This window comes from Setaria italica, chromosome II, assembly GCF_000263155.2.
Source record: "Setaria italica strain Yugu1 chromosome II, Setaria_italica_v2.0, whole genome shotgun sequence".
NCBI classification, from domain to species: domain Eukaryota; kingdom Viridiplantae; phylum Streptophyta; class Magnoliopsida; order Poales; family Poaceae; genus Setaria; species Setaria italica.
This window is the reverse complement of record NC_028451.1, coordinates 18,442,141-18,514,229: the sequence shown is the minus strand read 5'-3', so window position 1 is coordinate 18,514,229 and position 72,089 is coordinate 18,442,141. Positions and strand designations below refer to the sequence as shown.

General features: G+C 44.0%; 1 protein-coding gene and 1 long non-coding RNA gene across 4 annotated transcripts; both read right to left on the bottom strand.

The window, feature by feature from the left end:
* Nucleotides 1-29,555: 29,555 nt before the first annotated feature.
* On the bottom strand, nt 29,556-36,656 carry LOC101780864 (protein SMG7). Its single transcript, XM_004956275.4, has 8 exons — nt 36,495-36,656; nt 36,014-36,115; nt 35,120-35,704; nt 34,903-35,025; nt 33,549-33,778; nt 31,334-33,463; nt 31,027-31,167; nt 29,556-30,054 (listed from the first exon to the last, which is right to left on the bottom strand). Exons 2-6 carry the CDS (start codon nt 36,086-36,088, stop codon nt 31,363-31,365), a joined length of 3,114 nt encoding a protein of 1,037 aa, XP_004956332.1. The 5' UTR covers nt 36,089-36,115; nt 36,495-36,656; the 3' UTR covers nt 29,556-30,054; nt 31,027-31,167; nt 31,334-31,362.
* Nucleotides 36,657-39,339: 2,683 nt separating this feature from the next.
* On the bottom strand, nt 39,340-41,881 carry LOC105913854. 3 transcript variants are annotated; one of them, XR_002676369.1, is made up of 4 exons: nt 41,434-41,881; nt 40,595-40,718; nt 40,002-40,361; nt 39,340-39,765 (listed from the first exon to the last, which is right to left on the bottom strand). It is a non-coding gene; the product is annotated as an uncharacterized LOC105913854 (long non-coding RNA). The 3 variants fall into 3 exon arrangements; XR_002676370.1 differs by having other exon boundaries at nt 39,340-40,361; nt 40,595-40,781; XR_002676368.1 differs by having other exon boundaries at nt 39,340-40,361.
* Between the last annotated feature and the right edge of the window lie 30,208 nt (nt 41,882-72,089).

The following is a 72,089-nucleotide window of genomic DNA, read 5'->3' as shown; positions in this document are numbered from 1 at the left end:
AACATGTTCATCACCCCATATGGAGCTTTCTACTATACAACAATGTCTTTCAGGATGAAGAGCGCAAATGCTACTTATCAATGGGAATCAAAGAGTGCTTCAAGAAACAGCTACAACGCAATGTGGAGGCGTACGTGGATGATGTGGTTGTAAAGACCATAAATCCCAATGACCTGATTGCTTATCTAGAAGAAACTTTCACAAGTCTGCGAGAGTTCCGATGGAAGCTCAACCCAACAAACTGCATCTTCGGCGTGCCTTCTAGGAAATTACTCGGGTTCATCATTAGTCACCAAGGCATTGAAGCTAACCCTGAGAAGATCTTTGCCATCATCAATATGCATGCCCCATCAGGCATCAAGACGTATAAAAGCTGACTGGATGCATGGTGGATCTCAAGGCTTGGAGAACAGGGCCTACCCTTCTTCAAACTACTCAAGCAGAATAACAAGTTTCAGTGGACTGAGGAGGCAGATCAAGCCCTACAACAATTGAAGGAGTTCCTATCAAAGCCACCGGTCCTCATGGTACCAAACCCCAATGAAGACTTGCTGCTTTACATCGCCGTGACTACTCACAATGTCAGCATGGCGATTGTGGTTGAAATACCGGAACCAAGCCATGTATTCAAAATATAGAGGCTTGTCTACTTCATAAGTGAGGTGCTGTTAGATTCCAAGACTAGATATCCACCAGTCCAGAAGCTTTTGTATGCGATACTGCTCACCTCGCGGAAGTTATGACATTACTTCAAGGAGCACAAGATCTCTGTCCTCACAGATTTTCCTCTTAGAGAAACTCCCCACAATCAGAAATAGACAGAATATCTAAGTGGGCGGTAGAACTCAGTTCATTATCCCTAGAATTCAAGTCGAGGACTGCAATCAAGTCCTAGGCCCTAGTCGATTTCATGGAAGAGTGATGGGAGAATCAACTACCAACACTAGCGGAGCGTCCAAAACATTGGGTCATGTATTTTGATGGATCACTCAAGCTCGAGGACACCGGTGAAGGAGTACTCTTGATATCTCCCAAAGGCAAACAACTCAAGTACATCCTACAAATCTTTTGGGAAGTGTCCAACAACGAATCTAAATACAAGGCGCTTTTGCATGGACTTCGCCTAGCAGTCTCTCTAGGAATAAAGCAATTGTTGGTCTATGGTGACTCACTGGTGGTGATCAATCAAGTCAACCACAAGTGGTACCACCATAAGGAGGACATGGATGCATACTGTCTAGGAGTACGCAAGCTAGAGAATAAATTCTCTTGTTTGGAGTTCCACCATGTTGTCCGTGACAACAACGTTGCCGCAGATGTCCTATCAAAGCTTGGGTCTACTCGCGCTCAAGTTCCAGTTGAAGTTTTCATCGATGAGATACACAAGCCATCCATAATGGAGCCGCCACCATCAACAACCACTGATCAAGATCCTACTGCACCAGATTGGGAGGTTATGATGATCGATGTAGACTGGACCACTCCCTTCATTGACTACATCAAAGAGCACAAGCTACCTTCAGACAAGAAAGAGATAGAACAAGTCTCACAGTGTAACAAGAACTATATTCTAGTCGGAACCAAGCTATACAGAAGAGGCACATCATCAGGGGTGCTCATGAAGTGTGTCTCATGGCAAGACGGTAAGGATATCCTGGAGGATATACACAAAGGCATCTGTGGTAACCATGCATCCTCACGGACAATTGTGGGAAAAGGCTCTCATATCAGGGTTCTATTGGCCTACGCCTCTCGCTGGCATCGAGGAACTAGTCCGCTGATGTCAAGGGTGCCAATTCTTCACCAAGCAGCAACACGTCCCTGCCTACAAGCTGATCACCATACCACCATCTTGGCCCTTTGCATGCTGGGGGCTTGACATGATGGGCTCTGTACTATCTGCACCTAGGAGTTTAACTGAGTTCTGGTGACCATTGACAAGTTTACCAAGTGGATCGAGGTGAAGCAAGTCACCTACCCCAAAGCAGATAGGGTACTCGACTTCCTCAACGAGCTTGTTCATCGCTACGGCTTCCCCAATCACATAATCACAGACCTGGATTCAAACTTCAACAACCATGGGTTCTGGGAATTCTGCAAGAATAGTGGGATCAACGTCTGATACATCTCCATTGCTCATCCGTGGGCCAACGGCCAGGTTGAGCGCGCCAATGGGATGGTGCTAGACGCTCTCAAGAAAAGACTGCATGACATCTCCAACACCAAGGGAGGCAAGTGGCTCAAGGAGCTACCCAATGTACTCTGAGGGCTATGTACCCAGCTGTGCAAGCCTACAGGGCAATCATCCTACTTCCTGGTCTACGGATCTGAAGCTATCCTACCCATCGATGTTATGTGGAAACCTCCAACAATCGAGTAGTACAAGGAAGGCACAGTAGAAGAAACAAGACGTCTAGAATTAGACAGCCTCGAAGAAGCACGTTGTGCAACACTCGTCCAGTCCGCAAGGTACTTGGAAGGGATCCGCCGCTATCTGAGGACCAATGGTAGTCACCCTTGGATGATGAGTGATTGACAATGTTGTGTTGGTTTGATGTTGTTCTTGGCTTGTGATGTGGAGGTGTAGGATGCGGTGTGACGGTCGACGGTGTGCGGTGAAGGTCAAGTGAAAGGTTCATGCCGATGGACCAAGGGCGGTAAAGGATGAACATGAGTAGGCTTGGACTAGTGGACCTGAGAAGTCCAGGCAGAGTCATGGGCGGTCCACATGGTGCACGGAATAGCAAGACAACATGACGGTGATGGAGATAGCATCAGTCGAGTGAAGCGGGATGGAGGCAAGTCAAGTAGATGGCCCAGGAGCTAGGAGCGAATGACTTGGAGGTGTCAAAGGCTTGGTGGAGACTGGACACGCGTTGACATCAAGGAGGTCACGTGGCAGCCAAGCGAAGATGGACGGTTTGGGTGGTTTGGGCATCAAAACCACCACGCTGGCAGGTTTCCCGGTTTGGGTCTCAAAACCAGGGGTGAGCCCGGTGCGGCCAGAGCTTCGAGAAGGAGGACACGTGGCATCATCGCGAAGCTTGCGTCGAGGCGAAGCAAAGTTGTGAAGGTGGCGTGTCCGTTCGATGAGCGCACAAAAACTTGGACCAAAATGCCCCTGCGTGGGTAGTTATCTTAGTAGTAGCTATAGGGGTAGTTTGGTCTTTTGTCCGCACCAATAGATAGAGATGGGGGGCAGTTTTCAGCACCTCTTCCACCTCTCTACCACCACCTCTCTCTCTCTCTCTAGTGTTTCATTTGGTTTTACCTCTCTCTCTCTCTCTACTCTCTCCCTAGAGGTCCGCGGATATTTTGAACACTGAATCCGTGTATTGAACCAAAGTTTGTTGTGGGAATGGAGGCCCTAACCTTCTCGTGTCCTCCGTGTGTTGGGGATGACGGCTTTGTGCAAATCTCGCTTGTGTTCTTCGCGTTCTTATTTTCTCCCTTCTCTTCCCTCTCACATTTTTGGTCGATTCGTGTTTTGTAAGGAGTGTTTGAATCAATCTGGTTGTTTGGAAATCAACTAGGATGTGAGTTGAACCTTCACCGAAGGGATTTGATTGAAACCTCACGAGTTCATAGATCAGGTCGATTCAAGTTTTTGGGTTGAGAAAATAGAGTTCTTCACAAGATTTTGAATTCCTCTTGATTGGCACATCTTTTGGGGATGATTTCTTAGGATAATCTTCTTTACTAAGTTGTGACGTTATGGTTCAAATTTTGTAATTTTTTGAGGTCGTTTGACCCCGTTTCGGATTTTTCTATCATCTTTGCGCAGGCTGTTTTGGAATTCCGGAAATCTCTGGACATAATTCTGAAAATCTCCGGAAGACAAACTTTGTAAAACCAACACCTCTGTGCAGAAAAATCTAGAGGAACCTTCGAAAAATTCCGAACGTGCGGAAATTTTCAGAGAAACCTTTGGAAATCTTTGGTCACCTTTCCGGTCCTTCACTATCATGATCGCAATGTCAAAGAATGTTCATTCAATGTAGGCTATATGGTCCTGAAGCGTATCCAAGACACCAAGGGGCTGCACAAGCTCAACTCACCATGGGAGGGGCCTTTCATCATCTCCAAGGTCCCTGAACCTAGATCATATCGTCTACAATACCCCTTTTGTAAAGATGTTGACAACTCATGGAACATCAACCAACTCTGTCGATTTTATCCTTAATTTAGATTTACATATTCTTGTTTTTGGCCATCGGCCCTAGTTGTAGATTTACAATTTAATAAAGCAGTCATATTTTCATCATAATTTGACTACTTATTTCTGCCTTATCGCGGCTTGCAGAAGCAAGTTCGTAGTACCCCTAATAAGCTATTCAGCTCCCTAGGTAAAATCGCCCAATCACAGCTTGTAATAACAAGTCTGCAAAACTCCAATGAGCTATTCAGCTCCGTGGGCAAAATCGTGCAAATACACATTGTAATAAAAAGCCTGCAAAATTCTAATGAGTATTCAACTCATTAGACAAAATCATCCATTGCAGCATGCAAAGCAAGTCTGCAATAAACTTCATGAGTTAGTTAACTTATTGGACAAATCTATCCCTTGGCGGCTTGCAAAAAAGAAGCCATCAGTACCTCAAGATTTATTAACTACCTAAGTGACTATTCACCAGACAAATCTGTCTAGTTGCAGCTTGTAATAACAAGTCTGCAGTTCCAGACTTTCTAGAGCGTAACATCAATACAACTTACAGAGGTTGTAAAGATAGACTCTAGTTGTCAAAACCCTGAAGAGACTACTCGCCTAGTAATCTACTATCCAGATAGCTCGAGTACTTGTGCTCCACAAAAGGACACGTGTCCTAAAGTACTCTACAATGTGCACCTGATGAGGCTCACAAAAGAAGCCTTGTGCACAGACACTCACATTAATCATAGCAACGATCAAGATTAATTGTGAGAGGCACTAAAAATAACAAGTTGCAAAGCAAGAAAATAATTGCATAAAGGCTTCAATATATTACAAGCATTGATAGTTGTTCTTTATACAAATACTAATGTTTGTTCATCTCCAGATCTACTCAAGGTCTAGCTGCTTGGCTACTTCTTCAGTGATGGGATCCATCTCCCTCATAATCTCCTTGAATTGCTCATCCGAGCAGTCTAACACCATCCCTTCAACAGCGGGTTGTAAATTTATCTAGGGATAGAAAAACTTCACAAAGCTCAAGACCTGCTGGGAGATAGACTTTGTCATCTTCTAAATATAGCCAGAAACCTTCTCTAGCGCATCCTTGAGTATCTCTGATAGCGGACGAGGCTCTACACCTTCAGCTGGGGGCTCTATCATATCCGCAATTGGCTGGGCGGCCTCACAAATCTTATTCAGGGTGAATGTGGCAGTTTCTGCCTTAGCCTTGTGATCTTTGATGGTCTCCATGGCAGTAACATGATCAGCCTCGCCATCCTTGCTTATCTTCTTTCTCTAGGTTATGCTCCAACTTCTCAACTTGCAAGACAAGTCTGTCGAGCTGGTTAGTCACACGATAGAACGCATTGGTCCAATCAGTGGCTTTCTCCTGGAGTTCTTTATTCAACTTCTCAAGCTTTGCACATTAAGGCAGCAGAGGGTCAGTATCACAAGCAGAATCAGTATTCAGAAAAGTAGCAAGAATAACAATGACCTTTAATCTGCTGGTTCAAGGACTTGTTGCGTCCGCTTAGTCGGTCTTTTTCTTCTTCAAGTTGCAAGATGCGATTCTGGTATTCAGCAGCAACTCTGTCATACTTCATCATTAATTGAGAACAGTGCTCCCTCTCCTTAGCAAATTCTTTTTGAAGGGCCTCAGCATGAAGTACTGTGTCCGTATATCCTTCAAGCATCTGGGATTTGCGGTGGGAGCGCATGATGGCATCCTTCGACATGCACAATAGGTACTTGTATTAGCACATGAGTACAAGTTACAAGGCAACTATCAACACATCAAGTCAGAAAGAAGATACCTCTGCATAATTGTTGATACGGTGGTGCATCTCCATCATTCCAGCGACAACGTCCATATTCAGCAAGGGGTCATCGATCAGTCGGATTTCTTCAAGACAAATTTCTCTAGCCAGACCTAGCTCGGAGGATGCGCTGGCTTCCATGACTTCCAAAACTATCTCCGTTTCAATATCCACCTCTGGCTCAGCGGCTACGGGAGTAGCCATGATGCTAGAATTAGTCGTTGCCACTTCTTCGTGTACTTGTCGCTCGGGGGCTAGCGGCACAACATCGGTCGATGATGCCTGGAGTCAGGCCTAGCCAAATCTATGTCCGAGTATTTCCTGCAGAAGGGCACATATTTCTGTCACAAGCAACTTACTAACGAGTCATAATAAGTACTCAAAAGAAAAATAGAGGATACCTTGAAGATCTCCTTAGTTTCAAATTGGGTTCTTTCGTCAGGCGTAGTGGCTTAATAGCTGGAGATGGTGCCTTTGGCATGGCCTGAGAAGTCGCAGCTTGATCCTGGCCAGCCTTAGTTACCATCCCCACTGCTGATGTCATCTCTGCGCCAACAAGTTTCACCGCATCTCCATAGGAGTTTTCATTGCTAACAACAGGCTTTGGATCATCTTCAACATCGATCACCTCCTCGATGATCGACGACTTGTCCTGAGTAGCCAAGGCAGCTTCCTTCTCAGTTTCCGTCACCAGCTTGAGTACCTGTAAAACCACCAGTGTCATCCTGAGGAGACATGGTGGTGACATTGGAGACACCTTTTGGGAGTATGTGATACTCAGGATCTTGTCCTTCCTCATAAGTAATAACCTTGGGGGGCACATTATCCGTAGAAATGGATTTCTTCATGGCCCATTTTCAAACAATGGTTCGTTTCTTCTTCGGTGGTGGAGGGATCGTGGCTTCAAGCTCATCTGTAGCTGAGCGCTTCTTCAACCCGGAGGATGGTCCGGCCTTAGTAGACGGACTGGCATTGACTTTGTATCGATCCACGACATCAGAACTATGTGACATCCTAGTGATTAAAATGATAAATCAAGAGAAATTAAGAAAGAGATTAGAAACAAATCAAATTTGCCAAGTGTCAAATTAAAAAACACTTCAAATTTTTCTAAGTGTTAAAAACACCCCCTAAATGGTGCTCACTTGGGTAGGATTTAAAAACAGATTTTTATATAAGAACTAAATTTTGGCCAATATAAAAGTGGTAGATCTTTCCAAATTGAACAACTTTCATAATTTACACTTTCCCTGATTATGAGTGGAAGGCATTCAAAATAATGGGTCAAAGTTGGGTCAAATTCAAGTCAAATTGAAATCAGCCTTGCCCGGCTATCTTCAAACTCATCAGCCTTTGTAGAAGTTGGAGTCCATAGTTCAAACTCAAACTTTTATATTTGAAGTTTTCATTGTTTAGTTCAAAACTTAGGAGAAAATCCAGCACACAGATCCTATCTTCGCGCACCACACACGAACACATGTGCGCCCGGAGCACGGTCACCACATGCGGTGAACATGCCGTCACCACGCGGTGCCTCCTGCCTGGCTCCGCCCCGTCGCCCAACCGCCACCGGCAATGAGATAGAATGAGCCTGTCCACTACCCACTCCGCGCGCATGATCCCCCTGGTACGCATATCTTGGCTAGCCAACCGCAGCACGCGACGCACGCCGCATGCCGACGCACCCCACGGCCGCTAGACAACCTCGTGCAGCCACCCCCTGCTAGCCAGCACCAGGCCACCACCATCCACACCAATGTGCGAGAAGGCGTGCTTGGACCTCCTACTCCCCTCACGCCCCTTTGCCGCTATAAAAGGGCAATGCCTAGGCTCGCCGGCGCCACCCTTCCACCGCACCCGAGCTCTGTCGTGCGCCATTGCAGCCACCCCGTCGAGCTCCTGCCTCTAAGTGCCCCCACACCACCCAAGCACACCAGCACCCTTCCCGAGCCTCACTCCACTTCCTTAGCCCCTTCTCCGGCCATCTCCGCCACCACCTTTGCCAGAGATGAAGCACCGACATCGTCCCCGAAGCTCCGCCCACCTCCGTCCTCAACCCCTACAGCCCAAGGATCACTGGTGAGCTCCTCGTCACATTTCCGCCCCTAGCTCGCACCCCCGCGGCCGAACCTCACCGGATTGCGCCGCCCTCACTGCCAGCCTTCCCCTAAGGGCCACATTGCAAAGTGACTTTGTTTCTAGGGTCGTAGGTGTAAAAATGTAGGGGCCTTGTTATGAAGTCTCAAAAGATCTAAGGGTCTGGTCATGAAACATGTTTTCCTTTTCGGTTTTAAATTGATTTAAATGACTGAAAATTGAAAAATGTCTAGGAAGCTATAGAAAAATGAGAAAAATATGAAACTTATTTTGTTCGGTTCTTGATGATGTCTAGTTTAATTTAAAAATGTTCATGTGCATGTTACTATCTTGTATCTAGCACTAGAATTTATTTTGTATAAAAGCCATTAAATACCTTATAAATCATATAGTGGTCTAAAAATGGTGAAACTAATTTTTTTAGCTTCCTTTTAACATGAATGTTCCATATCTATAATTTGTGTTAATGGAATCAATGATGCTCGTATTGTTTTAAATTCAAACGTTTAATTGCTGTCATAATCTTGTTATTTACATGGTAATTAGTAAAAAATAGATGAAAATGCAAAATAAATTATGTTAGGCTCTTGATGCTCATGCTTGACTAGTAAAAATACTTGATCCTGTGAAATATATGTTTTCCTTTGCTTAAGAGAATACATGTTGTTTAATCTCCTTTTTTATGGGATAAATAGTTTTCATGCTCGTAAAATCCTGAGAAATTCATAGTAGCATATGTTATTGTTGGAAACCCTTCTGTAAAATTTGCAACCAAACTGATGCTAGAACTCTAGTTAAAAATCATTCTTCATGATTTGCAATTTAACACTGTTTGAATTTTAATAAATGATGTGATTGTCAAATTCATTTTAAATTTTTATAGTAGATTTCCTGTGTAGAGGGAAAGCTCCTGTAAAAATTTAACGTTCATATCTTAATAGATGCTTTTGAAACATTTATTCATGTTAAAAGCTAATTTATTGAATAAGGATAATTGCTACTAGGATTTGTAGGCTCACAAAATAGTTATTTATGCTCTTCAGTAGTGACATGATCAAGGTTTGCTAAACAACACCAAAACACCACCTGTTGTCTATTGAATGATAAGTTTCTAAGAATCTTATATGTGTACACAATCACCATCAAAATAAAACCCATGTTTTCTTCCCAACCCACCTTGTTTTGCGAAGAAAAGAATTGTTACAAACTTGTCTAGGTGAATGTGGCCAAAAAGAAAGAAAGGTGTATAAACTTGTTTAGGTGAATGTGGTCGAAAATGCACCCTATGCTTTTGCAATGATTAACGAAATGCAACCTATACATCAGGAAAGCTTACAGATAAAATCTTATGCATATGCATCTTGTGTAGAAGCTATACTCGCTGACGGCACATACGAGCTGGTCCCAGAAGCTGAAGAGGAACACTCTCCTGCTGCTTTGAACCTGATCAAAACAACTCAAGATACCCGAGCCAAGCTTCGGAAGAGCCCCAGGCTAACGTAGGACAAGAAGGAAAGTCCCGGAGCATAACCCTGGTTTTCAAATTTATGCAATATCTTGTTTACTTATGTCTGTGCATTAAGTTCATAGGAGTTGTATTGAAACCTTAGTTGCATGCTCCTAGTACCCATGTTTGAATAATAGCATGATAAGTCGTTTAGTTTCTATGCTAAATAGGGACACGGTAAAAGTTGAGTGATTTCCGGTCACTCACGAGCTATAGGAGTTGCCTGTTTACTTATGTTGGAATCATAAGGTTGACGGGGGGGGGGGGGGGCTTGGTAATATGTTCTAAAATGGTGGAGGCCTCGTTTGTTTAGAGGAAAACTGCTAAGGTTGAAATGTGTTAGAGTTGTGGTCAAGTGTTTGAACATACCAAACACATACCGAGTATGGGATCCGGAAGCCTAGTACCTGATTAAACCGGGGCATGGACATACTCCCTGCTCTCTCTAGAACCGGGTTCACCTGATGCATCATGTGGGTACAGTGCAGCCACAGTACAGTGTCATTCCAGGATCGTTGGGGCATTGTATCCAAGGGAAGTGGGCCCTGGACACGTGCCTGAGATTGATGGAAACAGTTGATATATGTGAACCCGGCGTGGTACGCATATGTCGTGTGTTTAGGTCCACCTTGCAAGGTTAAGAAATTCGATTCGAATCGTCTGCTTCTCACGGTTTGGGACTGCTTGACCACCTTTCTACACTGAGTAAGAAGTTGAACAAGGATGATGCTTAATATTGATGCTTGGTTAAATTTCTTGTTCTACCATGCTTTCTTAAAATAGGTGCTTACCTAGAATGGTTAATCAACTAGAACTTGATGCTAAAACTTGAAAGTAAGGATCCACTTTAGAAGCTTTTGGCAAAAATAAACCCCTCAGCCAAAAAGCCTTGCATGTCTAGGAGTCGGTGGATTAGATACCACCTGACGGGTAAGTCTTGCGGAGTATTAGTATACTCAGCCTTGCTTGTGGCTATATTTTTAGTTAATGTTAATGTTAATGATAAGATTGCTAGTGTGACTTGGCCATGCCAGCTCCCTTCGGGATGGACGATTGAGTGGAACCCATCCTCGGTGGGTGAGGATCATGGTGAGTGATATCATGGATGGCTTCACCATGGTATCGTGTATCGATGACAGATTTATCATTATTTTCCTCCACTTTTGAACTCTGAACACTTTTTATGATTTGAACTCTAAGCTACTTTATGCATCTGAAACTTGGTTTATAACAATTTAATTTCGAACCTCCATAATTTTCATCTGGATTGTTGTAATCTCTGGGCTCATCATTGTACGAGTGTTGTATGCTTGTTTCAATCGGAAATATGTGGTTGTATCAAGTAAAACTCGACAGACTGCCATCTTGATTCGATTTAAGTGTCTGATCACATTTGAGGTGAGGTTTAGCACACTTAAGTCAGATTAATTTGGGTGGTTCTACGACAAATTAGTGCCGCTGGAGGACTCGACTACCTCCTCCTCCTGATCATGCCTCTCATGACTTCCCGCATAAACGAGCAAGGAGCAACTTCACAGACATCTTCAGATCTGGGAGGAGGAGGAGCAGAGAAGTACAAAGCAACATCTTCCTGCAGAATGAGACAAGTCAGTTGACTAGTACATTCACAACAAGTACTAGGGGGCCACGGTCACGAGTACTTACATGCTTTGGCACAATAGTGGGGATCCCGCCCATGTTCTTGAACATTCTCTTGAGCCTAACCATGATTTCATCCGTGTTGATTTCATCAGGAGAGAATCTGGATGGATCGTTAAGGTCGGTATACTCGTAGCTGTAATGGCATCGCTACTACAGAGGCTGGATGTGGCGCTTCATAAAGCTAAAGGCTACTCCAACTCTAGTAAGCCCTTCTTATTTCAACTTGGCAATTTTATCCATGAGTTCAGGTAATTGGAGGCAATCTCCATGTTTTAGTTCATCAAGTCACCGGTTGTTCCAAGAGGGGCGGTGTCCTGTCAGCTTGGGTAGTTTCAAATCATGGTTGCTAATGTAGCACCATTTTTCCTTCCACCTGGCATTGGAGTCTATCAACTCGTAATCTAAATATAGGCTGCTTACTATCTCCCGCATCTGAATTCCGGCACCTCCAACCAACAGCGTGTGTTCCCACGAGGGTTGTGGCTTCACACGAAAAAACTTCCAGAATAACTGAAAGTGCGGCCTGATTCCTAGAAAAGCTTCACAGAAGTGGATGAAAATAGCAGTATGGAAAATTCCATTGGGATTCAGATGCACCAACTCCAACTTATAGTAATCAAGAAGACCTCGGAAGAAATCACAGGTGGGCAATCCAAGACCTCACTCAATGAAGTGCAAAAAGGTTACTGTCTTATTTGGATATGATTCCAATGGCCAGGCATCCTTGAAGGCGGATCGCCACTAAATATAGCACTGCTCTTGCAACAGCTTTGCGGCAACAAGAGCCTTGATGTCATTCTCGGTTGCCTTCGAGTCTTTCCAGGTGCACACGGTGTTGGGCTACACGGTCTGATTGGTCTTGCCACACTTGGGCACTGGCAACTGAGGATCCTTCCCCTTACCACATCTCTTTTTCTTCTTCTTGTCCTCGGCAGGCTTGGATGCAGCGATCTTCCTTCCTATCCTTGATGTCACGAGCGTCTTCAGTCGCATACGCTCGAGGGCTGCATGGTGGGGGGCGGCGGTGCTAGCGTTCGGAGATAGAACACTGGCGGCGGCGCTAGGGATATAGTGTGGAAGTTGGAAAGACAAATGGCAAGGGTAAAACGGAAGGGATAACTTCCTCCATTATTTATAGTAGTGGCACAGTAAAAATTGTGCAAGTGAATAGATTTCGATTTAAAGGATCCCTATAATTTAGGAAACCTGATTGGTGGTTACTTTTATTTTGAAAAGAAGATTTTGATATTCCAAAAGATGGTCACGTTGACCAAGTTTGACCCTTATACCGACCAAACTAGTCGGCTAAAGGCTCGGGGGCTATGTGCCACGTGTCCATCGACAAAAGTTTTTTCTCCATGTTTTAAGGGAAAATTGATGCAAATTACAGATTGATCCTCAGCATGATTCTTTGATTCAACCTAAGGCTCGGGGGCTCCTCCATATGGAGTGCAATTTTCATCGTACTTCCATATAAAATTTAAGGTTGAAGGATACAAGACTAAGTTAAATGAGGCTTGAGCACATTCTAGCCGCATGGTAGTTTTTGGGTACCTTTGAAGATTTCAACCGGATGAAGTACTCAAAGAGCACCAAAACTAGTTGGTGAAGTCTACAAAAGTACTTGGAACTGTTGCATTGGACTAAAAAGTACTTGGAGGCTTGTCATACATACATATATGGGTCCACCAGAAGGTTTTGACAGAACCAAATGTGGGGCTGGATATCGAGACGCATTTGACATGGAGACCATGGAGTAAGATGGCGTATTCTACATGGAAAGACAAGAACTAGTCAAGGATTAGGAAAGTACTCATTCTAATAGGGTAGGCTTCTTCTAGTCATAACCGACTAGTATTCTTATAACCAACCGACCTATAACCCTACCCCCTGACTATATAAGGCAAGGCAAGGATCCCCTCCAAGGCAACTCAATCCAACCAACACACAAGACGTAGGGTATTACACAATCTAGGGGCCCGAACCTATCTAAATTGTGTGTCTGCGTTTACCTTCGAGTTCCTGATCTCGACAAGCCCCACCAACCAAAACACTACCTCAGGCACGCCCTTGGTTGGTTGCCGGGTTTAAACACCGACACAAGCCATTCACTCCATGAGCATGAAGTTTCATTCCGATTCATTACAAGGATCATTCTCATCCTAGATATCTCCAAGATCTATCGTCCGTTGGGCTAAGGCACTATGAGTCATACGATCATCTTTGGGTTTCACATCATAGACGCCCTTTCGGATGGTTCTATTTGGTTCTGCTTTATCATAATATCTATGCAGAGCACATAGTTGTATTTGTGCACTAACCTTGCAGCCAAGACTTTACCGATTCATTCCAAATGGCGGAGCAAGGTGGGCGTACATGTGGTTGAGCAAAGGATCACCATTAGATGCCCAAGAACATAAGCTTCCTTGATTTAAATGATTTAACTTCATAAGGAAAGCTTATCCTTCGGGTATTCTTGGGACACTAACCTTATAGGTTGCGAGAAGCTACATCAAGGATGGAGAGACGCAAAGAAGGAAATGCATCGAGAGTATGACATCATCGTTGCCAGCATAATGAACATCATCAACACATCATTGTCACATGGGACAATCATACCTTGCGATGGCTAAGGTATGTCATTAAGATAAGTCCACCACTACGATCTTTGTAGAAATATATGTCGCTTAAATAAAAGTGAAATTAAGCAAAGATCAATGTCATTGACCCTAGCTCTATCCTATCTTTTACTAAAGTCCTGGCACATATGGTGGTTGGGACCATTCTCTCTACTTCCCTCTCTGCTGCACACATGCACATGAGCGACGGGAGGCCCAACAGAGCCTAGAAGGGTTCAGCCGAACCCCGCGCAGACGCTCCTCCAACATTCCTTGACTCGTCTCTCGGCGTACCGTTGGGTTTGACGTTGCAAGAGAGGAGTCCCTTCTTTAAAATCTCATCCACCTCCTCTCCTCATCCACTTCACTCTCATCCCTATCAAACCTACCTAGATCCACACTAACATCACACTACTCACCACCATGGCTGGCAAAGGCCATGTTCCCTTCGTCAAGCCGGGCTCAACCTTTGATCTCGATAGGTAAATCGCTCCGACAAATGCCATTGTCCCTAATGGCGATCTGGCGATGCAGGAGGTCCAAGCACTGGAGGTTGAGCCCCTAGCTCTCATACCGCCCGAGGGGTAAAGTAGAGGCACGAGAGGTGCCGCTAAGGGTTCGGCCAGGTCAGCGCCGCCTCAGCCTTCCGCTTGACCACATGCTTGCCTTCACCAAGGAAGACACCAAAATCATGTGCGCACGGGATGAGCCCTTACAGAAGGCCAACAACGAGCGACATTCACCCAAGGAAGGCGGCGAGAGTCCCGCTGCCCCATGGGATTGACATCCCAGGGCCATCGAAGACCAGAGGATGCAACAACTCTGATTCAGCATCCTACTTGCTGGAGACGCCACTACCGGCATCTCACTTTGAGGTGTTTGGGGTGTGAACCCTAAACGGCAAAAGCGAAAAGAGAGTCAAGCCAGCTCTCACTCCTATGGAGAAGGAGTTGACCGGATTCTTTGGTTCGTCTCCAGGAGGCAACAAGGTCTGGCGGCACCTCTCACCGCCGCCAATCAGAAGGTCGGTGGGCTAATTTCAGGGTAGTAATAAGAAATCTCTGAAGGCCCACACGGTTAAGCAGCTAACCTCCATGATCGTAGACCTATGTTTAGAAAATATGAGGCTTAGGGATGCATTAGTGGAGCGAAAGTTAGAAACAAAAGAGCTTAAGGATGATTTTTGTACCCTCCCCCGTGGTCTTTGCGCTAAGATAAAGCGCTTGTACAAGGTTAGGGGGCATGACGATCTCTACGATGCAACTCAGTAGATGTGCCCCCTTGTATCCTTTCCCATTAGGCACTTTTAGAATAGGTTTACTTTTTCCCTTTCATTCTATTTCCCTTCAAATTGTAAGCGCCTCCAATTCGATTTCAATAAAATTTGATTCATCAGTCATCCAACACAGTAGAGTCCTTGTGTCACTTACTTGTCTTTTGGAAGAAGCACCTAGCAACAAAATAAGTGTGGGGGAGAACCACGGACTCTCTAGAGCTGAAATGATGCGTAAACACCCACAAACAGAGCATATCGCATTGCACTAGTACATACGCGAAAGGGGAGCCAGAGCTAGACCCAAAGGGATTCAGCCGAACCCATGGTTCGGCCAACCCAGGGGGTAGCCCACTCAGGCTCATTTTCATCCACCGCGTTAGTTTGTGTCTCTTTATCCCTGATCTCTGATTCATGAGTTTGAATGAATTTTAAATCTGATCAACTAAATCAAACTCAAATAAAATGAATCAATATGCTCTACATGCTTTCTATGGTTGGCCTAGATATGTTTTATTCCATGCTTAACATTTTGATACTTGTGAACAAAAATCTTTAGGACAGCATGCTCATCTAAGTATTTGATGTTTGAGATATGGTTTGATCATATGATCTTTGCTCTTAATGTTTAAGTGCTTGGGAAATTTTTTTTGAAAATTTAAAAAACCTTTTGCAAGCTCCTCTTTAATATGCCAAAGTCCTACCAAAGCCATATGATGAGTTATCTTGAAAACCCTATGGATATACTGCTTATCTTTGCATTAAGCTTTGTAAAATTCTTGTGCCCTTTGGAAGAATTCTTTTCATGCTTTCATGATCAATATTTATGTGCACACCATATACTCCCTTGCTATGCTTCCATGAGAAGTTAGCATCCTACCATCCATTCATTCCACAAAATAAATGCTCCACCATATGTGTGGGTCCCTCTCTCCCCAGTTGTTGTTACAAAAGAGGCATGGGCTATCAAAAAAATGGACACATGAAGGTCCAAGTAAGTTGGACACATGAAGGTCCAAGAAAAAAAAATATAGCCATGTTCTCAAAAGAATTTACAAAAAGAGAGAGATCATACAAAAAGGAGTTTCCATCTCAAGTACCATCCACCATATACATACACGTGCACATCTTGCTTTTCTGATTATATGACTTGCTTTTCTCCTTGGATCCAGTTTTTAACTTTGCAAGATATGTGATACAAGTATGCCTTATCCTTCATACCCTACCTTGAGCTCCACATATAGCCATCATTAGAAGTAGGATGAAGAAAGGCAAGTCTAATGCTTTGGTGTGGACATATACACATTGAGCAACCTGAGAGAATCAAATGAGGAGCTAAGCAAGGTTTGTTTTTGAAACTTATTGAAAAATCCCAAGTTACTTGACGTAAGGAGTTGAGGTGACCTGATTCAAGACAGTTCCATTCCTCAACTACCCAAGATGGCATGATAGACACCTCAAAGTTCACAAGTACAAGGTAAGTCTTGGAATATCTCTTATATTTCAACTTAGTCCTTTCTCCTTTGCTCGAGGATGACCAAAGGCTAAGTGTGGGAGTGTTGTTGACAGCTCTTAAGTACCAAATCTAGGCCATCAACTCCTGCATAAACATAGAAAAGATAAGCATCAATAGTAGTGGTATGAGTTATTACTAATGAATTCCACAAGTATTGTTAAAAAAAATTTATGTTGGTCCATTAAGAGAGAAAACACACCTCAAGAGCAAGGAAACACACTCTCAACTAATCAGAAGCAAGCACGCGGATCCATGGACCCACAATCAGAAGGAAACTGACTACATTCACTGCCAAGCACCTTGTACCCACATGAGGACCCACAGGGTAGCGACCCAAAGCAAAGGCGATGCGAAAGGTGGTTGTAGGGGGTCGACCGAACCCCTAGTTCGGCCGAACCACCCTTATCTTGTTTCATCCCTAGCTGATGCCTGGCAGTGGTTGACGGTGTCCCAAATGTGGTTGTGGAAGATTCCCTAAATATTCCTTCCCAAAACCGACCCCAGGAGCCTATAAATAGAAGGGGAGGGGTCTCATTTCAAGACACACCAACAACACCCACCAACACCAACACCTTCCTTACCTCCACTTGGAGGAGTGCCTCCACTCCTATCTAGAGAAGAGCTCCATGGCGAAGCCCTGCTTAGGCTAGTGCTTAGGATAGGGAGAGAGAGGGAGTAGCTCGGAGGGGTGCTGAGTTCCTCAGCACTCTACTCTGACCATGTGCCTCTACAGATGTTGTCTTCCTTCTGAGTTAAGTAAGTGAGTATTCATGATTCGTTATCTGGTTTAGTGCTTATTTATAAGTGAGATCAGTTCTCTTACTTGTGGGTTTGTCACTCTATATTTATACGGAGTGTTGTATATCTACTACGGGTCGATAGACGTAGTTAGATTGCAGTAGTAATCAATGGTGTAGACATGGTGTTTAGGCTAAGGGTTATCCTTCATTTGCCTTATATCTCATGGGTTGCTAGAGGTAGGTAGCAGGTGGTGGCAACCCTATCTGTCCTTTGTAATCCTCCATGTTCGGATATAGCGTAGAGCCGTTGGCCAGAGGTGCATGACTAATTTAGGGTAAGTCGGTGCCCGAAGCGAGTTCCTTGATCGAGAGATCGACCTGTAACTTATCTAGTGCTATACATAGGAATCCATGCGCTTACGGATATACAGTCGTAGATATACACACACGTTCCCTTGGATTCGATACCCTTGGAATACTCTGAGGTGAAAGCTACAATGATATCCATGTGCTTGAGGATTCATTCACATTCGTTAATTATACCAACACCGGCTATCTTCAGAAAATGGCAAAATCTGTCTCCCATCAAGTCTTAAGCTTCGTGAAGTCATTCTACCCCAGGGCTGACCTGACGCCTGTTGCTGAAGGCATAGCGGTAGATTGCTCCGATGAACGCTTCAAGGAGATAACGTAGGAGATGGATCCCATCGCTAAAGAAGTAGCCACTGAGCTAAATCTTGAGTAGATCTGTATCTGGTAGATGTTGGCATTGTATGAAAACAATGATTAATGCTTATAATATATCTAAGTCTTCTCGCAGTTATTATATTGCTTTACGACTTGTTATTTTCTATGCTTCTTACAAATAACCCTGATTTATGCTTGTGCGGTTAATGTAAGTGTCTGCGCATAAGGCTTCTCTTGTGAGCCTCATCAAATGCCAATATAGAGTACTTAAGACCATGATTTTGTTATCTGAACTACGAGTACTCGAGCTATCATGGTAATAGACCTCTAGACAAGTAGTCTCTTCAGGAATTCAATGCTAGAGCCTATCTTTGCAACTTCTCTGAGTTGTATCGATGTGCGCTCTAAAATTCCTAGGACTGCAGACTTCTTATTACAAGCCACAACAAGACAAATTTGTTTGATAAGTATTCTTCCAGGCTGTTAAGTAACTCCTGGTAAACTGCAAACTTGCTTTAAAAGTCGTGATGGAGTAAAAATAAGTAGTCAAATTACGCCTATACGACCCAGGCCCAGTGACCTTGGAGACAACGAATGGTCCTCCCATCGTGAGTTTTGCTCGTGCAGCCCCTTGGTGTCTTGGATACATTTCAGGACCATGTCTCCTACATTGAATGAACGCTCTTTGATGTTGTGATTGTGATAACCACGGATCCCCTCAAGGTATCTTGCTGACTGGACGAGCGCTGCATAGCGAGCTTCTTCAAGGCTATCTAGATTTAGACGCCTTGTTTCTTTGGCTGCGCCTTCCTCATATTGCTCGACCATTGGAGATTTCCACATGATGTTGGTAGGTATGACAACTTCAAATCTGTAGACCAGGAAATAGGGCAATTGCCCTGTAGGCTTGCACGACTAGGTGCGGAGCCCCCAAAGGACATCGGGTAGTTCTTTGAGCCACTTGCCTCCTTTTGTATTTGATATTTCATGCAGCCTTTTCTTGAGGGTGTCCAAAACCATCCCATTGGCATGTTCAACCTTGCCATTGGCCTGTGGATGAGCCACAGAAATGTACCAGACATCAATTCTGCTATTCTCGAAGTACTCCCAAAACTCATAGTTGTTAAAATTGGAACCCAAGTCTGTGATGATGCGATTAGGAAGCCGTATCGGTGGACAATCACATCGAGGAAGTTGAATACTATGTCTACCTTGGGGCAGCTTATTGGCTTAACCTTAATCCACTTCGTGAACTTGTCGATTGCCACCAGAACTCGATTGAACCCTCCCGGCACCGTTGGTAATGGGTCGATCATGGTAGGGACATGTTGTTGCTTGGCGAAGAATTGGCACCCTTGACATCAGCAGACTAGTTTTTTGGCATCAGCAAGAGCGAGAGCCGTAGGCTAATAGAATCCTAATCTAAAAGCTTTGCCCATGATTGTTCGTGAGGACGCGTGATTCCCGCAGATGCCTTTGTGAATCTCCTCTAGTATGTCCTTGCCATCTTGTCATGTGACACACTTCATGAGCACACCTGATGATGCGGCTCTTCTGTATAGCTTGTCCCCGACTAGAATGTAGTTCTTGCTGCGCCTGGAGACTTGTTCTACCTCCTTCTTGTCTGGAGGTAGCTTGTGCTTTTTCATGTAGTTGACAAAGGGTGTCGTCCAATCTACATCGATCATCAAAACCTCCTAATCTGGTGCCTCAGGACCTCGATCAGTGGTTGGTGATGGCATCGACTCCGTTATGGATGGCTTGTGTAGCTCATGGATGAAAACTCCTGCTAGAACTTGGGCTCGAGTAGATTCGAGCTTTGATAAGACATCCGCGGCGGCATTATTATCGCAAACTACATGGTGAAACTTCAGGCTAGAGAATTTGTTCTTTAGCTTGCATACTTCTAGACAATACACATCCATGTTCTCCTTGTGGTGATCCCAATCATGGTTGACTTCATTGATCACCACCAGTGAGTCACCGTAGACCAACAAATACTTGATTCCTAGCGAGACTACCAGGCGGAGCCCGTGCAGAAGTGCTTCGTATTTAGCTTCGTTATTGGACGTATTTGAGTCGTTCGCCTTTGGGGGATATCAAGAGTACTCCTGCACTGGAGCCTTCGAGCTTGAGAGACCCATCGAACTACATGACCCAATGCTCTGGGTGTTCATCTGGTGTTGGTAGTTGATTCTCCCACTACTCTGCCATGAAATCAACTAGGGCCTGGGACTTGATTGCAGTCCTCGACTTGAATTCTAGGGATAATGCACCGAATTCTACCGCTCACTTAGATATTCTGCCTGTTGCATCCTGATTGTGGAGAATTTCTCCAAGAGGGAAATCTGTGACGACGGAAATCTTGTGTTCCTGGAAGTAGTGTTGTAACTTCCGCAAGGTGAGCAGTATCGCATACAGCAGCTTCTGGACTGGTGGGTATCTAGTCTTGGAGTCTAACATCACCTCACTAATGAAGTAGACAGACCTCTATACTTTGAATACACGTCGTGGTTCTGGTCTTAAAACCACGATCATGGTGTTAACAACATGAGTAGTCACGGCGATGTAGAGCAGCAAGTCTTCATTGGGGGTTAGGGCAGTGAGAACTGGTGGCTTTAACAGGAAGTCCTTTAGTTGTTGCAGGGCTTTATCTACCTCCTCAGTCCACTTGAACTTGTCTTGCCACTTGAGTAGCTTGAAGAAGGGTAGGCCCCATTCTCCAAGTCTTAAGATGAATCTGTTTAGCACCGCCATACATCTAGTCAACTTCCGAACGTCCTTGATGCCTGATGGAGCGTGCATGTTGCTAATGGCAGAGATCTTCTCTGGATTCACCTCGATTCCTTGGTGACTGATGATGAAACCAAGTAGTTTCCCGGAAGGCATGCCAAAGATACACTTTGTCAGGTTCAGCTTCCACCAAAATTCACGCAGGTTGTCGAAGGTTTCTTTTATGTCAGCAATCAAGTCATTAGGATTTGTGGTCTTGACAACCACATCATCCACATACGCCTCGACACTGCGGTATAGCTGTTTCTTGAAGCACTCCTGGATCGCTCGTTGATATATGGCGCCTGTGTTTTTCAACCTGAACGACATAGTCGTGTAGCAGAAAGCTCCGTATAGGGTGATGAACGCGGACTTGACCTGATCTTCTTCCTTGAGAGCTATGTGGTGATACCCCAAGTAGCAGAGTAGGGCGCATCCAGCTATGGACTCGATTACTTGATCAATCCTAGGGTGCCCAAAGGGATCCTTTAGACAATGCTTGTTGAGGTCTGTGTAGTTGACGCACATCCTCCACTCATTGTTGTTCTTCTTTCGCACCAGGGCGGGATTGGCGAGCCACTCTGGATGGAAGACTTCTTTTATGAAGTCTGTTGTGAGTAGTTTAGCAAGTTCTGCTTTGATAGCTTCCCTTTTGTCTTGTGCGAATCGGCGTAGGCATTGTCTCTTTGGTGTAGCTTTTGGATTCATGTTAAGTGAGTGCTCGATCAACTCCCTGAGCACCCCCAACATGTCTGCTGATTTCCACGTGAAGATGTCTCGGTTGGCCTCGAGGAAGCTAACGAGCGCATCTTGCTATTTAGGATCCAGCCCTGTGTGTATCAGGGCTACCTTGGAGCTATCACCAGTCTCAAGGTTAATGGCTTTGACATCGACTTCGCTCACAGGCTTGACCTTGGTTGCCCCTGACTTTTTCTCTGGTATCTCGAGTTCTGAAGAGGATAGCTTCTTGGATGCTGCGAAGACTTGCATCATTGAGTTTGGTACCTGAGTAGTTGATGCTAGCTCCGTGGCTTCTGTATCACAGTCGTACGACCTATTCAAGTCTCCGCGCAGGGAGAGTACTCCCTTGGGTCATCTTGAGTACTAAGTACATGTAATGCGGGATGACCATGAATTTGGCCAATGCTATTCTTCTGAGGATAGCATGGTATGATGTTTCAAAGTTCGCCACCTCGAACCAGATGTACTCTGTCTGGTAGTGTTCTTTGGTCCCGAAGGTAACTGACAAAACCACGTGAACAAGGGGTACAACCATGTTGCCTGGGATGATCCAGTAGAATGGAGAGTTTGTCAGGGTAAGCATGTCGCTGACATTGAGGCCCATCTTCTTCAGCGTCTTGGTGAACAGGACATTGAGGCCAATGCCGCCATCGATGAGTACTTTTGTGAGTTTGGAGCCAGCGACCATCGGGTCCAAGAAGAGAGGATAGCGTCCTGGGTCTGAGATTCTAGTCCATTGATATGCTCTGGAGAAGGTAATTGGCACCTTGGACCACTTAAGGATCATAGCTGCCGTGGGCTCGATGGACATTATCTCCCGTAGAGTGAGCTTCTAGGACCGCTTGGTGGCAGTACCCGGGGTTCCACCGAAGATGATATTGACTCTATTGGATGGGTTCTAGAACTTGCCATTGGTCCCATCGTCTTCGTCTTCCTTGGCCTTGCCCTTGTCTTTTGTGCCAGATGGTTCCGGCGTGTCCTTCATGGCTCTGCGCAGGCTAAAACAATCCCACGCAGAGTGCTTGTGGTATGGGTGCCATGGGCACTGCTTCTGTAGGAGTTTGTTGAATGAAGGCCTGTCGAGGTTCTTATTACCGCTGCTCTTGGGCAGGCACTGTAGTGCCGTGACTGTGTTGTCTGTCTTGTGCTTGCGGTTTTGACTTCCTGAGTAGTTATTTCAGTTGTCGTTGTGTTGGTCGATCGTTGCAGTTCTTGTCATTGCGTTGGCCATTGCTGTTCTGACTGTTGTTGCTTTGGCCTTTGTTGCAGTTGGACTCGAACCTCTTGATCTCCCTATCTTCTTCATCCGCCCAGGTCTGAACCATAATCTTTAATGATTTGACATCGCTGGGGCATCTTCTACCTAAGTCTTGGAACATTCGGCGGTCATGGAAGCCATTCAGGAAGTAGTCGATGACATCGCATTCCGTAACATCCATGATTGTGGCCTTTTTGTCAAAGAAGCAATGTACGTAGCTTCGCAGGGTCTCGCCTTCCTATTGCTTGACTTGGGATAAGTCAATCCTATTGCCAGGACGCTGCATTGCCCCAGCATAGTTGCCCGTGAATGCCGCCTTCAGGTCTTGCCATGAGTCGATGGATTTGTTTTCCAATGATTTGAGCCATGTGAGAGGCGCCACCTCCATGCAGATGGGGAAATACACTACTTTAGTGTCGTTGTTTCCACCAGCTGGCTGGACTGACAGCGAGTAGCATTGGAGCTATTGCACTAGGTATTTCTTGCCGCCGTACTTGCTAATACCCGGGGGTTTGAACTTCTCGGGTACAATCGTTCTCCTCACACGTCTGGAGAAGGCGGGGAACCCGTTGACGTTGTCTCTTGGTTATCCAACTTCTTGCTCGTGCTCGCAGTGTCGGCCCTCGATGTTGGTACGGGCGTCGTGGCTAGCATTTATTTTGCTGCGAAGGTCTTCTGTTGGGCATTCCGATGCGCCCCCACGGTGGGCACGACCTCCCGAGGGTCCATCCCGGCTCCCTTTAGCTACTACTTGGCTGGGTCTCCTGCCTCCGGCTTGACTTGGTCTGGCACCACCGTCTTGGCTTGGTCTGGCGCCTCCAGCTCCCCCAGGGGAGGACCCCTATGGCTACTGCCATGCTGGCTCCTGTGGGATCCGGAGGGTTGGACTTACTGTATGGGGTTCATGTGATCGAGTTGCTTGTACGCAAGTTCTGCCAGGTCAGCCAGCTGCTCAGTGTACTTGTTCTGGGGCATCGCACGGGTGTTGAGGTCTATGGACGCGATGGTGGCTAGAGGAGTACGGTGATGGTGAGTCTGAACTGCCTCGAAAGCCCTGTCCAGATTCTGGATTGGTAGATCTGCTGCGAGATGGCGCCGACGCTCCGCTCTCGCAGTGTTCCCCACCCTTCGTCGATTTCTTTAAGCTTCAGTTTCTTCCCAACGACGTCAGCAGTGTGCTCATCTTGCCAAACATCATCTGGGTGACGTTCACGTCGTGGGTGTCTATCCCTCACCTCTTCGTCTTCTTCAGCTTCTTATCCCGCGATGACAACGAAGACTTCTCACTCTAGTGAGATGCTTCCCGAACTAGAGATGATGACTTCCGTGGAGCCACCTTATTCTACAATAGGTGATAGAGGAGCTCCCTCCTGGTACAGGAGAGTGACAAGGTAGGCGATGAGGCGCGAGTCGTCATACCTGGAGAGAGCGTGTGGCTTCATGTTGGACCGGTACACGAATCTGCATTGTGGAGTTGATGTGATTAATAGGCCCTGTTGCGGACCTGATAAAGGAGTCTCTCCATACGGATCCAAGTAGTAGCCGAGCTCCTCGATCTCATCCATATCAGATTGTGATCTAGACAAGGCCACCTGGAAGACAGTGGCCGTGTTGCAGAGTCCGAATGGGAATCGACTCTTGGAGTAGTCCGACTCACATGATGGCTGCTGCGCTGGCTCACGCAAGTTAATGCAACTAGCAGAAGAAGTCGAGATGTACTCGGACTCGTCCCCCCAGCCTCTAACTAGGTCAGAAATTGAAAATTCGCCGAGATTCTCGATGAGATCCTCCAGAGCTTCGCGTTGGAGCTTCATGGTTAGCTACTTCTTCTCCAGGGCTGGTGCTATGTGGCGGCAGAAGCTTCTAGCACCATCTACGATGCAAACCTAGGAGCTAAAGACGAATTTCACACCCTCTTTGGACGTCACGATTGGCTTGATGATGACTTATGCCATCGAGTTCGCTAGCAGATTCTCGGCGAGATCCCTACCTAGCGCGCCAGCTATCAATGTTTAGACCGGCAACCTACCGGGGGGTGCCCGAGGTAGTGTTTTGGTTAGTGGGGCTCGACGAGATCAGAAACTCGAAGGTAAACGCAGACACATTATTTAGACAGGTTCGGGCCACTGAATAGCGTAATACCCTACGTCTTGTGTGTTGGTTGTATTGGATTGCTTTGGAGGGGGTCCCTGCTTTGCCTTATATACATGAGGATAGGCTTACTGGTCGGTTGGTTACAAGAATACTAGTCGGATACAACTAGAGAAGTCCTACTATATTACAACGAGTACTTTCCTAATCCTCGACTACTTCCTGTCTTTCCATGTAGATCACGCCGTCCTATGCCATGATCTCCATGTCAGATGCGTCTCAGTGTCCAACCTCATATTTGGGACTGTGCAAACCTTCTGGTAGGCTTATAGATGGTAGGCCTATAGATGTATGTACGACATGTCTCAGCATTCGGATGCCACGTCCCCACCCCGCCGATGCTTCTTTTACTACAGATTTTCCTTCTGTCAATTTTGTAACTTGTACTCTAGGGTATTATGAACTGACATCTTCATTACATGGACTTGACATCTTCATTACATGGACTAGGCTTTCGAAGATTATTCAGGGAGAATGCCTATCTGAGCGCCACCCCCCCCCCCCCCCTCATTGCTAAGGACGGGTGCCTGATCTTATAATCTCGCTTTGAAGAAATGATTCTTAGCCCACCATTGACTCTTAAAAAAAAGATTATTCAGTGAGCCAGTCGAACATAATTTTCTTAACTCTCCACGTATGCATGAAAGAAATCATGAAAATTGGTGATGGCAATGGCAACTGGTATGATATTCCACATATAAGAAAAGGGATGCTCAAAAGACAAGGATTTCTTTCCTTTGTAGCTGAAAGCCTGAAAGTGCGAGGCATCTTTGGTGGATGCTGCTATGGTACATATAAACGAATAGAGATTTGTGTAACTTATGAATAATTTATGACTTGAGTGCCATCAGTAGTGCAGTTTCTTGGAGTATCAGTATTCATACAGTATTTTGGGTTGATATTACTTGGTTATCATATGCTGTAAACAGTAAATAGAGATGCCAATCTGAAAGATTTGTTGTCTACTATTTGATCATCGTGATCCTCTCATGCTTTGTACTGTGATGTGAGAATTTGAATCTTCGGCGGCAATCTGAATGTTTTTGCAGGCATGAGCCTGACCAGTGTTAATCAATTTAATTATGTGTATCTTGCTTCACTGCCCACCTTTTGTTGTTTTTTGTATGGGAGAGTATTTCACACAATACAAGTATTCTAATTTATAAATAATGATTTTATGTTGTTATCTACAAAGATGGCATGTTTATTCAGAGCTCCTAAAATGTTGATTCCTAATATAAGAAGGTAAGCTCTTTCTATTGAATGGTGATTTAGTCAATCAGAAAAGATGCGGTGGAGCTTGTTGATTCAAATGTTGGTAGACTGAGGTTCAAATCTTCCAACCTTTGTTGATTGCAGAAATTTCAGTGGACAGAAAGTCACAAAATACACACCAAGCCACAAATTGCATTGGACATAAAGACTTGGATCCATTTTATTGATTAAAAGGAGACAAATTACATGGTGTATTTACATAAGTATAAAAGCCACACTCCACAGGTGTAGCTCTAGGAAAGAGATAAACATCGTTACAGAATACTAAATAGCCTGCAAAAATTTCACTTGTCACTCCATGTCTGCACATAGTGACACTCAATGTCTATACATAGTGAGTCACTTTGACAGGCACATAAAGCAAGAACTTCCCTCTCTTATCAAGGATTCTGATTCAGAAGCACTGATATCATATAGCCATTTTCATACCATAATGCAGATTTAGCTATTTCACATTTTTAATATATATGTCAAGTCCAATGTTTTAAGGTAAAACACGCTGATCTTGCTCAATGACGGAACTGAGGGGAGCGGTGGGAGCCATGGCCTCCCCCAACCAAAAACATCTACTACCCCTTATCAAATGTCAGCCCATAAAGCATATCATCACTCAGCAGGCCAAAGACCGCAGGGGCCAAGCCCAATTTGCTACCCAACAATGCACGTAAGCACTTAGATTAATTGGTCAGGTGTTGTTCGCGTACCTTATCATCATGCGACGTTTCATTCCAATCTTGCAACATGCCGACGCCGCTAAAACCTCGCCCGACGCTCGGTCACCCGTCGCTTGCGGCCTGCGGACTGCCGGAATCTTGCACTGCCATTACGCCATTGACGACGGGTAAGCCGGTGGCCGCGGCGGCATAGCTGCAATGGAAGGCAACATCACGGCTAACCCTTCTGCTTGTGATGATCCTCCAACTCAAACCAATGTAAGCAAGTCCTATTTCCCTAAGCCATATCAGTATGTCCCCAAAATTGTTTCAATTTTATTTCTTATCTAATAATATCATGGGATTTTTTGACGATTTTACAAATCCTTGTAGGAAACCAAGGCAAAACCTAAAAGAATCGCGCTGAAATGAATAAGATATATTGATCACTTTTGCAAACTATTCGCTTTTGGGTATTGCAGTTGCATAATTAACTACTATAGTCATGACTAGCTATTGTACGCTTGTGTGGACAATGAAAAATTTGGGCAAATTGCCAAATACTTGAACCGGCAATGTTTGTCCGTCCCCTCTTTAATTTTCTCTCCAGTTCCGCCACTGATCTTGCTGCGTTTTATTGTGTGATAAGAATCCGTCACAATTAATTTTGCCATAGAAGTGTGGCAACTTGGTGTGAATAAGTTTTCTGAATCTCAGCAAACAATTTGGCATATGCATCAGGGAAGAGAGCACAGTTGCACACAGCAGAGGACAACTGAAGGGCCAAAAGACAACGAAGTTTCATGACACGAACAATAAAAGAACTAGATTTAAAAAACAAAAACTTATGTCAGGATCAATATGCAAGGCAATGCGTTGTGATTTCTAACAAGTTCATTTACTTCTGGAGTCAGAAGAACTTAGCACCTTTCAGATTATGGTCCTACCTTAGTACTCCATCCCAAATTACTATTTATTTTGGCTTTTCTAGGTACATAGTTATTGCTATGTATGTAGACATAGCATATATCTAGAATTCTAGATGTATAGCAAAGTCTATATACCTAGAAAAGTCAAAACGAATTGTAATTTGGGACGGAAGGAGTAGCTCCTAAAATTCAGAGTATAAGCTAACATTGGGCTAAATCTTCAAACATGTAGCCTAGATCAGAAATATTCCAATGTCAAGGGGAGGACATTAACAACTTAAACCACCAAAGATAATTGCAATCATGCATGACACAACTGCGCAACTTGTACCTACTCAATTCTAACCAGTGTTATTTTTTCATGTGACCCAAATCCTAAATAACTAATATCCATAGGATAGAATCAGAGGATATATGCATATGTGCCTAGATTTGTACTCTTACATTTCCTACTCCCTAGTAGATCACTTGACTTCATTTATCTCCATCTGCATTGAGAAGGAAATAGTGCGTTGCTATGGGAAAAAAATCATAATCAAATATTAGAACGCTTGTGAATGGTGGAAATAAACGTTTGGTTGTCTGATTTGCTACGTAAAATTGCACCGTAGCTCTAGCACGGGTATTGTACTAGTAAATTGGAATTGTCAAAAATGGCTGTGATGTGAAGGTTATGCCTTTCCTCAGGTCCCGTTTGGGTCCAAGAAATTGGAATCTATTTAATGGAGTAGGCTAATTTATGTTGGAATGTGGCATTCCACAACTTTCCAAAGTTTAGATATAAGTCTATCTTAAATTCATGGGGTGGGAGATGGAAATTGATTTTATAGATTATGGTTATTAGATGGAATTCAATTCTTATAGCACGCTCTTAGACTCGCTTCTCTATAGTAGAAGTGCAGCATACAAGTATCTCTCCCATATCACCAACTATAATATACAACTATATTCCACATACAATTATATTAGCTTAATTAATTTGTGTCTAAATTATGATTATTAGGATGGAATTCAATTCCAATGATCCAAACGGGGCCTCATGGATATGGATCTTTGGTTAAGGCCTTGTTTACTTCCCAAGTTGGGAGGTGCCAAATTGGCATTTTGCCATAAATGCGACACTGTAGCGTTTCGTTTGTATTTGTGAATTATTGTCCAAACATTGACTAATTAGGCTCAAAAGATTCGTCTCGCAAAGTACAACAAAACTATGCAATTAGTTTTTGATTTCGTCTATATTTAGTACTCCATGCATGTATCGCAAGTTTGATGTGATAGGGAATCTTCGTTTTGCATAGTGTCAAAGTTGGGAGTTTGGAGGGAAGTAAACAAGGGCTAATTTTCTCTACATCTCTTTTTTTTTCTATAAAACAGTGTCAGTAGTTCTGACATTCACTTATGGAGCTGGACAATGCCATTCAAGCTCGAGCAGCTGAGAAACTCCATATAGTCATAAAAAGATCGAAGGTGTTAAAAAAACGTTCAAGCGTAGATGTTCACCACCATCCCGCGTGCAGCTGATCGATCGCTAAGGTCAGTCCCAAGAGGATTTCATATAGATTAAATGAGACAACACAAGCAAATTTGAAGAGAGCAATAAAACTGGGTTTACAGTTTTCTTTTTAAGAAACGGTGTACAGTATTTTCAAAACTCTTGAAAACTGAGTACAGGGCATCGTTCTCCAAAACGACCACGGTAACACAGGCAGTTACGAAGCAATTTGACAAAGATAAACGGAAACCATTTATATAGGTCCCACACAAATACCATGACAAACTGTTCCAAATATTTAATTGCAACTTGCAACAAGTGCGACCGACACGTTGTTTCCAAACGGTACAGAGCATGATAAAATCATAAAACGACACAGTAATCATACTTGAGAAACGACTAGGACACATGCTAGTTGTTCCTCGAACTTTTATTCGTAGATAGATCGCATATAGCGGAACCAACTGATATCCACACTTGATGGCCTTTCAGTCGCTCCAACAACCATCCACTCGCACCGTTCTTGTGGTAGCTAACTTGTCCAATGAGAGATGAAGCATATGGTACGTGCAGAGTGCCTATAATCACTGGATTCGAGTCTGTTTCATCAAACCTTTGTGTCTGTGCATTTAAGACCTCATACAATTCATCCCATCAGACTGCCAACAGATCAATCATCTTCCACTCCCTCTTTGGCCCAAAGACGATGGCAATCCCTGTAAATTGCAAACCAACCAAACAATGTATAAGCACCACATGCAAACATCCCAAGCAGACCTCATTTAGAGTAAGACTTGGACATTTGATCTATAAAAGAAATTAGCAAAACCATAATTATAAGGTTCCACAAAGACAACTTATCTAGCTACCAACAATAAAAACGCACTGACCGAATTTGCAAGTTGCAACTTGCAACAATGAATGCAAAATGCATATGTAAGCCCTGTACTCACAAAAACGATTGTATCAGAAAAATCTCAAGCATTAAAACCACCACCCCCCATCTGGGTCGATACAGTATTTCATCCAATTGCAAGAAGTCCTTTAGCCCTACGGTCTACTCTCTAAATATAATGATACAAGTCAATTTAGAATCACATTTGTCTTATTTCTTCATGGTATACCTTACCAAATGATGCTCCAATTCTCATAAGTAAATGCAGTCACTTTCTTAACCCTCTCCTTTATACCACATACTAAAGAGAGAAGCAGGTAAAAGTTTAGGAATAAAAGAAGTACGTCCACTGTAATTACACTCTTATACAACCACACCCAAAGCATATAAAATCAAAGGGAGTGCATCTGATGTGTTTTGCAAATGATAAACTATTGAAAGATAAATAATATCATTTATAACTAATTAACAAGCCCCCGAACAAACCCCTAAAACGGCATTAAACTAATACAATCAGATACAATTCCAGGTATATGATGCCACAGAAATTGTTGATAATAGCAATATAATGGAATGGATACCTCCTTTTGGCACTAAAGGTAAATTGATTGAAAAAATCATGGTGCATATTAGAATTGCATCTAATAGCAATTAATAAAATAAAACAACTGAGGAAGTAACTTTCAACAATTTTATGATATAAGCCATCTCCCATTGTAATACATCTCAAAAGAACAAAAAATAGGGAAATACGAATTAAAAGCCTGCATAGAACTGAGGCATCAAAACTTACCAAACCTAACAGCAGCCATTGCCATGCTTCAAAGAATACCATTCTCAAAAGAAATTTAACACTATGAGAGGGCTGCAGGTATGGGCCGAACTCAATAGGGGGTCAAGCTGTGCCACTTAATCCAACGATCCCCAGCAACTCCTACATAATTAATGAAACGAAACAAAACACTAGTGAGAATGGTAACATCTTCAGAGATGTAAACCAAATTTTGCACCAAAAAAATAGAATATAAAAAGACCACACGCTATAACAAATACTGAAACATTGTAATCACCAATTGACAACTGGAAGGAAGGATCTTTACCAGCAATCATTCTGGTACAAAATACCGAGTCACACATGGTAACTGTTGGACCAGATAGAATTTGTTGGCTCTTGTTCAGCCATTTGACCACTTTGCTGACTTCTTTGCGGGAAATTTTGGAACATATTCTGTTTTGCAGGCTCAAAAAGGTGGAAATCTTGCCATGTCTGCTCAATGGCCCCTTGCGGGTGCACCCCAGAGACCTGTTGTTTCCCAGCAAAGGGGAATGTAGTGGTGAATGCAGTGCTACTTGCACTCACACCAGGATAAACAGCTCTCAAATTGTGAACATGATCCATTGATGGCTGGTAGCCATCCAACCAGCTGTAGTCATCGACCTGTGGGCTCTGCAGTTTTTCAACTGAAATAGAATCGTCTTGACGCTTAGGGGTAACATGATTAAATCCTGGAGGTGGTCCAACAGGCTTTGACGGACGACTAACAGGGTTCTTCTTTGAAGCAGCTAGTGGTGTTTCAGTGAATTTCAGCGGTACGCCACCCGATGGTGCTATTGAAGGTACAACTGAATCAAATGTAGAGGGGATGGTCTCTCCAGTTATTTTCATATGATTATGTATCAAATTTGTAATGTTACCACCAGATTCAACAGGTATCTGAGGTAAATACCCCATAAACTGTAAACCACTCAATCCAGCCTGCAATCTCTGCTCCAGATAACCATTTCCAGTTATGTTGATATTCTTCAATCCATTCATCAAGAGCATTTCTTGTTCACTGAGCAATTTCGAATAATCAGGGCTATTGAAATGTGGAACCATTGAGGCAGATACCCGCAGGTCAGAGGCAACATCTGGGCAAGCTGAAATTGTGTTCTGAGGACCAACATGCTGTGTACCATTGCTTGTCCAGCTGGAAGCAGGCACCTCAACAGGCTGCATGAGTTCAAATCTTGAAGCAGCACTAGGAATCACCTTTTGCTCACCATTGACAGCCCAACCAATCGAAGAAATGGGAAGTGACTGGTTAATGTTATAATTACCAGCAACTGATACAGATGCAGTGTTATTATAATTACCAGCTGCAGACATTGATGCAGTGCTCTGAACAGACACTAAATTAGCATTGGTCGGCCAACCAGGAGCAGACACTGGGACAGGATGGGTGTATCCATTAACTGACAGGTCTGAAGGAGCTTTTGGAAACTTCTCAGAAGCCGTAGGCTTGAAAACAATTTCTTCATCATCATCTCCTTCAGGACACAACTGCACTTTCGACTGAATTGCACTCATACCAGAAACTGAATCAAATCTTCTAGCAGCTTCATGCTCCATTTCAATTGCATTTGTTTTAAGAACATCAGGAGATTCATGTAGAGGGGCATCAACTTTAGAAACAGGAGGATTCTTGGCCATAACAAACTTCTTAGAAGATGGATCAAAAAATATCCTCAACTGATCAATCTGAACAAAGTTCAGCAGTGACTTCCCTGCGGCAAAAATCCGTTGGACCCGTGCTTTCTTCTCCTTGGTGCTTCCAACATTTCCAAATGCATGTTTGCTTGAGAAATCCAAAATGATATGTGCAGGAACTAATGGCAAAAAACCTCTCAATTCAAGATCTTCCCAAAGGGCAAGCCTGTTGCCAGTTTCACCCTCCTCATACATGCTCATATTAGAAAAGCAAGCCTCATCGTCATCACCATCAACAGCTGCAAGGTTCGTGAGGACCAGCTTATTCATAAATGCAATACACTGGTTCCAGAAGAAAGATCGGGCATTTGCATGTTTTTCCTCCATCTCTGAATCAACAGCCAATTCTGGATGGGATGCCAGCCATTCGATGTAGACCAGAATGGCTGGCAGATAAAAACTTGACGCAACATCCCGAAGCTCTGAACACCTCCTGAGAATTCGTCCAACAAACTCAAAAGCAGCTGTAAACGCACTTTGAAGCAGTACTCTGCGTTGCACAATTTCAGCATACGACTGGCTATCCGGTTCTTTCTTTACATTGTGCACTGTGAATATAAGGATGGCGGTAAGTCTAACAACAGATAATGCATTCTCTGCCGCATCAGAACCAAAATTAAGCTCCTCCTCAAGACCAGAAGAAAGAAGAATCTGCAAATCATTGCTGACTGAAGAAAACAGCTCCCCAAATGTTTCCAAACTGTGAGAAAGGAGAAAATAAAGAAGAATTATTAATTAGGTAGGTTGACACAAAGGGGAAGAGTGTTGAAGGGACTGGAGTGTACCTGGTCCTCGTGAAAAGAATTCCATTGAGCCTAACAAATCGTATATAGAAGGTCTTCAATGTATCTGGAATATTGCACTCCCGTTCCCTTGCAACTGTTTCTGTATTAACATCTTTTGGCTGAAACCTTACTTCTCCCCGTCCTCGGCCCCTCCCAGATGACCGTGGGGGTAATATCTTAGCAATGGGAACTTTATTGTTATCTGGCAGCTGTCCATAGCTTTGACGATTCTGCATATGAAGTTGTACCATCATTATTTCTACTTTATAGTGCAAAGCTGGAAATATATGTCGATTTGCTGATGAAAACATATATATTCTTTTAATAGAAAAAAGGAAACCTTAACCTGCCCACCATTTCATGTCATATTGCTACATTCATAAATTTAGACCTGTTATGTCTGGTCTCTGTTTGATGGTACTGTTACTCAAGAGTAGTGCTAATATGATGGGAGAAACTAGGAAATTATGAACAAATAATGATAAACTGTACAATCAAGGATAATGCCATAACGGTTAACCTGATCTGATGAACAGAAGTTACATGGACCAGCAAAACTTTAACATTCTTTATGACAGCATACTAGGAGATTGAAATACAACTAGTGACGCAAGACTATCGGATGCATACAATCGGAAAATTATCCCACCATTAGCTATCAACTACATATGTTCATCTATAGTAGAGCAAATGCATCAACTTATCTAGTGCTTACTCCCTGAGTCACAAAGGAATGATACCTTGGGCTATCGATATCAACCAAAATGATAAGATTTACATATGACAAAGCACAAGTATAGATGCCTCAAAAGCTATCTCCACATAATTCTATTAGCATATACAATACAAGTTATTGCCCAAGGTCAGCCATTGGAGACCACATAAAACTGGCACTCTTGTGTGCCTGGAGTAATAAAACAAAAAACATCTTAAGATGAACTGACATTCTAACGATAGCTTTACATAAAAAAACATTCGAAGCCCGACGATTGTACATGATTTCACAAGGACAGAGGAGCAAATAAATCATTTGCCATGTCTGAATATGCAAACCAAGTGACATTTCATTATATCTCTGTCATATACGATTGTAAAAAGTAAGTGCCAATTGTCATAGGACATATTAGATCAACAGCAATAATAAAATAATGCTAAACAGAAATCCAACAATGATTTTAACCATCTGGTATTCAGATATCATCAGGTAAAGAATACAAGGATTGGCAAACAAGTCAGGAAACAAATGATAATTCTCACATACTGTAGTAAACAAGTTCTACCGAAGGTATCAAACCAAAATGAGAAAGCATGATAAGAACTATGGATCAGAGTTAATGAAGGATAGCACAAATACCTTCTCAAAAAGAATAATCAAGTTGTCCCGTGCAGTACTAAAAGGAGTATCCGCAGCTAAGCTTCGGAAGTACCTATAAACAGCTACCACCTCATTGCCTGAGTAAGAAGCTAGTATAGCAAGCTGGAAAAACAAAGAAAAGGACAGCAGCCATCATTAAAAAACTGAGTTATTGAGTATAATAATCAACTGAGCAAATATAGCAACGTGATCATACCTGATGATGAGGGTTGCCACTGGAAGGATAGATAGAAGCTGCCTCCTTGTAGTAACTAGAAGCGGCAGCATATTCACGACTAGCAGAATCACCATCACCATGCAAGCTCTTGTAACGAGCAAGATCTCCCAAATATATCAGACAGCGATGGCATGAAATCAAACCTTTCCTCAATTGAGCTGTTTTCTTGTCAGAGTTGCTAGCATTCTCAAAGCCCTCCGGAAAGTAACCGAGTGGAAGGCCACAATTGGATTTGATCTTTAACATCAAGTCATGATAGAAGCCAGTTGCTTCTGAAAGGAAGCTTTTGAAGGCTGATTTAATTCTCTTGACTCGATCTGGGTTGGCATTGTTCTTCCCACTCTGAGATGCAGCCGAGCTTGCGGCACTAATGCTCCTCCTGAAGTCCTCGATTCTTTTGTAGTGCAACTGCCAGAGGAGATACTCTACCTCATTCTGTTCAGAGAAGTCATTATCTGTAAGAATTATCTTCTCAAAGTTGTCACGCATCTGAATCCATGTGTTGGGATCTGATGGGAGTTTGGACTGCACGGACTTGCGGAGCTGATCTTCGAGTTCGTTGTTCTGCACAATAACATTGTGATGTCATCATTATATATTAGTGCTTCACATAGACTGATATCAACTGTATCTCTTTGCAACATTGGAGAAACCAGAATGCATGCAAAACATGACTTAGACACAGTTACATCCTTCCAAAGTCTAATATAGCATCTACGGAACATGACAGATAACACCAACAAGTAGCACAAGCCATCTGCAAATCACGGAAAAGGCGGGATATTGGCCACCACCACATAAAAAACCCGCCGTGGCAAAGCAGTATTAGCTGTAACATGCAACGGAAACGCAAGAAACTAAGGGGCTCGAGACCTTGTTGAAGAGGCGCTCCGCGAGGTCCCGCGAGGACGAGGCGGAGGTAGCACTATCCATCGGAACAGTCATCATCCATCAAACGCGCACGGGATTCAGCACCTGCAACAAAATTACGAGCCCTCAAGTCAGCAATGGAAAGCAAACATCACGCCGGAAAGTACTAAATCCAACCTCGAGCAGGTAGGTAACTAGAGCATCCGGTGCGCGGCAAGAGCAAAACAAACCCTAATCCCCCTCCCAGCAAGAGACCAAGCGGAGGGCCGATGAATCTAAGGACCCGTCTAACCCCACCCCGCCACCCCCCAACCCCGGCGAGCAGCCACGAATCCGCGGATCTCCCCGAACCCCGGCTAACCCGGCGCCAAGGGATGCGAAATCTGGGGTCAAATCCACGGTTCCGCGGCGGGGAAAGCTCGCGATCGGGGGAGCGGGGAGGATGAATCTGAGGAAATCGCGAGTGCGGGGGAGGAATTCGTACCTGGTCGTCGCTTGCTCTCGCGACGGGAGCGAGAGAGGAGAGGGGAATTTGTGGGGGATTGGAGAGCGAGCGAGAGAGGAAGAGGGGGGAGAAGGCGATTTCCTTGTCTTTTTGTCGTCGCGTCGTCGCCGTGTTGGGGTTGGACTCCAATCCCTCCTCGGCGAGGCGAGGCGAGGCGAGGCGGTTGGGGGACTCTGAGGCCTGGGACCCACACCCTCCTGGTTTTGTTTTCCTATTGCAGCCCATGGGCCGTGGTTTTTGAACGAAACAACCTGTTGCGCATACAGATCAAGCCCTCACAGCATTTGGATCCACACCAGTGCGTTTGGACACCTTTTTCTTTTTCAGTTTTACTAGCAAGATGCCCGTGCGTTGCTACGGTAAAACGACGTTGCTTAGCACGTGATGTTTTTTATCGTGTTGTGTAGCGCACCATATTTTTTTATCATGTTGTCGTGAAGCCAGTGCAATTAGTAATATTGTCAATTTATACTTAGTTATGTAGAATCATATAAAAAACCAAATGAGATCCAAAGGATGCAATCTGTTATGTAGAATCATATAAAAAACCAAATGAGACCCAAAGGATGCAATCTGTGAACCATGTTGGGACACAGATGCTAGCTATGGATGGATGGGCTAAAAAAATCAATGCGAACACGTTTAGCCAGGCATGGGCTGGTCTAAAAAAAATCAATCAGAACACGTTTAGCCAGGCATGGGCTGTGGTGTGGCTAAATCCTTGCTACAGCAGCACATTTAGACACCGTGTGAGTTCCAAGAAACTCTAGTGGGTTAAGGTTTATTATTAGTAAAAAGGTTAAAAAAAATCTTGAGTGTGTTCTTTATTTTCTGAAACGATTAAAACCAGTGTTTCTATCCTCAAGTACTCTTCAAAAATAAACTGAACAAACTCATATGGTGTAATCACACATTCCATGGATTTGATACATAAGTAGCACATGGAGAAAGTCATATAAGTCATTGCTAACACCAGTCTCATCCTCACGAGTATCACGATCATCAAAGTTGTAGCTAAAGCCAGTTCTAGTGGGTTGATCAACAAATATGATATTGGAGATCTGCAGAAATCAAGTCATATCAGAAACCGAGGAAGAGGACGAAATAGCTAGGTCTTAACATCTTCTTCAAACTTAGTTCCATCAAAAAATTGTAACATTCAGTTTCAGACTTTTTTTTTCTCTAGAACACCTCAGTTTCAGACTTTGGGTGTTACGTGATTAGACTGATTTCCCCTAACCTAACAGGGATCATAACATGGGTATGATATCATTATTTACCGTGTCCCAACCGAACTTATTCCAAGCAAGCGACATGTTATTTTGCAATGGTGAAGGGCCCGTTCTCGTAGAAGACGGCCAACTCACTACTGCAACCAGGCCCTCCCCAGAGCCAGATCAACACTGGGTCCTCCTTCTTTCCTCTCAATTCGAAGAAGAAGTAGAACATCCTGCAGCACCAATCACAAGCACACAAACGCTCAATTGTTTGAATTGCGAAGTTTTCTCGTAGATATAACTCATATAAGGCTTATTCTTTACATCAACTACAAGCAAAGCTAGGACATGGAAAGGGGCAAGGTCGTATCTTTCCACTGCTAGTCAACTAGTATTTCAGATGGCGAAACTGTTTTCCTCTGAAGAACTGTTACAAATCTTAGCACATTTAATTCCACAGAAATCAATGCAGAATTCCCAACCAAAGATCGAAGCATCAGTAACCAAGAGCGCATTGGACTGCCGTTACTAATTAAGTTGGAGATTTAAATTTCATACAGGGGAAAAAAGCAAATTCCCACCAAAAGATCAAAGCTTTAGAACCTAAGAGCGCGGGATTCTACTAATCTCTCAGAGCAAAGAGGCAATGAGGCCTTGCTCACCTGGCGTCGTGCGTGTGTGGCAGGCGGAAGTAACCGGCGTGGTGGCCGAGGTCCTGGACCCCGTCGGGCACGCCGGGAAGCCTCACCCGCTGCTCCAGGAGTTCCCCAGGCGCGCTCGCTCCCCGCCGCCAGGCTCCCCCGCTCCGCCCCTCCCTTCTTTCCGCTGCCCCTCCCTGCTCTCCACCACCGCAGCCCGCTCCCGCCAGATCCAGATCCGACGCGGGGCGCGGCTCGGAGGGAGGGGGCCACGGCGCTGCACAGGTCGAGCGTGGGCCGCTGCGACCCCGGCGGCGTGGTCAAGCTGGGGTATGGGGCCGCCGGCCCCGGCACTGCGGGTGGGCCTGCGCTGGACCCCAGCTGACAACGTGGACTCAGACGAGTCGACCTCGCTGCCGTCCACCCAGCGCGAGCCCCCTGAGCGTGTCGGCGTCAGGAACCGCACCGTCGGCGGCTCCTCCTGGATCCCGCCGTCGTCCATCGCGCCCTCCTCCTCCTCCTCCTCCTCCTCCGGTGGCCGCTAACGAGTTCGCGGGTGGCGGGGGCGCGGATCCGATAGAGGCGGACGGAGGGGTGACTGATTTGGCGAGCGAGCGAGCGATGCGTGGCAGAAGCGTTGTTTCGGTTTAACCCCCTCCCTTCCCTCCTTTTTTCCACCCGAGCCCCTCATCTGTTTAGCATTTGAACTGCGGGTTGATTTCACGAAATGTCAGGATTTTTTTTTGAAAAATAGCCCGACGGACGAAAAATCCAGGCAGAAACGTTACTTGCTTTAATAATAGGTAAAGATAGGAGTACTAGGTCAGGTTCGTGTCCGTGTATTGCTACGGATTAAGACAATATAGTGAAGACATAACCTTTCTTAACAAATCATTTCCAAAGCCACACTTAATGACTTTTATTTCATAGAAGCTTCAGTTATTTTATTTCATAGAACTCTTAACTGCTTGTAATAATAGACACCGCATCAAGAACATAGTTTCAAAACTGTCTCATATTTGCAAGTACTAAGAAGGGAAAAACATATGACGAAACTCTAAACTATTGCTATTTTGAAAAGTAGCATCATAAATCATAACATCTAAAAGATGTCAGAATGGATGTATGCATACATTCACACAAGCTGGATGCTAATGTCCATCACGGAAGTTTAGGAAAAAGTATTGGCTTGTATAATGTCCGAGTAGTAACAAAATCTCCTTGCAACAGAGGCAATGTTTCTCTACTGTATAAAATTGCCCAATCTGCAGATAAGGAAGAGGGATTAGTTGCAGTTGCAAAATCCCATATTGGCACAATCCATAGTTTTTCCTCCCACCCGTCCCCAATGACACAACAGGGCATCTCCACTGCAACTCCAAAGGCAGTGTCCATCTGACATGCAAAGGAAACAGGAGACCATTGTTAGGATGGTGATTGCTTTTACAAAGCAAGCAAGAGATCAGAGTATGGCAAACGTGAGCGGATCACACATGTGAAGTCATGAATGGCCTCCGAGAGGGAGGGAGAGAAAGAGAGAGTAAAAACATTTGATTGTCTAAGAATTCTAGCATTCTATAAGACTCCAGCTCAAATGGCAAAAGAAACTAAACTGTTATGAATCAAAATACCTTTCATCCTTCCTTACTCATCTAAATCTTGTGAATAACATAAATGTTCTTCAATTTGGATTTCACGATAAATGTTATGCATGACGCTGGCAATGCCAAAAGTTCAGAATTCCTTGAAAATGATTCTGCCAATCTGATCTAACACTGCAAATACAAATTGAAGGGTGTGGTGATTGAATTTGTATTGGGGTGTTTGGGATAGAGGTGCTAAAATTTAGCACATGCCTCCCAAACACCCCTTTAAAGCAACCAGCAGCCATAGTTCTGACACAATGCATCACACATCTGATCCTGAGATAATATTCTTGTCCATCTGTTTCATTGGCCCTGTCGAGAGTCGTTCAGCCAGTCAATCATTGTCTGAAACAGAAAAAAGTGCAAGCACAGGTGGGAAAAGGGAGATGTGTTCTTGGCATGCAGCCAGAAGGTATTTAATGGTCACGCATGACAACTATCTGCAAATTTTTCAAGAGAGCCAAGGTACATGCACTAAATCTTGTAGCAGATTAGGAATATGATTTCTTGCTAATCATATTATAAAGGATTGATGGTTGCTGAATTTTAAATCTAAACTCAAGTAATGTTATGATTACCTCTTTTTCTGAGCTTTCTGTCTAATTCAGCAAACCCCTCTGAATTGTACTGCCCTGATGGGTAGAAGAACCTCTGCTGATACTGTTCCATCTTATGGCCGCAGTTCTCCTTCTCCCTAAGACGCTAATGAATGCACGAATAGAATTTCCATTGCATTCAGAATATAACCTCAGCGATTGAGAATGTCTACAAAACGTATGAACTGAAACTGATTGGATAACAAGCTTAAACGGATTGCATATGTAGCAGAGCACGTGGTTGTCTTAGTCACTAAATTTAAAAACCCTGAAATTCTGAACTTCAGACATCTTTCTTATGAAAAAGCTCCTGAAGTCCATTTCAAAAAGAAACCTCTTTCAAGAGCTCGAAATAAATCAGAACTTGCGAACTCTTTTTTTTTTCTTTTTCCAAGATAAGCCATACGCACTGGGCAACCATCTAGCAAATCTTATAATGCAAAAGCAAAAGCAGAAGCTGCCTACTAAATGTTTTTTTAGAATAAAGTGAAAGCTACGCAAGAGCCTGAGAACTCCTTTCACCACCAATCATCTGAAAGTTAGCCTTCTTTTCTATGAGGCCATGACAAACTACCGACAACTGCATCAGATTAATAATTGGTATGACTTTCAAGCTAAACTATAGCCAATACCTTCAAATGAACATTGCATATGCATCAATCAACCGCAAGCATCAATCATCCATCTACCGAGTGAACATAAGGAGAAACCTAAGCACCTCATACTGCCTATAGCTTTGAGTTGCCATTGTTATTGCTTATGCAAGTGAACAACACTTGTGCTACAGTAAAAGGATAAATGCAGGGACAAAGAATAGTAACCTTGTCCGACCCGTCCTCCTGCTCCAGGCGTCGGAGCGCGAGGCAGCCGTGGGCATTGGCCTGCGCGAGCAGCGGCTACACGGGCCTCCACTTCAGATCAAAGACGCCGGCGGAGTCGCTAGAACTCCGATCACTAGAACTTCGGAGACACGGCCAGGCAGGAGCCGAGGCGCGGTAGCGGCGGCCGGCAGCCCAGCGCACATAGCCACGCAGGCACGCCGCACGCGCAGATGGCACCCCGGTGGGCAGGCGCCGAGGTGCGGCAGCGGCGGCCGGTGGCCCAGCGCATAGGAGACGCGGAGGCACGCCGCACGCGCAGATGGCACCCCGGCACTTCTTCAATTCGGTTCTACTGAGTCCTGCACAACACCGAGCGTGAGTAGTGATTGGCCTGCACAACACCAAGCGCTAGTGACCGAGGGCGGGCAGCGTGTGGGTTGGAGACGGAGAGAAGGTAACCTGCTCCGGCCACTGGCGTAGCCAAGGCGGGCTGGCAGGGTCATGGCTACAGATTTCCATTTGGCACTAACACGATGGGCCGGCCCGAGCACGACACGAAGAAGCACGGTTGAAAAGGGCCTGGCCCGTGAGCCATCGTGCTAGTGCTAGGCACGGCCCGGCGTTAGTGCCGTGTCTGGGCCGCTTATTCGGCCCGTAGTGCCGGCACGGGCACGGCACGCTTAATGGGCCGGCCCGCATAAGGCACAGCTGAAACGGATATCAGTTGTTGGATCCTCCTCCCCCGCTCCATCCGACCGTCGATCCGACCGTTGGCGGGGGCGCGTATATAAGCGAGGCCGCTGCGACCCGCACCCCCATCCGTAACCCTAGCTCATTTGCGCCGCTCCTCTCTCTCTTCGCTCGCTCTCCTCTCTCTCTAGCTCTCAGCTCTCTCCGCCTCCCTCCCCGGATCCCCTCCCTTCTGCCCTTCTCCTCCCCCTCCGGTGACCTCCGGCCTCCGCCGGCACTTGCACACGGCACGGCCATGTATACTCCTATCACCTATTCTTGATCTCGCATTCTCGCTTTGCGTCGTCCTTCTCGTCATCTCTGTGTTGGCCTCGCCAGGTCTCGGCCCCGCGTCGATCTCGCTGGATCCGCATTAGAACTCGCCGGATCCGTAGTCGGTCTCGCTGGATCTGTGCTTCGTCAACGTCGCCGGCGACTCCGGTGCTCCAGCTATCAAGGTAGGAAACCCTAACCCTAACCCTTGCTCAATTGATCTCTTATCCCTAACCCTAACTCTTGTTTTTGTGTAGCCGTTGAGGAACCAGGGCGCGGGCGTGTGACGATGGCCGGATCCGACGACGACGAGACGGTTCAGGGTGGGTCGAACCAAGAGAGGCGGCTTTGCGGGTTGGCCGGAGATGATGACGAGGATGACATGCGCGAGGATGCCGCGGAGCTCTTCGGCCGTGTGGCTCGACCTCAACCTCCCATTGTCCTCGAGCCCTGCGATGACCAAGAAGTGGACAGGGACGGGGAAGATAACAATGGTAAGCGCTCACGCCCCTCTACCTCGGCCGTGTGGCTTGATTTCAAGAAGATATTCAAAATGGTGAAAGGTAAGAAGGTAAGATATGGAGCTAAATGCATCCATTGCTCTAAGGAGTACTTTGGGCGCTCTAGTGGTGGCACTGGTCACCTCACCCGCCATAGGGATAGATGCCCTAGAAGGTGTGAGAAAACTCGCATGTCTCAATCACAAATCTCTTTTAATCCTGATGGTAGTATTCGTAATTGGGAGTACTGTCATATGGTTGCTCGTACTCAACTTGTTAGACTGCTTGCTAGGCTTGATGTTCCTGTCTCTTTGGGTGAATCTTATGCACTTGAAGATTACATTAGAACTGCCCATAATCCTAAATTTGTTGCAGTATCTAGGCAAACCACCACTAGAGACCTGCTAAAATACTTCAATGATTGCAAGGCTAAGCTTGTTGAGATTGTGAAATCTGCTAGTGTTAATTGTGTGTGTCTAACCTCTGATATTTGGTCTGGTAATGCCAAAGAGGACTACCTCAGTGTTGTTGCTCACTACATAAACTCTGATTGGCAACTAGAGAAGAGAGTGCTTGGTCTTAGGCTGATTGATTGTTCACACAATGGTCAAAATATTGTTGATCGTGTTGCATCTGTGCTTGATGACTATTGTTTGACTGAAAAAGTTTTTGCTTTTACTTTGGACAATGCATCATCTAATGTTTCAGCCATGCAAAAGCTTAGACCTATTCTTTCTAAATATCTTGGTATTGAAGTTGTGGATGATGATAGGGATGACAATGCACATTCAGTTAATTCTTTGTTCTTGCATCAGTGTTGTGCATGCCATATTATCAATCTGATTGTTAAGGAGGTTCTAACTACTCTTAAGCCATTGATTGAGAAGTTTAGAATTGCAATATCTTTCTTAAACTCATCTAATCAGAGAATTGCTGCATATAAAAGTTATTGCATTGCCACTGGTGTTAGGCCTAGAAAGTTTCAGCTAGACATGGAAGTTAGGTGGAATTCTACATATCTAATGCTTAAGCATTTGTTTCCTCATAAGGTCCCATTCACAACTTTCATCGTTGCTCAATATCCTAGGGTTGAAGGTGATCAGTTGCTTTTATCTGATTATAATTGGGCTATGGCAGAAAAAGTGCTAAGATTTCTTGAACTGTTTTATGATGCTAGAGTTGCATTGTCTGGTGTGTAGTATCCTACATCTTCACTTATGATTCATTATCTTGTTAAGATTGCTATGCACTTAAAGAATTATGCTAATGATATTCACATCAGACATGTGGTTCAACCTATGATAGACAAGTATAACAAATACTGGAGGGACATACCTTTGCTTTATTCTTTTGCATTCATCGTGGACCCTAGAGCTAAAATGAAAGGTTTCAATAGAGTGCTCAGGAGGTTGGGTACCCTTACCAGTACAGATTACAGTGCTTACCAGATTAGCACTAGAGCTCGACTTACTGATGTCTACAACAAGTATGAGGAGAAATATGGAGGTGTTAGGTTGAGGAGGACTGTACCTCCTCACCTATCTGGTAAGAAAAGATCTGCTTGGGATGAAATTTATGATGATGATGATGTTGGTTCTATTGGTGGCATGCATACTCTAGCTGCTACTCTAAACATGGCTAGAGATACATCTGCAACTGCCCTTCTGCAGGCTGCAAGTTCTTTAGGTGGTAATGTTTCTGAACTTGTTTCTTACTTGGACTGTGACACAGTGAACCATTTAGATGATGATTTTAACATCTTGAACTGGTGGCATCAACACAAACTCACATATCCAGTGTTGTCAACCATGGCTAAGGATATATTAACTGTTCCTGTTTCAACCATATCTTCAGAATCCACTTTTAGTATGACTGGCAGGATCATCGAGGAGCGGCGGAGGAAGCTAAAGCCTGACATGGTGGAGATGCTTACCTGCATCAAAGACTGGGAGGCTGCAGAAGCAAGGCTGCAGCACATGGTGGAGGACAAGGAACTTGAAGAAGCTTTTGAAGAACTTTATCTTGATTAGTTATCATTTATGTAATGGGACTGTAACATTAAGTACTGGACTGTGATGAACTTTATAATTGGAGCTGGGCTGCACTCTTTTTTCCTGTCTAGGGTTTCTCACAAGGGTGAGTTTTACCTAGATAGGTTTTTAATGAGGCAGCCATTACACTAAAGCTCCCAATAAAATGTTATTTTGTTATCTCTGTGACTCTGTGTGACTGTGTTGTGACTTTGTTACTTTATGTTTGTGAATACAACAAGATAAGTTATAAATTGCTTGTGACTTTGTTACTTTGTTACTGTGTGTTTGTGAGTTTGGTAGGCACACTTAGTGCCAGTGCCGGCACGGGCACTGCAGTGCCGCCGTGCCCTATGGCACGGCATGGCACGCTAACTGGCTGTTAGTGTCGTGCCTGTGCCGACAGTTAGGCACGACGGCACTACACGGCACGGCACGGCTAAGTGATCGTGCCTGTTAGTGCCGTGCCATATAGTGCCGTGCCAGATAGTGCTCGTGCCAGTGCTGTGCTGGGCGGCCTGTCTGGCCAACTTTAGTCATGGCCCCTAGTGTTTCTACAAACATAGACTGTATATTTAGAGGTTGTTTGGATGTTTATGCAAATATATACTTTATATTTAGAGGGTGTTTGATACACTGCTAAACTTTAGCACCTATCGTACCGGATGTTTGAATACTAATTAAAAGTATTAAATATAATCTAATTACAAAACTAATTGCACAAATGGAGTCTAATTCGCGAGACGAATCTATTAAGCCTAATTAGTTCATGATTTGACAATGTGGTGCTGAAGTAACATTTGCTAATGATGGATTAATTAGCCTTAATAGATTCGTCTCGCGAATTAGACTCCATCTGTGCAATTAGTTTTGTAATTAGCTCATATTTAGTTCTCTTAATTAGCATTCGAATATCCGTTGTGACCCTACTAAAGTTTAACACCTTGTATCCAAACATCCCTTTAGTTTTTTAGTAGGTGAGCCAGAAAAATAGTGATTAATTGAATGATTATTGGTTACTGCTCTGTTTGTGCACATGATAAAAAATATGTAGTCTATTAAGTTAAATTGAAATTGAAATCAGGCACTAGTATACTAAATTTAAACATGTAGTCCATTAAGTATGGTTTACATTGCCCCCTCCATACGAAAATTCTAGCTATGCCCCTGGCTTCGACGGCTGTAGAGATAAATTCCAGTCGGCGTGCCGCCTGTTTGACCTCAACGGTAGATCGATGGTTGTCTAAGGCGAGGGACGACACACCGGCCGACGGCTGTACTCGGTGTCAGGAACTTGGGATGCACAGGCCGACTGAGGCACTGGCTGCGCGCGATCGAAGAGTTGCTGCGGCGGTTGCGCCGGAGTCCGGGACTTGCGACAATCAGAGAGGAGAGACAAGTAACTAACTCGGGGCAGGCTGACGGCTTCACCGTGATTTTGTTGCCACTTTTGGCAGCACTCCACTATAAATTTTATATCTCCACTCCACCTCAACTCTACTCCACCAACTCTATAAAAATACTGTAGTTGTTGCACGTGTTTGGCTGATTGCAGTGCCGCAGCTCCACAAATATGGAGACTTGCTATGAATAGTCTATTTTACCCTTTGTGGATGGGTCCACATGTCAGTCTCATCTCTCTTCTTTTCCTACTCAAACTTTTCCTACTCAGCTTTACCAAGCCACCTTCCTCTACGGTCGCTAACGCGTGGGGCAAGGGTCAACAGATCCAGGCCGGTCAAGACCGAGTCAAAGCTGGAGTTCACCAGCTTTGACCGGCGATATCTCACCGGCGGTGAGCCGGCCGGCGACGACGACACACCCAAGGTGATTGGCGACATGAGGCGCATCTACCCATGTGCTTGTCACGCATGTATGCCGCCCGGAGCATGGCCGGCGACAAGCGGCGGTGCGGTGAACCGCTGTGGAAAGTCACCGAAAAAGTGAAGACGAGGGGGAGATGAGCATCAGTGCGTCGTGTGTAGCTCACCAAGATGGTCAGCTTGGGGAGAGGTGGCCGGAGCTAGGCCGTCAATGTGAGGGTAGCCGACGGCGGCTCGTGGACCCAGTGGACAGGGAAACTTCAGCCTGCGGCTGTAGGAGCCATGGCCGGCTGCGAGGAGTGGCTGAGGGTGGAGCTGGAGAGGTGAGGGAGGTTCGATTGGTGGCGATTTGATTTTCGTGGAGGGAGAGGGGCAAATTTGGGCGGTGGATCAAAGGTGCTCGACTCGGCTCTACTTTTGGATTGATCTGGCTGGAGGAAGAAGAAAGGGGGAGAATAAGGAGGAGGAAGAGATGAGGCCGACGATGTGGAAAGGATAAGAGTGCAGCCCCGCGGCCCTAGTGGGTAGGGGCGGCGAGGTCCAGCGAGCATGGGCCGCGCGACCGTAGCGAGCAGGGGCGACGAGGTTCGGCGAGCAGGGGCGGCAGGCCGCGCTCGAGGAGGGCGAGGGTGGCGCGGCTTCGGAGGGCGACGGCGGCGCGGGTAGTGCACTAGCACGGCTCCGTTGGGCGAGGGCCACGTGGGGAGCACAACGCCGACTGGCGAGGGCGGCGCGGTGCCGGCGGGCAACGGACAGAGGGAAGAAATGAAGATGGCAAGAACGGAAAGGAAAAATTAGAAATGAACGGGTACGTTGTGTAACGAATGGCAAAGGTAGGTAAATAACCCCCAACTCTATGAGGAAGTATGAAACTTGATGTTTTTGGAGCACCCCCTAAGGTACTTTAGGAAAAACGTGGATCTGACCCCTAGCTCCACATTTTTTTTGAGTTGGAGTTCATGGAGCTGGACATATTTGGCAAGCAATTTTGTGGACTTGGTGAAGTGGACCTGTTTTTTCTGGAATGGAGTGCTGCCAAACACCCCTTAATTGTAGAGATTAGTGATTACCAACGAATGCCATGGTGATGCCCGTAAAAAAAATTGATGGCAGTGGAAATCCTCAAATTATTGAAATTTGCATAGGAACTTAAAACTGAGCTTTTGCACCCTTTTACAAATCCAACTAAACTGCAACAAGTTTTCAATATTGAAAAAAGTTCCAACTAAGTCATACTCTCTCTATAAAAAAATAAGTCATCCTAGAAATTTTAGGACAGATTAACAACAGGTAAAATGACCTCAATTGCTCCTAATTATTAGTCATATTTGGTGCTAATTGATTGCTGCATGTCCACATGCACATGCACACATGCCAAATCGAGTACAACGACTCATTTTTTGGACAAATTTTGAATCACCGAATGACTCGTTTTTTGGATGGAGGGCGTAGGTTTTAAAGTTAGCACTTATACATAGTTTTTGCTCGTAGACAACCAAATGAAAACCACACAAGGCCATGACTTAGCTTGTTTGGTGGCAACACACTTGTAAGTTTCATGCATCATATGTAATTGTTATGTTGATAGCTTGCTATGATACACACTATGCTAAAAATGAATTTCATGCCCCACTTAGTCTCTTACCTTATAAGCAGTTATGTGGCGATATCAATATTCAAAGAGAAAATCTAAACTATCCCACAACATTGGAGTTACATTGCTCCATCCATTCAACATCAAAACTATCAACAAAACTTAGTAAGCTCTGCGAATGTTGTCAAAATATCCAAATGAAATAGTTCCAAAGATAACTTTATTAACATGGAAACCAACCACACACGAAATAAGTATGTAGAAATGGAAGAGGAAGAGAACCTCGGTGACCAACCACACACGAAACTAGGCACTCAAGGATCGAATCCTCACAGCTGCACTCCCACTACAGTGTTTGAGTTCCTAGCATCCTATGATGATAGAGGCCTTCTTAGAAGAAACAAAAACTGAATATGTAAAATAAATTTATAAAAAATATTTATACATAGATTTATCTTCCTCTCCTATTATTCATTTGGTGTTGATAGAAATTCTACAATGATATCTCTATGTAAAACAGAGCTTCACTTCTCACACTTCTCGCTAATCTCTGCCTTGCTTCCAATCTAAGTATCACCTAAGTCTCTCTTATCTCTTCATCCCTAGCATCAACCAAAGTCACGGAAATGTCCCTATGTTATTATATACCGAAAGTACGCAATACACATTTGATACCATAAAACACCAATGCTATTATTCTTAAAAAATATGACATTTTCCAACAAATTTAAACAATCACATGTGTCCATAGAGTTCCACTTAGGGCTTTTCCAGTTAATCCCTTCCTTAAGGAGATTGAGGGGATTGAAGGATCGAGGGGGGTTTTGACTTTAGAGGATTTAATCCCCTCCAATCCTCTCCAATTTGAACAAGCCCTTAGTTAGTTGGATATGATTTTGATAACAGCCTCACACCGTAGCATACATGTTGCTTTGTCCACCATGCGGGTGTTCCTTCTAAGTTCTAACACAATAAATTGAGCCTTCTCACCATCTGAGTTGCTAATAAACAATAGTAAAACGAAAAAATATGAATGTCAAAAATCAAAATTCCTCCGTGTTTCAAAGTGATAAGAAAAACTATCACCACTTAAGAAACCAAATTAAAATTGATCTCAGGTCTAATCAGAATAATTTGAAGTCAAGATGGGATAGTTCCTCTGAAAAAAATCCAGGGAAGATCGGTACGGAAGTTGGGAGCAAACATTTGTAGCACAAAAGTCAAGAGCGAACTAATGTGTTGAAGACTATGAGTTTAAATGAAGAGCAAATCAGTGTGACATTGGGAGGCCATGCATACAAATTTGAGAAAGAAAAATCAAATTAGCATTGGGAGATGGATCGATACAGCACTGAGGTGCTGACTCTATAAGTGGAAATGCTTGGGAGATGGATGGGAGATTGCAATACAAAGTGACAACAGACGAAACAAAAGAAGACCTGGTTTATTTTTAATGAAATAACTCTATAATAGCTACCACTTATATCTCTCTCATCATCGAACAAAGAAAGAATTACAAATATACCTCGACTTTGATGTTCTAGTTTTCTTTTTCCTTTTCCAAATTTGCAAGACTGGTCACATGTAATCTCTTGTTCATGTTGGTTTGTGAGTTAATTTTACAAGTTGAAGAATAAGTAACAATTGTTGGAATTAGAGGCATTTTATGGTTCACTTTATCACTTTAATCCGAAGTAAAACATAAATCATGACATAAAAGATAGCATAAACAGGAGTATGGTCTATTGTATTTGCTGTGAACATAAAACATGCAATGTATACTATGGAATACAAGAACTAAACCAGAAAATTCACGAGGAAGTACCATGAGGCGGGGCCAGTTTCGGAGGAACCGAATGCGCCGTTACCCGACATCGTTAGTCGAGCCTGTTCGATGTAGTCGATCAGAGGTCAATGCAGTGCAAGTGATCGCAGTGCAGTTGCGCCTCTAGGAAGTACATGTGCGTAGTGAGCATTCGTGCAAACGCGCTTCCCAAAAACTTGATCGCCCTTCTACTCCTCGGGTGCAGAGTCTCCGGCAAGGGCGCAGCTTCGAAGGCCTGCTCTTCGGGTGAAGTCCATGCACACAGATCGCCAGAATGGGGATAGCAAAAATGCAATGCAGCAGTGGAGGAGCTCCGGTGGTGTGTGTAGTGCGTGGAAGACAGAGAAGGAGCACCTATCTTATAGGACGCAGAGACCCTTGAGCGTCCATGTTAATTGCAGTAATTTGGCAGCCATCAGAACTGATAGTTATTGGTAACGTTCATCAGTTACAAGTCATTTGTGCTAGCTAGTCAGTTACTAGTCACTAACAACTAGCAATCAACTAGCGTCACTTACTAGTCATCAAACTGAGATTAAAAACTGCAAAACCCGTCCAAGCCCAGCCCACACTGTAGGGATACGAGGTAGGCTACACTAGCGCAATTCAAAAATTCTACCGCGTATAACCAGGAAGAACTGCCGTATAAGGATCACAGGAATACCACTCGACGCACTACTGGTGCGGAAGATGTAGATATGCGTCGATGCAGTGAAGACGATCACGTAGTCGTACGTAGTCGATCAACGTAGTCGTACGTAGTCGATCACGTCCAGCAGCTCCTCAGCAGCTCGTCCACGTGCAGCAAGATCGCCTCCGGTGCCGCGGCTCGTCGTCGGCTCGTCGTGGCTCGTCGGCGGCTCGTCGATGGCTCGTCCAAGTGCTGCAGGCGCAACACCTCCAAGGTATCCACACGTGCAGGGAGGAAGCGTCGCAAGCCGGACTGCTAGATCCGCGAGTTGCAACAGGCGAGGGCGTGGGTGGCGCGGCAGGTGTGTTTCGCCAAAAGGTGTAAACCCTAGGGCGCCCCCACCCCTCTATTTATAGAGGTTCCTGACGGGCCTCTGGATCCGAGGCCCATTAGCACTTCTAAACCTAATCCAACTCGGATCAGATCCGAATTGGGCTTCCAGCCCCTTAAGTGTGTGACCCTATGGGTTCGGATACGTATAGACATGGCCCGAGTACTCCTACTCGGCCCAATAGTCGGTAGCGGCCTCTAGCAAGACGTGCCAACTCCTATACGCACACGAAGATCATATCAGACGAACCATCACAACATAATATACATGCTATTCCCTTTGCCTCACGATATTTGGTCTAGCTTCAAGCCGACCGCTCTTTCTCGATCCTGTGATTCGGAATCCCTTTGTAGGTTAACTCTTAACCGTACGTAGCATGGCCATGCATTTTCGGATCCGATCACTCGAGGGGCCCAGAGATATCACTCTCAATCAGAGAGGGGCAAATCCCATCTTGATTGACCATGTCTCATAGCATGCTTCTTGACAAGCCCGAAAGCTACCTTTATAACTACCCTGTTACGGCGTAGCGTTTGATAGCCCCTAAGTAGGTCGATCCACATCTTGAAAACATGCGACAATCTCAGGTCTAAGGACAAAGCGTATATGTTGTTTAAAGAGAGAACTACTTCTCGTGTTGGGTCAGTCCTAACACATGTCTCCACATGTGTCCACACTATTAGTTCAACATCTCCATGTCCATGACTTGTGAAACATAGTCATCAACTAATACATGTGCTAGTCTAATATTCATGTGTGTCCTCACATGAACTCCGACTAGGGACAACTTTAGAATAACCATACAAGTAAAGAGTTTCACATACAATTCACATAATTGCAAATCAATTCAAGTAGCCTTTAATGGATATTCAATGAACACAATATACAAATCATGGATACAAAATGGAATATCATCATCTCTATGATTGGCTCTAGGGCATACCTCCAACAGTCTCCCACTTGCACTAGAGTCAATCTAGAAGGTACCTAATACCCATAGCTCTTACATGCACATCATGCTTAGCCTGCGGGAGTGGTTTTGTCAACGGATCAGAAATGTTCAGATCCGTGTGTATTTTGCATATCTTGATCTCAACCCGGTTAACAAAGTCTCGAATGAGATGAAATCGCCGCATTACGTGTTTGTTCTTCTGGTGGTTCCTTGGCTCCTTTGCTTGCGCAATTGCCCCATTGTTATCACAGTAGAGATTCAATGGGCTGGACGCATTCGGGAACACACCAAGCTCAATGAGGAAATTCCTTATCCAAACACCTTCCTTCACGGCTTCCGAAGCCGCGATGTACTCGGCTTCTGTCGTAGAATCGACCACCGTCTCCTGCTTGGAACTCTTCCAACTAACAGCACCACCATTCAGTGTGAACACAAATCCTGATTGTGACTTTGAATCATCTCTGTCGGTTTGGAAACTAGCATCGGTGTAACCTGTTACAACGAGCTCCTCCTCACCTCCATAGACGAGGAACATATCTTTAGTCCTTCTCAAGTACTTAAGAATGTTTTTCACCGCTGTCCAGTGACTCTCACCTAGATCAGATTGGTGTCTGCTTGTCATACTTAGCGCATATGAAACATATGTGCGAGTACTTATCATTGCATACATGATAGATCCAATAGCCGAGGCATATGGCACTCTACTCATGCGATCCCGCTCATCAGCAGTCGAAGGACACTGAGTCTTGCTAAGATGTATGCCATGTGACATAGGCAAGAACCCTTTCTTTGCCTCTTCCATGCTGAACCGCTTCAACACTTTGTCAATGTAAGTATCTTGGCTTAAACCTATAAGCCTTCTCGATCTATCTCTATAGATCTTAATGCCCAGAATATATGCCCCTTCCCCTAAGTCCTTCATCGAAAAACTATTTTTCAGTGAAGTCTTTACGGACTCAAGCATAGGAATGTTATTTCCAATCAGTAATATGTCATCCACATATAATATTAGAAATACTACAGAGCTCCCACTAACCTTCTTGTAAACACAAGACTCTTCTTCGTTCTTGGTGAAGTCAAACCCTTTGACCACTTCATCAAAACGAATGTTCCAACTCCTAGATGCTTGCTTCAATCCATAAATGGATCTCTGAAACTTGCATACCTTTCCAGCATTTTTCGGATCGACAAAACCCTCGGGCTGTATCATATACACGTCCTCAGTTAGGTTTCCATTCAGGAAAGCTGTCTTGACATCCATCTGCCATATCTCATAATCGAAATATGCAGCTATAGCTAGAATAATCCGAATGGACTTAAGCATCACTACGGGCGAGAAGGTCTCGTCGTAGTCAACTCCTTGAACTGGTCGAAAGCCTTTTGCAACAAGTCGTGCTTTATAGATGTGAACATTTCCATCCATGTCCTTTTTCTTCTTATAGATCCACTTGCACTCTATGGCTTTAACACCATCAGGCGGGTCAACCAAGTTCCAAACTTGATTGTCTCCCATGGACTCTATTTTGGATTGCATGGCACTCTGCCATTTTTCGGAGTCTGGGTCCATCATTGCTTCTGCATATGTCGTAGGCTCATCATTGTCCAACAATAATATTTCCCGCATTTCGCGGAGCCTTGCCGACCTTCGTGGTTGTGGCGGTGCTTCTCTTGCCATGGGTATCTCAACTTGTTCTACTACGTTAGCATCACTCATTGATTCTTGCCCGATCGGCTCATCTTGAACTTCTTCAAGATGCACTGTCTTTCCACTCTTTTCTCCTTTGAGAAACTCTTTCTCTAGGAAAACCCCGTTCCGAGCGACAAACACTTTGCCTTCTGATCGGTTGTAGAAATAATATCCCAAAGTTTCCTTTGGATATCCCACGAAAATGCACTTATCCGACTTGGGTGTGATCTTGTCCGACTGAAGTCGCTTGACAAACACTTCACATCCCCAAATCTTTAGAAAAGACAAGCTAGGAACCTTTCCAGTCCATATCTCATATGGTGTCTTAACTACGGATTTAGATTGTACCCTATTAAGTGTGAAAGCTGCTGTTTCTAGAGCGTATCCCCAAAATGACAACGGTAGGTCTGACTGGCTCATCATTGATCGAACCATGTCTAACAAAGTTCGATTACGTCGCTCGGACACACCGTTTCTCTGAGGTGTTCCAGGCGGCGTAAGTTGTGGAACAATTCCGCAACTCTTTAGATGATTGCTAAACTCGTGGCTCAAATACCCGCCTCCACGATCAGATCGTAAGGCCTTAATTTTCTTGCCACGCTGATTTTCATCTTCATTTCTAAATTCCTTGAACTTTTCAAAGGTTTCAGACTTGTGCCTCATCAAGTAGACATAGCCATATCTACTAAAATCATCAGTGAAGGTTATGAAGTATTGAAATCCTCCTCTAGCCGTCGTGCTCATTGGTCCGCATACATCACTATGTACGAGTTCCAACAAGTCTACTGCTCTCTCAGGAAATCCTGTGAAAGGTGTCTTGGTCATCTTGCCTAGCAAGCAAGCCTCACATGTCTCGTATGATTCAAAATCAAACGAAGTTAGAAGTCCATCAGAATGGAGCTTCTTCATGCGCTTTTCACTTATATGACCCAAACGACAATGCCACAAGTAGGTAGGACTCAAATCATTAGGCCGAGGCCTTTTAGCACTTACATTACAGACAGGTGAACCATCAAGATTTAAAACAAATAATCCATTCACAATGGGTGCAAAAGCCATAAACATATTATTCTTAGAGATCACACAACCATTGTTTTCACTCGCAAATGAATAACCATCCTTCATCAAGCATGAAGGAGATAAAATGTTTCAACTTAAACTAGGAACAAAATAACAATTATTCAACTCCATAATAAATCCTGACGGGAGGTGGAGTTGCATCGTCCCGACGGTCAACGCAGCAACTCTTGCATTATTGCCCACGCGGAAATCAACTTCTCCTCTTTCCACGCTTCTACTTCTTATCATTCCCTGCATCGAATTGCAAATATGAGCAACCGATCCGGTATCAAATACCCAAGAATTAATAATTGTATCAGCGAGAAATATGTTGTCTATAACATTAACAACAAGCATACCTGAGGTAGAAGTACTCTTACTTCCGCCATTCTTCAACGAAGCTAGGTACTGCTTGCAGTTTCTGTTCCAGTGACCAAGTTCATGACAGTAAAAGCACTCTTTGTCTGGAGCAGGTCCAGGTCTAGCTTTAACCTTGGGCGCTGGGTTTGGCTTGGACGTTCCAGCCTTGCCCTTCTTCTTCCAAGAATTGCCCTTCTTCTTAAAGCTAGGCTTGTTCTGTATAGCCATCACATGGCTGGTATTAGCACTTTTCTTGATGTCTACCTCTGCTGTCTTGAGCATACCACACAGTTCATTCAAACCCTTCTCCGTCCCATGCATATGGTAGTTCGAGATGAAGTTCCCATAGCTAGGCGGAAGAGATGAAAGAATGAAGTCAGTGGCCAACTCTTTGCCCATTGGGAAGCCCAGCTTCTCCAATCACTGAGTGTAACCAACCATCTTGATTACATGTGGTCCTACTGCTGCGCCTTCTGCTAACTTGCACTCCAGAAAGGCTTTGGACACATTGAACCTTTCGGTCCTAGCCTGTGTCTGGAACATGTCCTTGAGCGCCACGATCATATCGTGTGCCTCATGATTTGTTTCGAACTGCATCTGTAGCTCGGGTTCCATGCAAGCAAGCATAAGGCAGCTTACCTCAAGATTAGCATCAAATGCCTTCTTGTAAGCAGCCTTAACGGCAGCAGATGCATCATCAGCAGGTACTGGTGGTAGTGGGGTGTCTAGAACATCTTCCTTTTTATCGGCCCTGAGAACAATTCTCAGGTTACGGATCCAATCCGAGTAGTTTATTCCATTCAACTTGTCCTTCTCAAGGACAGAACGCAAAGCAAACGATGTGGTGGTGTTGCTAGGTGCCATTTAATCTACAACAAAAGTAATGCAAAATACACTAAGACAAACGTATCCATGATAGAGCAAATTACATTAAACTATTTTAACAGAATCTACTCCCACTAAAATCAATATCCCTCTATTGAAACTTAGTGATTCAAGATCCACAACTAACAAGTCCACTAGTGAGCTTTAGCATCACCGCTAGCAAACGAGGTAGATCGGTAAGCAACTTTTGCTAATCATATCACATATGACTCCTGTTGTTGGGTGACATCTCTATGTCTTGGTGCCCAACCTTTATGCCCCAAGGTCCTTAACCGTTAAGATAACCTTGTTAAGCAAACCAACCCTTATGCGTGTAAGTGTCCGACACAAACCCGTCTAGTCAAGGAAAACTAGTGGCACCCTAATTTCATAGACCCACCACTAATTGTACAAGACATGGGATGGTGCAAGTTTTAGTTGGGAGGGCATACTAACTTAAACTTTGTGAGGGATCATTCTACTTCTAACATCACAGCATGCAGAAAGTAAAACATAAACAAAATAGCATTCACACAGTTGTGACACAGTATGACCCGTTTTCATATGGTGATCTCCATCTCCATAAAACCTGTTCACCATGGTGATCTCCATCTCCATGTTCCATGTGCGCCATCCTCCTGGTGATGAGTCCTCCAAGAACTAGAACATGCTATTACGCCTAATAGCTAGTAAAGAATCTAGTAATGAAGATTACATAGTTGCTTGGGTCATCACAGATTGGTACGCAGACCATAAAATACAATAAAGTGACAACACATATGGCTCCTGCCGTATTGCCGTACGCGCGACACGCAGGTCACGAATGAGTTACACACATGCATCACATACACAAGGGGGCCATACTGATCACAAAATACATACATACATCCTGCAAAACAGAATTAAGCGTCCTAACGTTCCAAACTTCGGAGGCCCGAAACTCCATCTTCCAAGCCGAATTTGGGAAATCTAATTTCGCCAAAAATGGCGAAGCGGTTGAATTTCATGTGTAACTTTTTCTGTAGATCAATTTTCATATAAAATTCGCCCCAATCCGAGATCGTACCGAAAAGTTACGGCTGATTTACCGAAGCATACACATACGGCAAAAATCCCGACCTCGGCAGTAGATCTCATCTACCATTGCACATCTAATGCGCCTGGCGTATGACCCTGGGTTTCAATTCGACCAATCATATTGATCTTCGCTCACTGCAACTGGATTTACGTGTATCACTTAACTCCGATGGCAGAAACCGACCGGTAGGAGTATGTTGTTACACTACCATTGCAGCAAGGGCACGGAACCAGGACATAGATCAAACAGAAAACTCGCATATCTCCATATGCGCACATCCCGAATCCTAAACTAAGCAGCTACGGCTCTTGATACCACTGTAGGGATACGAGGTAGGCTACACTAGCGCAATTCAAAAATTCTACCGCGTATAACCAGGAAGAACTGCCGTATAAGGATCACGGGATTACCACTCGATGCACTACTGGTGCGGAAGATGTAGATATGCGTCGATGCAGTGAAGACGATCACGTAGTCGTACGTAGTCGATCAACGTAGTCGTACGTAGTCGATCACGTCCAGCAGCTCCTCAGCAGCTCGTCCACGTGCAGCAAGATCGCCTCCGGTGCCGCGGCTCGTCGTCGGCTCGTCGTGGCTCGTCGGCGGCTCGTCGATGGCTCGTCCAAGTGCTGCAGGCGCAACACCTCCAAGGTATCCACACGTGCAGGGAGGAAGCGTCGCAAGCCGGACTGCTAGATCCACGAGTTGCAACAGGCGAGGGCGTGGGAGGCGCGGCAGGTGTGTTTCGCCAAAAGGTGTAAACCCTAGGGCGCCCCCACCCCTCTATTTATAGAGGTTCCTGACGGGCCTCTGGATCCGAGGCTCATTAGCACTTCTAAACCTAATCCAACTCGGATCAGATCCGAATTGGGCTTCCAGCCCCTTAAGTGTGTGACCCTATGGGTTCGGATACGTATAGACATGGCCCGAGTACTCCTACTCGGCCCAATAGTTGGTAGCGGCCTCTAGCAAGACGTGCCAACTCCTATACGCACACGAAGATCATATCAGACGAACCATCACAACATAATATACATGCTATTCCCTTTGCCTCACGATATTTGGTCTAGCTTCAAGCCGACCACTCTTTCTCGATCCTGTGATTCGGAATCCCTTTGTAGGTTAACTCTTAACCGTACGTAGCATGGCCATGCATTTTCGGATCCGATCACTCGAGGGGCCCAGAGATATCACTCTCAATCAGAGAGGGGCAAATCCCATCTTGATTGACCATGTCTCATAGCATGCTTCTTGACAAGCCCGAAAGCTACCTTTATAACTACCCTGTTACGGCGTAGCGTTTGATAGCCCCTAAGTAGGTCGATCCACATCTTGAAAACATGCGACAATCTCAGGTCTAAGGACAAAGCGTATATGTTGTTTAAAGAGAGAACTACTTCTCGTGTTGGGTCAGTCCTAACACATGTCTCCACATGTGTCCACACTATTAGTTCAACATCTCCATGTCCATGACTTGTGAAACATAGTCATCAACTAATACATGTGCTAGTCTAATATTCATGTGTGTCCTCAATGAACTCCGACTAGGGACAACTTTAGAATAACCATACAAGTAAAGAGTTTCACATACAATTCACATAATTGCAAATCAATTCAAGTAGCCTTTAATGGATATTCAATGAACACAATATACAAATCATGGATACAAAATGGAATATCATCATCTCTATGATTGCCTCTAGGGCATACCTCCAACACACACATCATGTCCGGCCGGCCGCTCGGTCATGTCACATCGCGGCTTGGCACGGCACAGCACAGCATGGCTCGGCTCAGCGAGGCGAGCGAGAGTGCGCGTGCGTGTGGCATCCTGCTATCCCTTCCTCAACTTCTCAATAGGTGTAGCATGGCTCCACCTTATAAGTTGGTTAGGGACACTCTCAACTTTCAAGGTGGTTTTATTCCAAATGTAACTACCACCATGTGCATGGGCCTTGGGATTTAATTGAATTAATAGGTCGCCAACTCATTTAATCTAACAATCCCCACCAAATTACAAGGCACATGTTCAGTTCCACTACTATTTGATATATCAGTTTTTCGATGGAGATCTTGATAAGGTTGAACATCCACCTAAAGCATTAGCTACATTTGTCCACAGTTGAACAATGGATTATGCCTTGAATTAACAGTTTTGTGTGAACAAGTTTCACTTATGTCCTTAACCGATACTAGGCTGCAAAATGCATCCCCTCTGGTTGAAGCATAAAAGTCATACTTCAGGGTCTTTCATGAGTCTCTAGAGATTACCCAATCTCATAGACTGTGACTAGTAGTCAAACTCATATAGGTGTATTCCTCAAAAGATATTTTTGCAGGTAAACATCTTTGCTTTAAAATAAGCCACTTGGATCACATTAAGGTATTAACCAACCTGTCATGCAGAAAAGGAGAGAATGCATCTCCAAAGGGATGGGTTTGTACAAAAGTACTCTCCTTCACTGTTAGCCAATAGTTTCTTTTACCATCCTAATTCACGGGATCTCCGGGCAAATAGGACAGGTAACCACTATGACATAACTCTCATGTGGGTCTCAATCCCAACTCCCTCGATGCCTCGTTAATCACATTTCGTGAAAGACCTTTAGTAAACGGATTTGCCAGATTTTTAGTAGTCTCGACATAGTCCAAAGCTATTACTCCAGAGTTTCTCATTTTACCGATAGACTTCAATCGCCTTTTCACATACCTTGATAACTTCATGTTGTCTCATGAACTGTTTATTTTGACAATTACAGTTTGATTATCACAGTTCATTAGGATAGCCGATATCGGTTTCTCAACCCTAGCAAATCCATCAAGAGATAACGAAGTTATTCAGCCTCAACTCTGGTAATATCCAGTGATGTGAGTTCTGCTTCCATTATTGACCTCGTTAAGATGGTCTGCTTGCAAGACTTAAAAGAAACAACGCCACCTTTGTTGACGGTCATTAAGTACCAAATATGACCATCAATATTCTCAAGAATAAAGGAAGATTGACATTTCTTTCACGCATACTTAGTTAAGAATAATGTAGTTCCACTTATCCTTAGAGAATATTTTATTACAAGTGAAAAAGCACAAAAGGAAGGAGAAAGCACACTCTAAGGAGCAAAGAAACACAAATCTGACCAATGGGAGGTTGCCACGTGTGCATCCCATGGATTGAAGGGCCCACAAACTACCACAACCGCCTCAATTCACCGGATAACACACACAACCGCTATTGGAACTCACCAGGCAGTCACCCGGAGAAAGGCGGTTGCGAGGGGGGCCACCAGGGGTTCGGCAGAACCCTTGGATCGGCCGAACCGCCTCTGGCCCCCCTCGTGATCAACCTCCACGTGGCGACTGTCGAGGGCCCCTACGTCGATTATGGGTGTGACATCCCTAGTAATTAAGAGACTAAATCAAAATAACATCAAAGTGATTAAGGAATAAATCAAAGCTAACTCTAAATGACTAAGTGTTAAACACCTTTGTACTAAAGCACTTGGGGAGCAAGTAAAAACAAATTTTATATAAGAACTCAAATTTTGGCAATGTAAAAGTGGTAGATCTCTTCAAAATTGAGCATCATGAGCATCATTTGAGCATAATGGAGCATCTTGACCATGCATTGTTTAAGTTCACATAATTGTTGTTTATTGTCGAAATTCAAACTTGTGAAGCAACTCCGATTTCTACTATGCAACTATGCCTCATGTTATTTTATTTAAATACTAGAGGCAATTTGATAGTTTTACAATATTTTTACTTAATTTTTCAGTGATGTTTTCTTGTGTTAAAAATTCTCTCTTCGATCAAAATCAAGTCCACTTAGCTATGTATGAGCTAATGGACCTAGGAATGATGCTAGGAACCCAATTTGAGAATAGCCGAAGCAAGAAAGAGTCCAAACAAGTATCGGAAGGACTTTGAAAAATAACACCTCAGTTCGAAAAAATCCGAAAGAACCTTCAGAAAATTCTGGATTTTCGGAGATTTCCAGAGAAACCTTCAGAAACTTCCAGAGGTCCGGAAATTTTCAAAATCTTCCGGAATATTCCGGAATTCCAGAAATCAGCCTTCGTGAGGAGAGAAGAAAAATTCGAAACTCGATCAAACGACCTCCAAAGATCACGAAATTTGAACCATAGACTCACAACAACATACCAAAGGTATACCCAAAGGCTCAAGTTAAAAAGCCCAAGAATTGGTCACCAGATTCAATGGATTTAGGAAAGGCACAAGAAAGGGGATTTTCGGGAAAACTCAAAATTCAAGGTGCGTGCATGGATTTTCTAGGGGATCATCCTAGATATTCTTGCACATATCCTAGCACCGATTTGCTCAAAGAAAAACACCCAAATCGTGGCCAATCGTGAGATCCAAAAATTCACCAAAAATGCTTCAAAAATAGGAAAAAAGATAAATTTCAAATCTTGAGAAGGAGAAGCAATTGAGCACGAAATTGATTCTTGGATTACCTCACCATATCTGGTTACAAGCCACTCGTAAGCACAATCCAAGCTAGGATGGCAAAAATATCAACACAAATATCTCTCCTCTCTCCCTCTACTAAAGGCTCTCACAAAATAAATGAGAAAACTCCCACCAAAACAACCAAAGGGATGGCTGCCCCAAACAGCCCTCCTATACATATATAGGCATTTGGCAAATGTCCAAAATACCCTTACATTAAGCACACAACCCAAATACCCCCAGGGGTAAAGTCGTCCAACTTTTTCTTCGTTCATCGGACGGAGCTGACGCCTTCACGACTTCGCTTCGCCTTGACGCAAGCTTCGCGATGGTGCCACGCGTCCTCTAACTCGACATTGTCCGGCTGCACCGAACTCGCCCCCGGTTTTGAGGCCCAAACTGGCAAACCTGCCTGCGCGGTGGTTTTGAGGTCCAAACCACCCAAACCCTCTGCACACCCACCTAGTGTGACTCACTCGTGGTCAAATCCTCTTGCATGCCCCACAACCCGTGACTCATCGATGTCGACACGTGTCCAGCCTCCACCAAGTCTTTGACGCCTCCAAGTCTTTCGCTCCCGGCTCCCGGGCCTCCTACTCGACTTGTCCCCGTCTTTCTTGACTCGACCGACGTCGTCTCCATTACCGTCCGTGTACTCTTGCTCTTCCGTGCACCATGTGGATCGCCCATGACTCCACCAGGACTCCTCGATTCCCTTAGTCCAAACCTACTTGTGTCCACCCTTCACAGCCCTAGTACATCGGCATGAACCTTTCGCACTTGACCTTCACCTCATGCCGTCGACCGCCATGTCACATCCTACACTTGCATATCACAAGCCAAGAGACACAACATACAACATATGGTTTACACAAACACCACAACACAATGCACAACTCACACCTTCGGTTAGCCGTTAGCATAATCAAGTGCATATGGAATATCGACTCAACCGGTAGAACCTCAAATCATCTAGTCAATCACTCATCACAAATAGACCAAGGCACATGTCAACTTGGTCTCTCAATCTCCCTTTTATAAGTGCATTGACAAAAGATGATTTGGAAGCAAAAAAGAACTCATTCAAGTGCCCAAAAGCCAAGAAAAAGCAAACACAAGGCAACTTGGTAGGAGAAAGGATCATGCAAGCTCCAAACAAAAAACTCTCGGTTCCCAAAGAAGAGACAAGGCTTAACGCAACCGAAGAGTCAACCAAAAGACATAAGAGCTGCATGAATCCCAAACTGCCATCAAAGCCATTTCAACATTTGTCAAACGCTCATCACAATCAAATCAAGGTTCATATCAACTTGATTTCTCAATCTCCCCGTTGATGAGTGTGTTGACAACATTCAAGCGCAAGAAATGGTTTGAAAGGTAAAAGCCAAAAATCTCATCCATGTGATCAAAAGCCAAGATCAAAGTCACTTGAGATGAGAAGAGCCATAAAAGCCAAGTTGTGGAATCAATTAGGCAAAACTCTCATCCAAGTGATCGAAAGCCATGTAAAGGCAAATATTAAAGTCACTTGGCATGAGAAACATCACAAAGGCAAAATCAACTTAGTAAAGTCTCAATCCCCAAAGACATAGGCAACAGCTTGACACAACCGAGACAAAGAACGCATGATCCCTCAAGAAGAGGCAGAAAGGGCTCAACACCAATCATGTGAAAATCGAAAACACATGATCCCTCAAGAAGAGGCAAAAAGGGCTCAACACCAATCATGTGACGATCGAAAGCTCAAACCAAATGTCGGTTCCTCAAGAAGAGGTAAAAGCTCAACACAACTGGCAAAAGAGCAAAAGAGAGCACAAAACTCACATGCTCCCCCGTAACACATTCACTCCCCCCTGAAAACATGCCACAATGAAATACATGCACAAGAGCAAAAGAATGCATGCTCCCCCTCAAATGCAAAACTCCCCATTAAATGCAAATATAAGATACACACCAGCACAAAATGCATGCCATGGGTGTACAACCTACCAAGCTTCTCAAATATATCACAAAGCACTTGCAAAGGCTACAACTGAGATAATGCACAAGTAGGTAGATCATAAAGAGCAATTGCATCGCCATCAAGAGGATATTATGATATAAGCAAAAGACGAAGCAAGTTGACAAATTTGCACTTTATAAAAGTATCACTACATGAGCAAGCACCTAGTCATGAATCATTCAAGAAAGAAGCAAACTAGGCCATCAGAGCTCATACAAGGAAGATACATTCTCAACAAGAGATCATTGCAAACACCCACATATGCATCACAAGTCATGTCAAGGCTTGTTGAAAGCATGTGCCTACTTCTTTTGGTAGACATCACGTAACAACTAAGCAAGCAAGGATATCAATGTTAAGCACAAAAACTTGGTGAATTACTGAATTTTTTTTATCATCATTCACATTAAACAAGTTACATGAAGTGCCTTTGCGACACAAAGAAGCCATGCTTCCCCAAGGAACGCATCATGGGCTAAACATTTGCAATGATACCTAGATCTTTGATCCAATTGAAAAGAACATGAATTCCAAGTAGAAGCTAAACATGGAGCTAGCATTCAAGCAAGAGCAATGCATAAATAGGTAGCTAGTCATGAGTGATAAGCATTTCAGAATTCATTATTCAAGATTAACATTTGATTCACAAAAGCATTTAGCTCAACATGGTTATATGACAATATCATCAAGAGCATATGCTGCACATTGCTACATAATCACCAACCAATGCACTAGCTCACAAATAGCATAAGGAAATGCTAAGGATATATAGGAGAAGCTCATCTAGTGCAAAGTGTACATGGTGCAATATGATACAAATGTAATGCAGTGTTAAAAGAGATGGGGTTCGACTCAAAATGAAGAAAGCTCATGAGGGGTCAACCAAATCCAGGAAAAGCTCCATGGCAAAAGAAGAACCACCAAGGATCCCAATTGAGTACCATAGAAAAGATAGTAATTGAAGGATCAAAAATTGATATCACTTGAAGAAAATGAAATCTAATTTAAAGATCAAATGTGATACCAATTAAAAAAATCAAAAGCGGATATCAAAAACCAAAGCAAGTCCTTGGTCCAAACTCCCCCTCAAATGAAGCTGAACTCCCCCTCAACCACAGACAACTAGCAAACAAAAACTAGGAAAAGAACAGGGAAAATGAAAAACTCCAACACCAATCAAAAGGAAGAGAAAATCCAAAGAAGGAGCAAAATGCGACCCAAAGATAAGGCAAGCGCAAAAGCAAGATAAAGCTCAATTCATGTCACACAATGTAATGATGATACTAGTGAGAGAAATTAAAGCACTGCAACATGATTCCACATTTATGAATAAAAGCTTGGGCAAGGAAACATGTCGACAAGGTGCAAATGATCATACAAAGATACTAAAATGATACCAAATGAACAACATGCCATAACCAATATGAAGACTAAGCTAAAGCATGGCACGATGTTCACGTGGATCATCCACCAAGATATATTACAAAGCTAGCATGACAAGATATACATGAAGATCACACATGCTAACATAAAATGGTGGCTAGCCTACCATGGTATATTCACAGCATGATACAAGTATAAAACATGCAAAAGAGTCCGCAAGTGAGTAGTATACATGAAAGGAAAAACTCACTATACAAGTGTACATTCAAACGGTGTGGAGAACCATCAAGTCTCAATCACCTCAAGAAAAAGATCAAGTCCCTTCAAGCTCATGTCCTCCACCCGCATCCCCGTACCTACACATGAGGGGACAAAGAAGACCGAGTCTTGGATCCCAAAGGGTTAGCAAGCATATACTTGGGAATCCAAAACTTAGTCATACGGGTAAAAGATGCACTCAACTTATCATGTGGGTTAGCATGATGCAAATGCCGGTTCAAATATGATGATTTTGAAATACCCTTGGAAACATGCCTCAAAGGAGCAACGCAAGAAGAAGAACAAGTGCTACCACTAGCAAAAAGGCAATGATCCCCCAAGATCTTAAGAGAAGAACCAACACAAGCACCATGAGAACCATGTTGTGGACCAACATAAGAAGAATTAGAAGCATGTCCACGAGCATGACCTAACTCACTAGAGAAGGAGTCATAAAACCCATCAATGAAATGTAGCTTCTTACTAGGCTCACAAGTGTTCATGTCATGAGAAGGGCTATGAACAACCAAAGACCTAGAAACACGAGTTCGCCGCATTTGTCTTGCACGATGATAACAAAAGCTCTTTTGATGCCCATCTTTCTCACAATAAGAGCAATAGTACAAAGGCCTTTTTGTAGGCACGTTCCGAGAGGACGAATCATCATTCTCATTCAAGTGAGAAGTCCCTTGGGACTTAGAGAAAGAAGCATCAACAACATCATTTGACATGGTGCCCATATTAGGCTCACACGTGCCATGGGAAAGGCTACGTGGCTTCCTAAAAGTTTTAGCACGCACACGTCGCTCATGCTTGACACGGCGAAAGCAAAACTCATCGGTATGCCCATCTTTCTTGCAAAAGGTGCAATGGAACTTCAGTTTGGGAGCATGAGTTCCAAAAATGTGAGAAGCACCCTTGCCACTTGAATTGTCTTGGGCAATACCGGAAGAAGCAACAAGCTTAGGAGTAACTATAAAAGAGCTATCCAAAGCACTAGCACAAGTACTACTGTCCAAAGACTCACGGTCAACAGAAGAAGCCAACTCCGGTTGAGAAGAAGCAATTTTGGAAACACCAACATCGGAGTGATAAGAATTGCGAGAATCAAAAGACTTAGCACAAAGACTCTTGCATCTTGTGGCCAAAACCTCATTTTCATGTTTCAGGCGATCACAAGTACCACATGGAGTATTTCTCACATTATCCATCTCCTTTTCAATTCACTTAGAATATGTGGTATGCAAGAGTTCATTTTCTTTCTCAAGGTTGGCACTCATCTCATTGTGCTCAACCAACTGGGCGCTCATATCATCGCGCATTTGCTTCAAAGTCAAAACTTCACTTTCCAATTCAATGCATAATGTGCAAATGAGACCACATGAAGAAACATCATCATTCACATCAAGCAAAGCATCATGATTATCACAAGAAGTAAGGCAGGCATCATCATCAAGAACCAAAGAGCACATGCTACAAGACATAGATTTCATTTCATAAATTTTAGCCCTAGCATGCTCAAGTTGTTCAACATATGTGGTGTGAGTCAATTTTAGTTCGTTAATTTTAGCAAGCAAAGACTCACATGAAACACAAGGTAAAGATGCATTTGACTTCAACAAAGAAATTTCATCTCTAGTTTTATTAAGATCATTATTTAAAGCAACACATGAATTACATAGCATAGAGGTATTGGATTTCAACATTTCATTTTCAGATTTTAAAACATCATAATCAATTGAGAGCTCATCAAGTAATCTTCTATGAAATTCAAGTTTCTTATCTCTAAGATAAACATCTCTTTTTAGTTTCTCATTTTCAATGTGCAAAACATCACAAGATTTGCATGGTAAAGGTAAGCTAGACTTGCATGAAGTTGAAGCATTCACATTATCAAGTCTAGACATGTCCAAATTCTTCTTAAGCTCAGCAATCATCTCGCCATGAGCACAAAGGCAAGTGAACAAACCAATTATACCTTGGGAGAGTTTACCTCTACTCATCTTATGAAGCTTGCGTCGGAGATCATCTTCTTGAGGCATCTCATCCATCAAAAGACACATCAATGCCATTGCTTCATCATCCTTGTTCAGCTCATCCCGCTTCTTTCTCCACTTGTAATCGTCCTTCGATGTGACCATACCACCTAAGGACAAAGAACCAATAGAATAAGAGCTAGGTGCCATAGCTCAAAGCACCACTTAGGATTAGCTGAAATCAAGCACAAAACTCAAAACCAAATCCGCAAGCAAAATCACCCTTTCGCTTGTCGCCCCGTGGATCACAAAGCCGATTAAGGTGGAATGATCCTTAACCAAGCTCTGATACTAATTGAAGGACCGAAAACGCGACCAGAGAAGGGATGAATGAGAGCCGATTCAAATTTTCTCCAAGAACTTCGGCTAAACTCCCCTCAATCTCTCTTCTAGCAAAATCAAGTCCACTTAGCTATGCACGAGCTAATGGACCTAAGAATGATGCTAGGAACCCAATTTGAGAATAGCGGAAGTAAGAAAGAGTCCAAACAAGTGTCGGAAGGACTTTGAAAAACAACACCTCAGTTCCGAAAAATCCGAAAGAACCTTTGGAAAATTCCAGATTTTCGAAGATTTCCGGAGAAACCTTCGGAAACTTGTGGAGGTCTGGAAATTTCCGGAATCTGCCAGAATATTCTGGAATTCTAGAAATCAGCCTTCGTGAGGAGAGAAGAAATATCCGAAACTCAATCAAATGACCTCCAAAAATCATGAAATTTGAACCATAGACTCACAACAACATACCAAAGGTATTCCCCAAGGCTCAAGTCAAAAATCCCAAGAATTGGTCACCAGATTCAAAGGATTTAGGATGGGCACAAGAAAGGGGATTTTCGGGAAAACTCAAAATTCAAGGTGCTCGTGCATGGATTTGCTAGGGGATAATCCTAGATATTCTTGCACATATCCTAGCACCGATTTTCTCAAAGAAAAACACCCAAATCGTGGCCAATCGTGAGATCCAAAAATTCACCAAAAATGCTTCAAAAATAGGAAAAAAGATAAATTTCAAATCTTGAGAAGGAGAAGCAATTGAGCACGAAATTGATTCTTGGATTACCTCACCATGTCTAGTTACAAGCCACTCATAAGCACAATCAAGGCTAGGATAGCAAAAAGATCAACACAAATATCCCTCCTCTCTCCCTCTCTGCCTCTACTATAGGCTCTCACAAAACAAATGAGAAAACCCCCCACCAAAACAACCAAAGGGATGGCTGCCCCAAACAGCCCTCCTATACATACATAGGCATTTGGCAAATGTCTAAAATGCCCTTACATTAAGCACACCACCCAAATAACCCCCAGGGGTAAAGTCCTCCAACTTTTTCTTTGCTCATCGGACGGACCTGGCACCTTCACGACTTCGCTTCGCCTCGATGCAAGCTTTGCGATGGTGCCACACGTCCTCCGACTCGACGCTATCTGGCTGCACCGAACTCGTCCCCGATTTTGAGGCCTAAACCGGCAAACCTGCCTGCGCGGTGGTTTTGAGGCCCAAACCACCCAAACCCTCTGCAGACCCACCTGGCGTGACTCACCCCCGATTTTGAGGTCAAACCAGTCAAACCCTCTTGCACACCACCGTGGATACATGTGGGAATACAGGCGTGGATACATGCGGTCAGCCGACCGAGCTTGCCTTAATTCTTCAGAGACTGGTTGATGGTCAGGCTAAACAAGCCGAAAATAATCTCCATATGGCCGAGCTACAAAAACGGTTGGATGAGAGACTAGCTCATTAGGAGGAGAGACAATTCGCGAGGCTAGAGCAGGTGGCATAGAGGGCAGACTAGAACATGAACACTGTGCTCACCACCGTATCTACCATCCTCAATCAGTTGCATCAGCATGTCGGGTTACCACGACCGCAAATTCAACTCCCACATGCTGGTCAGACCCCCTTGCTAATCATGCCTCCGACTGAACCGGGTAAAACCTCTAAGGTCTCCGTGTCGCATAACAGTTGAGCTGGAATTCCACAATTATCGACATCAATGATGACCCTGATAGAAAATGATTCCACACTTGTTCCGACAAAGAAGGGTGGCAATGGTGAGGAAGAAAATGCATCAATACTCAGGGTTCTATCTAATCTTGCTGCTTCGCACCAGCAAGAGGAACATCCTATGGTGGAAATAGCTATAGATTCAAATGATCATAAAGTGTCTACCCCTACTACTCAAGATGATCCTGGTCTCACTACTTCACAACCTATGGATGAACCTGGTCTCACTAGTTTGCAAGCTCAGGATGATCCTGCGATGGCTCCTACTCCTGGTATCGCTACATCGGAAGGGTCTCCTACACCTGCTCCTAGTCACGCTACATCGGAAGCCTCTCCTACACCTGCTCCTAGTCGAACTATGTTGGAAGGCTCTACTGCACCTGCTCCTTCTCCAACTACATCGGAAGGCTCTCCTACTACTGCTCCTCCTCCTTCAAATAATCTTGTATCTCTAGCTCCTGATGTCCCTCTTCTGTCAACCAATCCTACTACGTTGACACCTTCTTCGAACCCCGATGACAAAGAGGTAGAATGTTAAACAATTCTTTTGTTGACATTGACTGTTGTATTCAATTTGAACAATAAATGTTTCATTGTCATGTACGAACCAACTATTTTGTTAAGCCTTGTAATAATATTTTCCTAGGCATTGTGCTCAAGTTTTAACTTTTGGTGATCTGGCGGAGTTTGTATCGGAGTCGTACGAGTCTTATAACTTGTATGGTACCAATGGGGTACAGAATGACCAATCGGGTAGGCTGGCATGTCGTCTTCAAGTTGCGGATGAAGCTAAATCATCAAACTACTCTAGGGGTGTTCAAGACTCGGATTTCCAAGTGTTTGAGTCAACGGAGTGAATTAATATTATGGATACATGCGGGAATATAGGCGTGGCAAGGTCTAGTCTTCCACCACCCAAAAAGGAGACTTCTCCGACCTCGCCATCATGTAATGAGTGATGCTATCGATACAAGGAATCCAAAACTTCCTTCGTAGTGTTTTTGTTTGTAATCTTCAATGTAACCCAAAACTATGTCCAGAGCTACTTAATCCAAGGGAGCCATTTAATCGGAGGGAGAGATGTTTGATCTCCAATGTGCACATGATTGAGGAGTTAGTAAATCCAATTGGGAAAAATGATGTTTGATTGCCAATGTGCACATGGATAAGTAGTAAGCCCACCCAATTGAAGGGATGTTTCTTTGGTTTCAAATATTGATATGTGTGTAAGTAAGCACGTGCAACCAAAGGGAGGGATGTTTGATCTACAATGTGCACATGATTGAATAGTTAGCAAATCTAATCATGAAAAATGATGTTTGATTGCAAATGTGCACATGAATAAGTAGTAAGCACACCCAATCGAAAGGAGAGTTCTTTGGTTTCCAATGTTGACATGTGTGTAAGTAAGCACATGCAACCAAAGGGAGGGATGTTTGATCTCCAATGTGCGCATGATTGAGTAGTTAGGAAATCCAATCGGGAAAAATAATGTTTGATTGCCAATGTGCACATGAATAAGTAGTACGCACAACCAATCGAAGGGTAATTTCTTTGGTTTCCAATGTTGATATGTAAGTAAGCACATGCAACCAAAGGGAGGGTTATTTGATTTCCAATGTGCACATGATTAATTAGTAAACACACCAATGGAAGGCATGGTACAAGGATTTCCAATGTTGCTGGGATGGTACAAGGATTTCCAATCGTAGTAAGTACACCAAATAGATGGGAGGTTTCTTTGGTTTTCCAATGTAAAAATAAATATATAGAGTAGTTCTACATCCTAAATACTCACTCTATTCTTGTTATAAGATGTGATATGGTATGATGCTGTCGCCCTTATTACACTTATGCGCATACGCCTTATAAACGAAGGGAGTAGTACCTAACAACGTACTTCAATATAAGCGGAGCAGTACATAAACAGATGGAGTGGTACCAAATAACAGAATATTTAGCTTTTTGAAGGTGTTCTCATTATATACCAAAGATTTTGAATGATAATTTGTTGAATTTGGGTCCAAATTCTCCTAATTCTAGCAAAAATTTTTGGTACAGGTTTTTGTTCGGCATGAATAGACTACTAGACATTCCACTATTCGGGTTTTTGTTCGGCATATTCTACTGAGCAGAACAGCCTTTGGTCACCATTACCTGGTGCGGACCAACCGCAAAATCTTTCCGGCATGCTGTTCAAATATTCGGACGCCCAGGCCAAGCCGTGTGACAGATGTGAAATGTTAATTTTCCTCCCCCTCTTCCCAATAGCACCCCATTTCATCCACCACCATAGTAAAAGGGTATATTGGTAATGTAAGAGGGCCATCCACCCAATTGGCTAAATACCCCGTCCCTTTCCTCCCTTTGCCCAAATCTTCCGCGTCCAAAACCTTTCTACCAGCAATTCCCCTTCACCTCCTCGCCCCCATCCCAAATCTTCACCTCCTCCTCACCCCATCCCAAATCTTCACCTCCTCCTCACCATCATCCCAAATCTTCACTTGCTCACCGCCATCCACAATCTTCCCCTCATAGCTACCTCCCATTTCCCATCTTCCTCCGTAGGACCAGAGGTGACGCAATGGCACTAGGCGGGAAGGTCTTATGGAGGAAACATCAATAATGAGGTACAATGTTTTCCTCCCCAGTTAAGCGTCCCCAGTGATGCAATTAAATAGTTTCCTTGTTTGGTTTTGGTACTGC

What these genes read in the sequence shown, in the direction of transcription:
- LOC101780864 (XM_004956275.4), bottom strand. Translation starts at nt 36,088, where the DNA reads ATGATGACTGTTCCGATGGATAGTGCTACCTCCGCCTCGTCCTCGCGG. An exon ending in CGGAGCGCCTCTTCAACAAG is followed by an intron (nt 35,705 to 36,013) that starts GTCTCGAGCCCC and finishes GTTATTGTGCAG; the next exon opens with AACAACGAACTCGAAGATCA. An exon ending in TGATTATTCTTTTTGAGAAG is followed by an intron (nt 33,779 to 34,902) that starts GTATTTGTGCTA and finishes CTTCATATGCAG; the next exon opens with AATCGTCAAAGCTATGGACA.